Source organism: Manis pentadactyla, assembly GCF_030020395.1.
Source record: "Manis pentadactyla isolate mManPen7 chromosome 15 unlocalized genomic scaffold, mManPen7.hap1 SUPER_15_unloc_1, whole genome shotgun sequence".
Classification (NCBI taxonomy): Eukaryota; Metazoa; Chordata; class Mammalia; order Pholidota; family Manidae; genus Manis; species Manis pentadactyla.
The window spans coordinates 2,529,816-2,601,904 of NW_026644588.1; the positions used below are offsets into that span (position 1 = coordinate 2,529,816).

Below are 72,089 nucleotides of genomic sequence, written 5' to 3' on the forward strand. Positions count from 1 at the left end.
ACCCCGAAAATGAACTAAGATACGATATGAAAAAGAACTTCCAACATCTGCACCCTCTGGAAGACTCATGCCAGAAGATGATCATCAAAAAACCCCAACAAAGATCCACGCACTGCTACAGCTGTAGATGCACTCATCCCACCAGTTCCTGGACCTGCCATGGGAATGAGGAAGGAGATATCTAAGCTGGCCTGTGCATATAGTAAAACAACAAAATTGGACTGGATCTATACTGTTGGAACTCAACCAAGAATTTGGAGAAGTGCAAATTGTAGCGCTCCAAAGTCTTACAACTACAAACTATTTATTGTTAAAAGAACATATGGCATGTGAACAGTCCCCAGGAATGGGTTGTTTTAATTTGTCTGATTTCTCTCAGACTGTTCAAGTTCATTTGGACAATATCCACCATATCATAGATAAGTTTTCACAAATGCCTAAGGTGCCTAACTGGTTTTCTTGGTTTCACTGCAGATGGCTGGTAATTACAGATATGCTTTGGTTATGTAACTATACTCCTATTATGTTAATGTGTGTGTGCAATTTAAGTAGTAGCTTAAAACCTATACATGCTGAAGTTACTCTACAAGAAGATATATCAAAGAAATAATCAATCTTCCCAAGTTTTCTTCCGCCTGCTACTTCTATAGCTTTTCTTCTTCCTTCCTAATTACAACCCTTAAATAGAATTCGTGCCTCATATCAAATTTACCGAGTATCATAATTCTTCCAAGTGGTAAAGATACCTCAAGACAAATGCTGGGCATAGAAGCCACAGGGCATAAATATGCAAAGAAGTAAAAAGCTAACTTTTTCAAACAATAAGGCTTCTCTCTCACTTACCAACTTCACATTTCCCTGTATGGCCCCGGAAGATGACTGGTTAGCCAGAGACGGGTAAGATTCCTCAAGGGAGGAACAACCTAAGACAGGCACAGTCGCAGGGGGGCCATCAGGTGAGAAATTGGGGATCAACAGAGGTGAGGCTTAGAACCTCACCCCCCCGTTCTGAGAGAAATCTTCTGCATACGTGGATGTTTTATTGCCCTGGTCTAGCTTGGATTAACACATAGTCTACAGGCACACACCTGATCATCTACATGTGCTCTCTTACAACACTAAACTATGTTTTCTACCTTTATCTTGTATCTACCTACCACTTCAGCATTTTATTAAAAATAATAATAATAAAGAGAGAAATGTGGTATCCACATATAAATCAAGTATAAAAACCAAATGAGTATTCATATTTGAACTGTTTATAGTTCATAATGCATGAGCAAAACCGAAAGTTTCTGTGATGACTGCCCTTGTACTGTTCACTATGTAACTTATTCATTATGTAAGAATTTGTTCTACATGTAAAAACTTGTTTGTTATGCCTCAGAAGATTGGAGACTGACAAAAATTAGGCTTGGGGTGGAATAATGATTGTGCATTGAGCATTGACTCCCCTATACAGAATTTTATTGTCGTTAACAACCATTTGATCAATAAATATGAGAGATGCCCTCACAAAAAAAAAAAAAAAAAGGACAGACTTCCAATGGTAAAATAAATTAGTAACCGGGATGTAAGGTATAGCATAAGGAATATAGTCAAGATATTGTAACAGCCTGGTAGGGTGATAGCTGGAACCTAGAATTATGTATATAAATGTTCTACCACTGTGTTGTACACTTGAAACTCATGTAATGTAATACTGTGTGTCAACTACCCTTCAATAAAAAATAATTATTAAAAAAAAAAAAAAAAAATCAGGGAGGAATTCAGGAATCAGATACAAATGTTCAAGAATACAGTATCTGAAATTAGACATACAATGTAAGGATTTAAAAGCAGATTAGATGAAGTAGAGGAGACAGTAAATGAACTAGAAATCACAGAACAGGAATATAAAGAAGCTGAGGCACAGAGAGAAAAAGGGATCTCTAGGAATGAAATAATATTGAGAGAACTTTGTGAACAAACCAAACGGAACAATATTCGCATTACAGGGATACCAGAAGAAGAAGGGAGACAAAAAGGGATAGAAAGTGTCTCTGAGGAGGTGATTGCTGAAAAGTTACCCAGTCTGGGGAAGGAGATTTTCTGTCTACCCATGGTGGTGCACAGATCTCCCAACACAAGGGACCCAAGGAACACAACACCAAGACATGAAATAATTAAAATGGAGAAGATCAAGAATAAAGATAGAGTATTAAAAGCAGTCAGAGAGGCAGAGCCAAGAAGGTGGCATGAGTAGAGCAGGAGAAATCTCCTCCCCAAAATCACATATATTTTTGAAAATACAACAAATACAACTCTTCCTAAAAGAGACCAGAAGACACAGGACAATAGCCAGACTACATCCACACCTGCGAGAACCCAGCATCTTGGGAAGGGGGTAAGATACAAGCCACAACCCGATAGGAACCGAGTGCCCCTCACCCCAGCTCCCGAGGGGAGGAGAGGAGTCAGAGTGGGGAGGGAGAGGGAGCCCAGGACTGCTAAACACCCAGCCCTAGCCACCCACATCGGAGCACACACACAGTGCATGCCTGGGGTGCTGGGTACTAGGGAAACAGGACAGTAAGACCTGTGAGTGGGTCCCCACAGCCGGCACCCCTGGGACAAAGAAAAGCTGGGACAGGGACCGCACAGCTGGATGGAAGCATCCTGGGATACTTAACCCAGCAGCTGGGTATCCCGGGATCTCCAGGCATCCTAACCCCCTGGGCAGCAGCGCACCTTGGAGGCCCCTCACGGTGATAAACAGCCTCCTGGCCGTTTCCCGTCCAATGCAGCTCCGCCATATCAGAGCAGCAGCCCGAGGCAGGCCACACCCACAGCAACCGCGGAGCTAAACGCCATAGCGGCTGGGCAAGAATCAGAAGCCCTGTGTGTGCAGCTGCCCAGCACAAGCCGCTAGAGGCCGCTGTTCTCCCAGGAGAGGAGGGCCACAAACTGGCAAGAAGGGACTTTCTCCCAGCCGTCACTCGTGCCAGCTCCACAAACTATCTCTATTGCCATGAAAAGGCAGAATTTGAGACAGACCAAAATCACAGAGTCAATCCCTGAGAAGTAGAAAGACCTAACCAGTCTTCCTGAAAAAGAATTAAAAATAAAGATCATAACCATGCTGACGGAGCTGCAGAGAAATACACAAGAGCTAATGGATGACGTCTGGAGGGAGATTACAGAAATGAGACAATCTCTGGAAGGATTTATAAGCAGAATGGATAAGATGCAAGAGGCCATTGATGGAATAGAAACCAGAGAACAGGAGCGCATAGAAGCTGACATAGAGAGAGAAAAGGATCTACAGGAATGAAACAATATTAAGAGAACTGTGTGACCAATCCAAAAGGAACAATATCCGTATTATAAGGGTACCAGAAGAAGAAGAGAGAGAGAAAGGGATAGAAAGATCCTTTGAAGAAATAATGGCTGAAAACTTCCCCAAACTGGGGAAGTAAATAATCAATCAGACCACAGAAGTGCACAGAATCCCCAACAGAAGGGACCCAAGGAGGACAACTCCAAGACACATAAAAATTAAAATCACAAAGATCAAGGACAAGGACAGAGTTTTAAAGGCAGCTAGAGAGAGGAAAAAGGTCACCTACAAAGGAAAACCCATCAGGCTATCATCAGACTTCTCAACAGAAACCCTACAGGCCAGAAGAGAATGGCATGATATTTTAATCCAATGAAACAGAAGGGCCTTGAACCAAGACTACTGTATCCAGCACGACTATCATTTAAATATGAAGGAGGGATAAAACAATTCCCAGACAAGCAAAAGTTGAGGGAATTTGCCTCCCACAAACCACCTCTACAGGGTATTTTAGAGGGACTGCCCCAGATGGGAGCACTCCTAAGACTAAATAGATGTCACCAGAGAAAATAAAATCACAGCAAAGAAAGCAGACAAACCAAATACTAACTAAAGGCAAAAAATCAAATCAACTACCCACAAAAGCAGTTAAAGGAAACACAGAGCAGAGAATAAAACAACCAATATATAAAGAACAGAGGAGGAGGAATAAGAAGGGAGAAAAATAAAGAATCACCAGACAGTGTTTAAAACAGCAATAAGTGAGTTAAGTTAGACAGTAAGATACTAAAGAAAATAACCTTGAACCTTTGGTAACCATTAATCTAAAGCCTGCAATGGCAATAAGTACATATCTTTCAATAATCACCCTAAATGTTAATGGACTGAATGTACCAATCAAAAGACACAGAGTAATAGAATGGATAAAAAAGCAAGACCCATCTCTATGCTGCTTACAAGAGACTCACCTCAAAACCAAAGACATGCACAGACTAAAAGCCAAGGGACGGAAAAAGATATTTCATGCAAACAACAGGGAGAAAAAAGCAGGTATTGCAGTAGTATCAGACAAAGGAGGGTGTTAGAAGGGAAAAATGAGTTAAACTAGAATACTTACATTTCTTACTGTCAATCTTAGCAATAAGTTTGCTCAAAGTAATACCATCCACGCTGCGTGAGCCTGGGTGTCCTGTTTGCTGAGTGTCCTTACCCGCCCTGATGGCCCCAGCACTGCCTCCCCACCTTCCCCGATTAGCCCCTGCTGGACAGACTCCTAGGAATTGTCATTTCTCAGACTCTCTTTACTGCAGTGGCCTGAGCAGTTCCATTATCTCTGGGATGGATGGTCGGCTTCTCTGTGGGAGCAGCTCTGATCCTCACATAACCCAGGGACCCCCATCAGGACCCTGACTCCCTGAGAAGGTAGGCGCACCCCTGCCCATCTCCACATGGCCCAACCGCCTTCCTCTGGGCTGAAGGTCCTTTGGGAAAATATGTGGTCACCCTGAGGTGGCGCATACTGTGGGCACACACATTGCCCACACTCAGCGACTTGCTTACACCAGCCATCCAGGCAGAAGGCAGACAGACAAGCCTGCCTGCACAGCCCCTGAGCGCCACCCCACCGTCACACGGGCCCCAGCACAGCCCACGCAAGGGGCCCCCATGGAAGGTGGCCTCTAACGTCAAAGGACACCACACCCAGGGCCTGTTGCCCAGGGGCCGTCTCCACCCACAGGCACAGGGAACAGCATGTGCAGGTCACTCCCCATGCCCTTGGGCGAGTGGGTGCGAACCATTCTGGAGAAAATGGGGAGACTCTATTTCCACCCACTTTGCTAAGGACACAGCTGTGCTTCCGCTAAAACAAATGGAAGGCTGTTATGTCTGTCCTGTGAGCACTGTTTGTCCCACTAGCCTCCTGTCATCTCTGGGGTTGTGACTACAACATATGCATCTTGGGGGGACAGACATTCAGACAGATGTGCTTGGCCCAGGGCACATTCCACCATATTTTTCCAAGTACGGTGAAATTAGTCATCATAGAGGTTATGGGTCTAATTCCCAATTCTCATGAAATAAAAGCCCTGAACATGGCTTATTTCCAACATTCACACCATTGTCAAAGTTAACCTGACCTCATCTCTCTATAACTCTTCATTCTCACCTGCCCCTCAGGTTCAGGAAGCACAGGGGCTGTTTCCCCATTCAAATCCAGGGATAAAAATATGAGCAACACTTACACACAACACAACACACACAAGAACCACACAGACACCTCATCAGAAATCTGTGAGATGCTGCATCCCAGCAAATGGGATTCCAAACAGGCCCAGCTCTGCGTCCTTCCTGGGGAGACCCCTCCCTGCTGGCTCCCGGACCGCAGGGAGGCACCTACCTGCAGGCTCTGCTCCTGAGCTTCTGCAGGGACGTCACTCAGGAGGGGCCGTACTTATAGGGCAGGGCTTCCGTACCTGACGTCCCCATGGGGGCGCATTACCACGTCCTGGCTAGTCCTGGAGACACTGTCTGCTCGGAGGCTCAGGGCGTCTCCACTGAGCAGCAACTCCCACCCCAGTGCCATCACCCTCCAGCCTGGCAGGCGATTGGAGACAAGTCCTGGCAATTACTGAAAAGTCTGTGAGCAGCTGAGTAGAGAGAAAGTTTCCTGTTCCCGTGGGGGCATCCAGTCAGGATGGAAGCAGTAATTGGGTGGCAGACACGCAGTGCACAGGGGCCCCCCTCAATGTGTCCTGGGCGTCTCCTCCGGGCTCTGTCCCCGTCCCAAACGCGATCCACAAGGCGAGCTCGCTGATCATCAGCATATGATCTGGGGGCTGGTCTTCCCAGGGTTTAAGGTCCTCGGCACTTGCTACTCAGGATGACTCATCTGGAAAATGCCCACCGATGACAGGGTTTCCCTCCTCAGAAGCCTTGTGTGTCTTGGGTCCAGGGACTGTGCAAGGAGAGGGTAGCTTGCTTCTCGGTCAGCCCAGAACACTGGTCCTGTGTGTCTCCTCGGTCGCCCAGCCTGTGCCTGGGTTGTGGACGATCTTCACTGGGAGCAGACCATCCTGAGAGACAGACCAGGATCAGGAAATAGCATTGTTTGGGAAGTACAGATAACATTTAATTCTTTTTAAATTTATTTTTGTTTTTGTTGAATTCTTTTTCACTGGAGTATAGTTGATGTACAGTATTATATTGGTTTCACATATACATTACAGTGATTGAACAGTTATGTTACTGAATGCTCACACCAACCAGTGTAGTTACTATTTACCAACAGAGAAAGATGGTACAGAACTATTGACTATATTGTCTATGCTGTACTTTCATCCTGTGACTAATTTGTATTACAATAAAAATTTTTTGCCTCTTTTATCTCCTTCACCTATTTCACCACCCACCCCAATGCCTCCCTCATCGTAACCACCTGTCACTTCTCATTGTCTGTGAGTCTGTTTCTGTTTTGTTCATTTTTGATTCCACATGCAAATGATATCATATGGTATTTGTCTTTCTCTGCCTGGCTTATTTCACTCAGCATAATATCCTCTAGGTCTGTCCATGTTATCATCAATGGCAGAATTTCTTTGTGTTTTGTGGCTGAATAATATTCCATTTTGCATATACAGCACATCTCCCTGTCTGTTCATCTGTTGATGGACACTTGGGTTGTTTTTGTCTTTGGCTATTGTAAATAATGTGGCAGTAGCCATATGGGTGCATAAATCTTTTCAATCAGAGATTTCTTCCTTTGGATAAATGTGTAGAAGTGGAATTACTGGTTTGAATGATTTTTAGTTTTGAGGAACCTGCATACTTCTTTCCACAGTGGCTGCACCAATTGATATTCCCACCATCAGTGTAGAGGGTTCCCTTTTCTCCACGTCCTCACCAATAGTTGTTACTTCTTGTCTTTTGGATAAGGGCCATTCTGACTGGTGAGAGGTGATATCTCGTGGTTTTGATTTGCATTTCTCTGCTGATGAGCCATGTGGAGAATCTTTGGACAAGCCTGGTGGCCATCACCATTTCTTCTGTGGAAAAATATCTATTCAGGTCCTCTGGCCATTTCTTCATTGTTTTATTTGTTTATTTGGTGTTGAGTAGTATGAGTACATTTTGGATGTTAACCCTTTATTGGATGTATCATTTACAATATATTCTCCCATACTGTAGGCTGCCTTTTGGTACTATGGATGGTTTCCTTTGCTGTACAGAAGTTTTTGAGTTTGATGTAGTCCTACTTGTTCATTTTTGTTTTTGTTTCCCCTCCCCAGAGACACGTGTCCAGAAAGAAAATTACTTATGCTTATATTCAAGGGACTTTTGCCTAGATTTTATCCTAAGATTTTTATGATTTCATGTCTTACATTTAAGTCTTTAATCATTTTTTAAGAGGGCATCTATCATATTTATTGATCAAATGGTTGTTAACAACAAGAAAATTCTGTATAGGGGACTCAATGCACAATCATTAATCAACCCCAAGCCTAATTCTCAACAGTCTCCAATCTTCTGAAGCATAACGAACAAGTTTTTACATGGTAAATAAATTCTTACATAGTGAATAAGTTCTTACATGGTGAACAGTGCAAGGGCAGTCATCACAGAAACTTTCGGTTTTAATCACGCATTATGAACTATAAACAATCAGGTCAAATATGAATATTCATTTGATTTTTACACTTGATTTATATGTGAATCCCACATTTCTCCCATATTATTATTTTTTTTAATAAAATGCTGAAGTGGTAGGTAGATGCAAGATAAAGGTAGAAAACATAGTTTAGTGCTGTAAGAGGGCAAATGTAGATGATCAGGTGTGTGCCTGTAGACTATGTGTTAATCCAAGCTAGACAAGGGCAATAAAACACCCACGGATGCAGAAGATTTCTCTCAAAACAGGGGGGGTGAGGTTCTAAGTATCACCTCTGTTGATCCCCAATTTCTCACCTGATGGCTCCCCTGCGACTGTGCCTGTCTTAGGTTGTTCCTCCCTTGAGGAATCTTACCCATCTCTGGCTAACCAGTCATCTTCCGGGGCCATACAGGGAAATGTGAAGTTGGTAAGTGAGAGAGAAGCCATATTGTTTGAAATGGTTAGCTTTTTACTTCTTTGCAGATTTATGCCCTGTGGCTTCTATGCCCAGCATTTGTCTTGAGGTATCCTTACCACTTGGAAGAATTATGATACTCGGTAAATTCGATATGAGGCTCGAATTCTATTTAAGGGTTGAAATTAGGAAGGAAGAAGAAAAGCTATAGAAGTAGCAGGCAGAAGAAAACATGGAAAGATTGATTATTTCTTTGATATATCTTCTTATAGAGTAACTTCAGCATGTATAGGTTTTAAACTACTAATTAAATTGCGCACACACATTAACATAATAGGAGTACAGTTACATAACCAAAGCATACCTGTAATTACCAGCCATCTCCAGTGAAACCAAGAAAACCAGTTAGGCACCCTAGGCATTTGCGAAATACCGCGTTCGCCCCTTGTGGCGGTGACGACAGCGATACGTACGCAGACCTGGTTCACTTCAGTTATTTATTGTTGCTCGGAAGGCCGGGAGAAGGTGAGTGAGAAGAAGCAACAGCTGGGGGTAGCGAATGAAAGGAAGAATGAGAGGAGAGAGAGAGACAGAGATTGAGAGAGAATGAGTGAGAGAGTGAGAGAGTGAGTGAGAGAGAGAGAGAGAGTGAGTGAGTGAGTGCTTCTCTTTCCTGCTTATGCCTTATATAAAGGAAGCTGGCCTATGGTGATCAAGATCATGCAAGCCTATAGGAGCAACTTCCTTATGCTAATGCCACCAAACCAGGCAGGGTGGCGCCCAGGAAGCGTGCGCCATCTTAGGGCATTGGTCAACTAGAGTGGAAGGGCGGTGTTCAGCCATAGTGGGACTCAGCCTCGGCCGTAGGCCGGCCCCTACAGTGAAAACTTATCAATGATATAATGGATATTGTCTAACTGAATTGGAATACTTTGAGAAAAATCAGACAAATTAAAACAACACATTCCTGGGAACTGTTCACATCCCATATGTTCTTTTAACAGTAGATAGTCTATAGTCGCAAGAATTTGGAGTGCTGCAACTTGCACTTCTCCTAATTCTTGGTTGAGTTCTGACAGTATAGATCCAGTCAAATTTGTTGTTTTACTGTATGCACAGGCCAGCTTAGATATCTCCTTCTTCATTCCGATGGCAAGTCCAGGAAACAGTGGGATGAATGCAGCTACAACTGCAACAGCGCCAGGATCTTTGTTGAAGTTTTTTGATGATCATCTTCTGGAATGACTCTTTCTGAGAATGTTGATGTTGGAAGTTCTTCTCCATATCCTATCTTAATTCGTTTTCTGGGTAGTCAAATTAGGCTTTGATCCTCTGTATAGACACAAACAAACCCTTTGCCCACACTTTGATATGCCCTTTATACCACATCAAAGAGATATGGTCAAGAAGAGGTCACTCATGTTTATGTCTAAGAGGTTTTTGCCTATGTTTTTTCTCAGTGTTTTATGGTTTCATGACTTACATTCAGGTCTTTGATCCATTTTGAATTTACTTTTGTGTATGGGGTTAGACAATGGTCCAGCTTCATTCTCCTACATGCAGCTGTCCAGTTTTGCCAGCACCACCTGTTGAAGAGACTGTCATTTGGCCATTGTATGTCCATGGCTCCTTTATCAAATATTAATTGACCATATATGTCTGGGTTAATGTCTGGATTCTCTAGTCTGTTCCATTGGTCTGTGGCTCTGCTCTTGTGTCAGTACCAAATTGTCTTGATTACTATGGCTTTATAGTAGAGCTTGAAGTTGGGGAGTGAGATCCCCCCTACTTTATTCTTCTTTCTCAGGATTGCTTTGGCTATTCGAGGTCTTTGGTGTTTCCATATGAATTTTTGAATTATTTGTTCCAGTTCATTGAAGAATGTTGCTGGTAGTTTCATAGGGATTGCATCAAATCTGTATATTGCTTTGGGCAGGATGGCCATTTTGACGATATTAATTCTTCCTAGCCATGAGCATGGGATGAGTTTCCATCTGTTAGTGTCCCCTTTAATTTCTCTTAAGAGTGACTTGTAGTTTTCAGGGTATAGGTCTTTCACTTCTTTGGTTAGGTTTATTCCTAGGTATTTTATTCTTTTTGATGCAATTGTGAATGGAGTTGTTTTCCTGATTTCTCTTTCTATTGGTTCATTGTTAGTATATAGGAAAGCCACAGATTTCTGTGTGTTAATTTTGTATCCTGCAACTTTGCTGAATTCCAGTATTAGTTCTAATAGTTTTGGAGTGGAGTCTTTACGTTTTTTTATGTACAATATCATGTCATCTGCAAATAGTGACAGTTTGACTTATTCTTTACCAATCTGGATGCCTAGTATTTCTTTGTGTTGTCTGGTTGCCGTGGCTAGGACCTCCAGTACTATGTTGAATAACAGTGGGGAGAGTGAGCATCCCTGTCTTGTACCCGATCTCAGAGGAAAAGCTTTCAGCCTCTTCTGTTAAGTATGACGTTAGCTGTGGGTTATCATATATGGCCTTTATTATGTTGAGGTACTTGCCCTCTATGCCCATTTTGCTGAGAGTTTTTATCATGAATGGATGTTGAACTTTGTCAAATGCTTTTTCAGCATCTATGGAGATGATCATGTGGTTTTTGTCCTTCTTTTTGTTTATGTGGTGGATGATGTTGATGGATTTTCGAGTGTTGTACCATCCTTGCAGACCTGGGATGAATCCTACTTCGTCATGGTGTATGATCCTTTTGATGTATTTTTTGAATTCGGTTTGCTAATATTTTGTTGAGTATTTTTGCATCTACATTCATCAGGGATATTGGTCTGTAATTTTCTTTTTTGGTGGGGTCTTTTCTGGTTTTGGTATTAGGGTGATATTGGCTTCATAGAACGAGTTTGGGAGTATTCCGCCCTCTTCTATTTTTTGGAAAACTTTAAGGAGAATGGGCCTCATTTGTTCTTCTTTTTCCAATTTCAATAATTGTGACATTAGACTATTCATTTGGGATTGTTCTTCCTTCTTTAAATATGTCTGGATTGCTATATACTTTCCTCTTAAGACTGCTTTCACTGCATCCCACAGAAGTTGGAGCTTTGTGTTATTGTTGTCATTTGTTTCCATATATTGCTGGATCTCCATTTCTAATTTGATCATTGATCCATTGATTATTTAGGAGCATGTTGCTAAGCTTCATGTGTTTGTGAGACTTTTTGCTTTCTTTCTTTTTTTTTTTTAAATAATTATTTTTTATTGAAGGGTAGTTGACGCACAGTATTACATTACGTTAGTTTCAAGTGTACAACACAGTGATAAAACATTTATATACATAATTCTAGGTTCCAGCTATAACCCTACCAAGCTGTTACAGTATCTTGACTATATTCCTTATGCTATACATTACATCCCGGTTACTTATTTATTTTACCCTTGGAAGTCTGTCCTTTTTTTGTGTGTGTGTGAGGGCATCTCTCATATTTCTTGATCAAATGGTTGTTAACGACAATAAAATTCGATATAGGGGAGTCAATGCTCAATGTACAATCATTAATCCACCCCAAGCCTAATTTTCGTCAGTCTCCAATCTTCTGAGGCATAACAAACAAGTTCTTACTTTTAGAACAAATTCTTACATAATGAATAAGTTACATAGTGAACAGTACAAGGGCAGTCATCACAGAAACTTTCGGTTTTGCTCATGCATTATGAACTATAAACAGTCAGTTCAAATATGAATACTCATTTGGTTTTTATACTTGATTTATATGTGGATACCACATTTATCTCTTTATTATTATTATTTTTAATAAAATGCTGAAGTGGTAGGTAGATACAAGATAAAGGTAGAAAACAGAGTTTAGTGTTATAGGAGAGCAAATGTAGATGATCAGGTGTGTGCCTGTAGACTATGTGTTAATCCAAGCTAGACAAGGGCAATAAAACACCCACGTATGCAGAAGATTTCTCTCAAAACAGGTGGGGTGAGGTTCTAAGTATCACCTCTGTTGATCCCCAATTTCTCACCTGATGGCCCCCCTGCGACTGTGCCTGTCTTAGGTTGTTCCTCCCTTGAGGAATCTTACCCGTCTCTGGCTAACCAGTCATCTTCCGGGGCCATACAGGGAAATGTGAAGTTGGTAAGTGAGAGGGAAGCCTTATTGTTTGAAAAGGTTAGCTTTTTACTTCTTTGCATATTTATGCCCTGTGGCTTCTATGCCCAGCATTTGTCTTGAGATATCTTTACCACTTGGAAGAATTATGATACTCGGTAAATTTGATATGAGGCACGAATTCTATTTAAGGGTTGTAATTAGGAAGGAAGAAGAAAAGCTATAGAAGTAGCAGGCGGAAGAAAACATGGGAAGATTGATTATTTCTTTGACATATCTTCTCGTAGAGTACTTCAGCATGTATAGGTTTTAAGCTACTACTTAAATTGCGCACACACATTAACATAATAGGAGTATTGTTACATAACCAAAGCATATCTGTAATTACCAGCCATCTCCAGTGAAACCAAGAAAACCAGTTAGGCACCTTAGGCATTTGTGAAAACTTATCTATGATATGGTGGATATTGTCCAACTGAACTTGAACAGTCTGAGAGAAATCAGACAAATTAAAACAACCCATTCCTGGGGCATGTTCACATCCCTTATGTTCTTTTAACAGTAAATAGTCTGTAGTTGTAAGATTTTGGAGCGCTACAATTTGCACTTCTCCTAATTCTTGGTTGAGTTCCAACAGTATAGATCCAGTCAAATTTGTTGTTTTACTGTATGCACAGGCCAGCTTAGATATCTCCTTCCTCATTTCCATGGCAAGTCCAGGAACTGGTGTGATGAGTGCATCTACACCTGTAGCAGTGCGTGGATCTTTGTTGGGGTTTTTTGATGATCATCTTCTGGCATGAGTCTTCCAGAGAGTGCTGATGTTGGAAGTTCTCTTTCATATCGTATCTTAGTTCATTTTCGGGGTGGCCCAATTAGGCTTTGATCTTCTGTATAAACACAAACAGACCCTTTGCCTACACTTATATATGCCCTTTATACCCTTGTGTAGAACTCATTGGAGGTTACCACACAGGAACTGCCCTTTTTTTTTTTTTTTTGCTTTGTTTTTGGTATCACTAATCTACACTTACATGACGAATATTATGTTTACTAGGCTCTCCCCTATACCAGGTCCCCCCTATAAACCCCTTTACAGTCACTGTCCATCAGCATAGCAAAATGTTGTAGAATCACTACTTGCCTTCTCTGTGTTGTACAGCCCTCCCTTTTCTCCTACCCCCCCTTGCATGTTAATCTTAATACCCCCCTACTTCTCTCCCCTTATCCCTCCCTACCCACCCATACTCCCCAGTCCCTTTCCCTTTGGTACCTGTTAGTCCATTCTTGAGTTCTGTGATTCTGGTGCTGTTTTGTTCCTTCAGTTTTTCCTTTGTTCTTATATTCCACAGATAAGTGAAATCATTTGATATTTCTCTTTCTCCGCTTGGCTTGTTTCACTGAGCATAATACCCTCCAGCTCCATCCATGTTGCTGCAAATGATTGGATTTGCCCTTTTCTTATGGCTGAGTAGTATTCCATTGTGTATATGTACCACATCTTCTTTATCCATTCATCTATCCATGGACACTTAGGTTGCTTCCAATTCTTGGCTATTGTAAATAGTGCTGCAATAAACATAGGGGTGCATCTGTCTTTCTCAAACTTGATTGCTGCGTTCTTAGGGTAAATTCCTAGGAGTGGAATTCCTGGGTCAAATGGTAAGTCTGTTTTGAGCATTTTGATGTACCTCCATACTGCTTTCCACAATGGTTGAACTAACTTACATTCCCACCAGCAGTGTAGGAGGGTTCCCCTTTCTCCACAGCCTCGCCAACATTTGTTGTTGTTTGTCTTTTGGATGGCAGCCATCCTTACTGGTGTGAGGTGATACCTCATTGTAGTTTTAATTTGCATTTCTCTGATAATTAGTGATGTGGAGCATCTTTTCATGTGTCTGTTGGCCATCCGTATTTCTTTTTTGGAGAACTGTCTGTTCAGTTCCTCTGCCCATTTTTTAATTGGGTTATTTGTTTTTTGTTTGTTGAGACGTGTAAGCTCTTTATATATTCTGGATGTCAAGCCTTTATCGGATGTGTCATTTTCAAATATATTCTCCCATACTGTAGGGTTCCTTTTCGTTCTATTGATGGTGCCTTTTGCTGTACAGAAGATTTTCAGCTTAATATAGTCCCACTTACTCATTTTTGCTGTTGTTTTCCTTGCCCGGGGAGATATGTTCAAGAAGAGGTCACTCATGTTTATGTCTAAGAGGTTTTTGCCTATGTTTTCTTCCAAGAGTTTAATGGTTTCATGGCTTACATTCAGGTCTTTGATCTATTTTGAGTTTACTTTTGTATATGGGGTTAGACAATGGTCCCGTTTCATTCTCCTACATGTAGCTGTGCAGTTTTGCCAGCACCATCCGTTGAAGAGACTGTCATTTGGCCATTGTATGTCCATGGCTCCTTTATCAAATATTAATTGACCATATATGTCTGGGTTAATGTCTGGATTGTCTAGTCTGTTCCATTGGTCTGTGGCTCTGTTCTTGTGCCAGTACCAAATTGTCTTGATTACTATGGCTTTATAGTAGAGCTTGAAGTTGGGGAGTGAGATCCCCCCTACTTTATTCTTCTTTCTCAGGATTGCTTTGGCTATTCGAGGTCTTTGGTGTTTCCATATGAATTTTTGAATTATTTGTTCCAGTTCATTGAAGAATGTTGCTGGTAGTTTCATAGGGATTGCATCAAATCTGTATATTGCTTTGGGCAGGATGGCCATTTTGACGATATTAATTCTTCCTAGCCACGAGCATGGGATGAGTTTCCATCTGTTAGTGTCCCCTTTAATTTCTCTTAAGAGTGACTTGTAGTTTTCAGAGTATAAGTCTTTCACTTCTTTGGTTAGGTTTATTCCTAGGTATTTTATTTTTTTTGATGCAATTGTGAATGGAGTTGTTTTCCTGATTTCTCTTTCTGTTGGTTCATTGTTAGTATAGGAAAGCCACAGATTTCTGTGTGTTGATTTTGTATCCTGCAACTTTGCTGTATTCTGATATCAGTTCTAGTAGTTTTGGGGTGGAGTCTTTAGGGTTTTTTATGTACAGTATCATGTCATCTGCAAATAGTGACAGTTTAACTTCTTCTTTACCAATCTGGATTCCTTGTACTTCTTTATTTTGTCTGATTGCCGTGGCTAGGACCTCCAGTACTATGTTAAATAACAGTGGAGAGAGTGGGCATCCCTGTCTAGTTCCCGATCTCAGAGGAAATGCTTTCAGCTTCTCGCTGTTCAATATAATGTTGGCTGTGGGTTAATCATAGATGGTCTTATTTATGTTGAGGTACTTGCCCTCTATTCCCATTTTGCTGAGTGTTTTTAACATGATTGGATGTTGAACTTTGTCAAATGCTTTTTCAGCATCTATGGAGATGATCATGTGGTTTTTGTCTTTCTTTTTGTTGATGTGGTGGATGATGTTGATGGACTTTCGAATGTTGTACCATCCTTGCATCCCTGGGATGAATCCCACTTGGTCATGGTGTATGATCCTTTTGATGTATTTTTGAATTCGGTTTGCTAATAATTTGTTGAGTATTTTTGCATCTACGTTCATCACGGATATTGGTCTGTAGTTTTCTCTTTTGGTGGGGTCTTTGCCTGGTTTTGGTGTTAGGGTGATGTTAGCTTCATAGAATGAGTTTGGGAGTATCCCTTCCTCCTCTATTTTTTGGAAAACTTTAAGGAGAATGGGTATTATGTCTTCCCTGTATGTCTGATAAAATTCCAAGGTAAATCCATCTGGCCTGGGGGTTTTGTTCTTTGGTAGTTTTTTGATTACCGCTTCAAATTCGTTGCTGGTAATTGGTCTGTTTAGAATTTCTGTTTCTTCCTGGGTCAATCTTGGAAGGTTGTATTTTTCTAGGAAGTTGTCCATTTCTCCTAGGTTTCCCAGCTTGTTAGCATATAGGTTTTCATAGTATTCTCCAATAATTCTTTGCATTTCCGTGGGGTCCGTCGTGATTTTTCCTTTCTCGTTTCTGATACTGTTGATTTGTGTTGACTCTCTTTTCTTCTTAATAAGTCTGGCTAGAGGCTTATCTATTTTGTTTATTTTCTCGAAGAACCAGCTCTTGGTTTCATTGATTTTTGCTATTGTTTTATTCTTCTCAATTTTATTTATTTCTTCTCTGATCTTTATTATGTCCCTCCTTCTGCTGACCTTAGGCCTCATCTGTTCTTCTTTTTCCAATTTCAATAACTGTGACATTAGACCATTCATTTGGGATTGCTCTTCCTTTTTTAAATATGCTTGGATTGCTATATACTTTCCTCTTAAGACTGCTTTTGCTGCGTCCCACAGAAGTTGGGGCTTAGTGTTGTTGTTGTCATTTGTTTCCATATATTGCTGGATCTCCATTTTGATTTGGTCATTGATCCATTGATTATTTAGGAGCGTGTTGTTAAGCCTCCATGTGTTTGTGAGCCTCTTTGCTTTCTTTGTACAGTTTATTTCTAGTTTTATGCCTTTGTGGTCTGAAAAGTTGGTTGGTAGAATTTCAATCTTTTGGAATTTTCTGAGGCTCTTTTTGTGGCCTAGTATGTGGTCTATTCTGGAGAATGTTCCATGTGCACTTGAGAAGAATGTATATCCCGCTGCTTTTGGATGTAGAGTTCTATAGATGTCTATTAGGTCCATCTGTTCTAGTGTGTTGTTCAGTGCTTCCGTGTCCTTACTTATTTTCTGCCCGGTGGATCTATCCTTTGGGGTGAGTGGTGTGTTGAAGTCTCCTAGAATGAATGCATTGCAGTCTATATCCCCCTTTAGTTCTGTTAGTATTTGTTTCACATATGCTGGTGCTCCTGTGTTGGGTGCATATATATTTAGAATGGTTATATCCTTTTGTTTGACTGAGCCCTTTATCATTATGTAGTGTCCTTCTTTATCTCTTGTTACTTTCTTTGTTTTGAAGTCTATTTTGTCTGATATTAGTAATGCAACCCCTGCTTTCTTCTCACTGTTGTTTGCTTGAAATATGTTTTTCCATCTCTTGACTTTTAGTCTGTACATGTCTTTGGGTTTGAGGTGAGTTTCTTGTAAGCAGCATATAGATGGGTCTTGCTTTTTTATCCATTCTGTTACTTTGTGTCTTTTGATTGGTGCATTCAACCGATTAACATTTAGGGTGACTATTGAAAGATATGTACTTATTGCCATTGCAGGCTTTAAATTCGTGGTTACCAAAGGTTCAAGGTTAGCCTCTTTAGTATCTTACTGCCTAACTTAGCTCGCTTATTGAGCTGTTATATACACTGTCTGGAGATTCTTTTCTTCTCTCCCTTCTTGTTCCTCCTCCTCGATTCTTCATATGTTGGGTGTTTTGTGCTGTGCTCTTTCTAGGAGTGCTCCCATCTAGAGCAGTCCCTGTAAGATGTTCTGTAGAGGTGGTTTGTGGAAAGCAAATTCCCTCAGCTTTTGTTTGTCTGGGAATTGTTTAATCCCACCATCATATTTGAATGATAGTCGTGCTGGATACAGTATCCTTGGTTCAAGGCCCTTCTGTTTCATTGTATTAAATATACCATGCCATTCTCTTCTGGCCTGTAGGGTTTCTGTTGAGAAATCTGACGTTAGCCTGATGGGTTTCCCTTTATAGGTGACCTTTTTCTCTCTAGCTGCCTTTAACACTCTTTCCTTGTCCTTGTTCTTTGCCATTTTAATTATTATGTGTCTTGGTGTTGTCCTTCTTGGATCCTTTCTGTTGGGGGTTCTGTGTATTTCCGTGGTCTGTTCGATTACTTCCTCCCCCAGTGTGGGGAAGTTTTCAGCAATTATTTCTTCTAAAATACTTTCCATCTCTTTTCCTCTCTCTTCTTCTTCTGGTACCCCTATAATACGGATATTGTTCCTTTTGGATTGGTCACACAGTTCTCTTAATATTGTTTCATTCCTGGAGATCCTTTTGTCTCTCTCTCTGTCAGCTTCTATGCGTTCCTGTTCTCTGATTTCAATTCCATCAATGGCCTCTTGCATTCTATCCATTCTGCTTATAAACCCTTCCAGAGTTTGTTTCATTTCTGCGATCTCCTTTCTGGCATCTGTGATCTCCTTCCGGACTTCATCCCATTTCTCTTGCGTATTTCTCTGCATCTCTGTCAGCATGTTTATGATTCTTATTTTGAATTCTTTGTCAGGAAGACTGGTTAGGTCTGTCTCCTTCTCTAGTGTTGTCTCTGTGATCTTTGTCTGCCTGTAGCTTTGCCTTTTCATGGTGATAGGAATAGTCTGCAGAGCTGGGACGAGTGACGGCTGGAAGGACTTCCCTTGTTGGTTTGTGGCCCTCCTCTCCTGGGAGAACAGCGACCTCTAGTGGCTTGTGCTGCACAGCTGCGCGCAGACAGGGTTTCTGCTTCCTGCCCGGCTGCTATGGAGTTAATCTCCGCTGTTGCTGTGGGCGTGGCCTGGCTCGGGCAGCTACTCCAAAATGGTGGAGTCACGTTGGAGCAGGAGCTGCTGGGAGACTATTTATCTCCGTAAGGGGCCTCCCTGCTCCCTGCAGCCCAGGGGTTAGGGTGCCCAGAGATCCCCGGATTCCCTACCTCTGGATTAAGTGACCCGCCCTGCCCCTTTAAGACTTCCAAAAAGCACCCGCCAAAACAAAGCAACAACCACCAAAAAAAAAAAGAAAAAAATTTTTAAATTAAAAAAAAAAAAAAAGTTTTTTAATTAAAAAAAAAAAAAAAAAGAGGTGGTCGTTCGTTTTTCTTTATTCTCCGGTGCCAGCCTCAGGCCTCTGCTCACCGGTCTTTCTGCCCTGTTTCCCTAGTATTGGGGTCCCTATCCCTTTAAGACTTCCAAAAAGCGCTCGCCAAAACAAAACAGCAAAAAAGCAGAAAAAAAAAAAATGGTCGCGCGCTTTTCTTATGTCCTCTGGCGCCCAGCCTCCAGTGCCCGCTCACTGTTCTTGCTGCCCTGTTTTCCTAGTATCGAGTGCCCTGCACTCTGGACCGGATGGCTGGGGCTGGGTGTTTGGCAGTCCTGGGCTCCGTCTCCCTCCCGCTCTGCCTGTTCTTCTCCCGCCGGGAGCTGGGGGGATGGGCGCTCGGCTCCCGCGGGGCCGGGGCTTGTATCTTACCCCCTTCGCGAGGTGCTGGGTTCTCTCAGGTGCGGATGTGGTCTGGATATTGTCCTGTGTCCTCTGGTCTTTATTCTAGGAAGGGTTGTCTTTGTTATATTTTCATAGATATATGTTGTTTTGGGAGGAGATTTCCGCTGCTCTACTCATGCCGCCATCTTCCGCCCCTCCCTTTTTGCTTTCTTTGTACAATTTATTTCTAGTTTTATACCTTTGTGGTCTGAAAACTTGGTTGGTAGGATTTCAAAGTTTTGGAATTTACTGAGGCTCTTTTTGTGGCCTAGTATGTGGTCTATTCTGGAGAATGTTCCATGTGCACTTGAGAAGAATGTGTATCCTGTTGCTTTTGGATGTAGAGTTCTATAGATGTCTATTAGGTCCATCTGTTCTAGTGTGTTGTTCAGTGGTTCTGTGTCCTTACTTATTTTCTGTCTGGCAGATCTATCCTTTGGAGTGAGTGGTGTGTTAAAGTCTCCCAAAATGAATGCATTGCATTCTATTTCCTCCTTTAATTGTGTTAGTATTTCTTTCACATATGTTGGTGCTCCTGTATTGGGTGCATATATATTTATAATGGTTATATCCTCTTGTTGGACTAAGCCCTTTATCATTATGTAATATCCTTCTTTATCTCTTGTTACTTTCTTTGCTTTGAAGTCTATTTTGTCTGATGCTAGTATTGCAACACCTGCTTTTTTCTCTCTGTTGTTTGCATGAAATATCTTTTTCCATCCCTTGACTTTGAATCTGTGCACGTCTTTGGGTTTGAGGTGAGTCTCTTGTAAGCAGCATATAGATGGGTCTTGCTTTTTTATCCATTCTATTACTCTGTGTCTTTTGATTGGTGCATTCAGTACATCTACATTTAGGGTGATTATTGAAAGATATGTACTTATTGCCATTGCAGGCTTTAGATTCGTGGTTACCAAAGGTTCAAGGTTAGCTTGTTTACTACCTTACTGTCTAACTTAACTCTCTTATTGAGCTATTATAAACACAGTCTGATGATTATTTGTCTCCCTTCTTATTCCTCCTCCTCCATTCTTCATATGTTGGGTGTTTTGTTCTGTGCTTTTTTTAGGAGTGCTCCCATCTAGAGCAGTCCCTCTGAAATACCCTGTAGAGGTGGTTTGTGGGAGGCAAATTCCCTCAACTTTTGCTTGTCTAGGAGTTGTTTAATCCCTCCTTCATATTTAAATGATAATCGTGCTGGATACAGTATCCTTGGTTCAAGGCCCTTCTGTTTCATTGCATTAAATATATCATGCCATTCTCTTCTGGCCTGTAAGGTTTCTGTTGAGAAGTCTGATGAAAACCTGATTGGTTTTCCTTTGTAGGTGACCTTTTTTCTCTCTCTGGCTGCCTTTAATGCTCTGTCCTTGTCCTTGATCTTTGCCATTTTAATTATTATGTGTCTTGGTGTTGTCCTCTGGGGTCCCTTCTCTCGGGAGTTCTGTGTGCTTCCATAGTCTGAGTAACTATTTCCTCCCCCAGTTTGGGGAAGTTCTCAGCAATTATTTCTTCAAAGACACTTTCTATCCCCTTTTCTCTCTCTTCTTCTTCTGGGACCCCTATAATGCGGATATTGTTCCTTTTGGATTGGTCACACAGTTAGTTCTCTTAGTATTGTTTCATTCCTGGAGATCCTTTTATCTCTTTCTGTGTCAGCTTCTATACGTTCCTGTTCTCTGGTTTCTATTCCATCAATGGCCTCTTGCATCTTATCTATTCTACTTATAAATCCTTCCAGAGATTGTTTCACTTCTGTAATCTCCCTCTGGACATCTGTAATCTCCCTCCAAATGTCATTCCTTAGCTCTTGTATATTTCTCTGCAGCTCTGTCAGCATGTTTATGATTTTTATTTTGAATTCTTTGTCAGGGAGACTGGTTAGGTCTGTCTCTGAAGATCCTCTCTCAGGGGTTGTCTGAACTATTTTGGATTGGAGTAAATTTTTTTGCCTTTTCATGGTGATAGCAGTGGCTGTAGGCAGGTTGCGGGTGTGTCAGCTGGGAGAAGAAAGTCCTTTCCTGCTTGCTGGATTCCTTGCCCTTCTCCGCTGCCTGTGTCAGTTACCCACACTCCTGGGGAGCCACCAGGTTAATCTCCTAAGCTGCTGGGGGTGGGGTCTCTGTCTGAGCAGCACAGATCCCTGCAGGAAGTGGCAGGCATGCCAGGTGTGCTCCTGCACAATAGGGGCACCCCTGCCAGGCAGCTGTGTACCAGCAGAGGCCTTTGGGTGTGGCCCAAGTGACTGCATCAGGGTGGGATTCTGGTCGGCTGCTGGGAGCACAGCTGCTCCCTCTGTCACCACTGCATGTACACGCAGGCCTCTCCCATACGAACCTCTCCCGGGCTCCTCTGGTGCCACTGCCACCAGCACACGCTGGCCACTCCTGGGCTGTTCGGTTGCCACCGTGGCAGGCTCGTGCAAGCTGCTCCCAGTCCCCTCTGGTGCCACCGGTGCATGCAGGCCACTCCCGATCCCCTCCAGTGCTGCCACCCCTGGTGCATGTTGCCACTCTCCCACTACTGGGCCAGTGTGTCAGGGTCCATGCCAGTTGGGGTAACGATTAGCAGGCTGCTTAGTGCTGTGAGGGTCTTCAGAGCTGTGCCACCACCCAGGGGTTTAGAGCGCCTAAAGTTCCCAGCTGCTGGCTAAGTGTGCCGGGATGACTTCATCCAGCTGTGGGGTCCCTGTCTCTTTAAGACTTGCAAAAAGCACTCACTTTTCTTTTGTCTCAGGGGTGCCAGTTGTGGGGGCCTGCCACAGGTTTTGCTTTTCCATTTCTCTAGTATCCAGCACCCCATGCACCTTGTGTCTGCACTAGGGGTGCGGATTTCTAGAGCTGGTTGTTTAGCAGTCCTTGGCTTTCACTCCCTCCCGTTCTGACTCCTTTCTTCCTGCCAGTTTCTGGGGTGGTGGAACGTTTAGGTCCCACCTGGCCGCTGCTTGTATCTTACCCCCTTCATGTGATGTTGAGTTCTTGCAGATGTACATGTATCCTGGCTGTTGTACTGCATCCTCTGGTGTCTCTTTTAGGAGTAGTTGTATTTATTGTATTTTCATAAATATATATGTTTTGGGGAGGATATTTCCACTGATCTACTCATGCCACCATCTTTCCGTGATCCATATTAATATTTTCATATTACATGTGGTTTTACGAGGAATTCTCTGTCTCACATCAGACGCTGCCATCTTTAATCCCTAACCTCCCCGTGACTAATTTATATCATGATTCAGACTTTGTGCCCCTGTATCACCTCTACCTGTTTTACGCCCCCATCCAGCCCCTCTGCCATGGTAACCACCAGTTGCCTCTCAGTGTCTATGACTCAGTTGCTGTTCTGTTCATTTTGTTTTGTTTTGTATTCAGAGAAACCACATATAAGCAAAACCAAACCTGTAAGTGGACCTGCCAATCATTGAGAAAACACTGTGAGGACAGGATTCTGATCCATTGAGTGTGATATTAGGAAATACTTTTGAGTAGGCTTCATGAAATTCCTGATCAAAGGAAGAGGCACTTGTACACGTGACTAAAGGTATTTGAAACCAGCCATGTTTGCGTCCTGAGGACTGTTTTTGGTGGGATGGTCTCTGCCCTGATTCACCACAAAACACACCCCTCCAGTTCTAATTCAGAATGAAAATAAAAGAGGGGCCATACCCATAACAAGAAAAACATTCTCAGGATAGTGTGTTCTCCCCTTTTGAAAAGGTTAAGTGCAGTTCCCATGAAATTTCATAGGACAGAACTCCCTTCCCTCTGGTGGGACTGGGGTGCAGAGCAGTGAGGGGAGCAGGAAGAGGGGCCATGTCCACTGCACCTGGGTGGGAATCTCAGCCTAAAACTGTTAAGGAGCGAGTGCTGATGTACCTAACCTCCTGGGAAGACCAGCCCCCAGAACATATGCTGATGATCAGTGAGCACGCCCTGTGGATCATGTTTGGGACAGGGACAGACCATGAAGGAGAAGCCCAGGACACAGTGAAGGGAGCCCCTGTGCACTGTGTGTCTGCCACCCAGTTACCACTTCCATCCTGACCAGATCCCCCATGGGAACAGGAAACTTTCTCTCTGCTCAGCTGCTCACAGAGACTTTTCAATAATTGCCAGCACTTGTCACTAATCACCTGCCTGGCTGTAGGGTAATGGCACTGGGGTGGGATTCACTGCTCGCTGGAGACGCCTTGAGTCTCTGAGCAGACAGTGTCACCAGGACTAGCCAGGATATGATAATGCGCCCCCATGGGGATGTCTGGTCCTGGATCCATGCCCTGTAAATATGACCCCTCTTGAGTGACTCAGGAGCAGAGCCTGCAGGTAGGTGCCTCCCTGTGGTCAGGCAGAAACCAGCAGGGAGGGGTCTCCCCAGGAAGGACACAGAGCTGGGCCATGGGTCTCTGGAGAGCACAGGAAACCTACCAGGTGCTCAGCAGACCTTCCAAGCCTGAATAGGTAGGAGGACGGTGGGCACACATTTGCATGTTTGAAATCCCATTTGGTGGGATGCAGCATCTCAGGGATTTCTGTCCAGGTGTCTGTGTGGTTCTCATGTGTGTGTTGTGTTCTGTGTAATTGTTGCTAATATTTTTATCCATGCAATTGAATAGGGAAATGGCCCCTATGCTTCCTGAGCCTGAGGGACCAGGCGGAGAATGAAGAGTTATAGTGAGATTAGATCAGGTTTATTTTGAAAATGCTGTGAATGTTGGAAATAAGCTATGTGCAGGGATTTTATTTAATCAGAAATAGGAATTAGACCCATAACCTCTGTGATGACTAAGCTCACTGTAGGTGGAAATATGGTAGAATGTGCCCTGGGCCAAGCACATCTATCTGAATGTCTGTCCTCCCAAGATGCATATATTGCAGTCACAACCCAGAGATGACAGGAGACTAGTGGGGCAAACAGTGCTCACAGGACAGACACAACAGCCTTCAGTTTGTTTTAGCAGAAGCACAGAAGTGTCCTCAGGAAAATGGGTGGATATCGGGCTATAGAGTCTCTCTGTTTTCCCCAGAATGGTTTGCACCCACTCTTCCAACGACATGGGGAGTGACCTGCACACGCGGTTCCCTGTGCCTGTGGGTGGAGGCAGCCCCTGGGTGGCAGGCCCTGGGTGTGGGGTCCTGGGATGGCACAGGCCACCTTCCATGGAGGCCCCCTGGCTCTGGTGGTGCTGGGGCCCATGTGACGGTGGGGCAGTGCTCAGGGTCTGTGTGGGCAGGCTTGTCTGTCTGCCTTCTGCCTGGACTGCTTGTGTAAGCAAGGCCCTGCATGTGGGTGATGTGTGTGCCCACAGTATGTGCCACCTCAACATGACCACCTCCCTGCCCTGGGGACCCTTATCCATGAGGAAGGCGGCTGGGCCACATGGAGATGGGAAGGGAGCACCTGCCTTTTTGAGGAGTCAGGGGCCTGGCAGGGGGCCCTTGGGTGTGCAGAATCAGGGCTGAGAGTCACCTCTGATACCACAGAGAATGCGACCATCCACCCCAGAGATAAATGAACTGCTCCGGCCACTACAGTAAAGAGAGTCTGAGAAATGACAATTCCTAGGAGTCTGTCCAGCAGGGGCTAATTGGGGGAAGGTACAGAGGCAGCGCTGGGGCCGTCAGGGTGGGTAAGGATGCTCAGCAAACAGGACACCCAGGCTCACACACCGTGGATGGTATTACTTTGAGGAAACATCCCTAAGATTAAGAGTAAGAAATGTAAATATTCTACTTTAACTCATTCTTCCCTTCCAACACCCTCCCTTCTCTGTGTAGACCCATCTCTGACCCACGGCATCTTCCTGCCTCCAAAGGGCTTCCTGCACTGTCCTGCACGGCAGGCCTAGGGCACCAAACCCCGTTTAACTTTGAGCCTTTACTTCTCTTTCACTTCTGATGGATAATGTCACAGGGCCCAGGGACCATGTCGGTGGGATTTTTGTCTCAACACTAATATTTTACTGCACTCCCTCTGCTCACATGTGTCTGTGAGAAACTTGGTGAAGTCTTTCTTTGCTCTTCTGTAGGAAAGGTGTTTTTTTTCTCTTACATTTTAAAGAAATGTTGTAATCCAAGATGTCCCACACGTTCCAATGTTATGTGTGGGGGGAGTTGAGGGGGTTTTGTTTCATGCTGGTTTCTGTTTTCTTTGCATTTCTCCTGCTTGGTGTCTGCCAAGCGTCCCCCTGCTGGGCTGCGGTGCTGACATCACTGGGGGAATCCTCTGTCACTGTGCATTTATGTATCTCTGCTGTTCCTTCTCTGCCAATCCAGTTATGCAGAGTTACCCCTCAGGTGGTCGTCCCACAGTCCAGGGATATTCTGACCTGTGTTTTCTCTCACCTCTTCTGTTTGCTTTCCAGTTTGGGAGTTTCTATCAATGCGTCCTCACACTCAACTGTTCGTGCCTCAGCCATCTTCAGTCTACGCACAGGCCCCTCAAGGGCACTGTGGTTTCTATTACAGCATGTGGGTTTTTTTGTCTCCATTATTTTGTCTTGGTTGTTAGCCTTCCCTTCCTCTGTTCTGTTATCTAGTCCTTCTCACATGCTGTCTGTTTCACCCATCAGAGCTCATAGCATATCAATCACAGTTGCTTTAAACATTGGTCTGATAATCTGACTTTCATCCACTTCTGGACCTAATGCATTCTCTGTCTTCCAAGTCATTGTTGCTGTGCCTTGTAGTCTGCCTTGTCACTGTTACTCATGGTGTCTGTGATGTGAAGGGTCGAGGTACTGCTGTAATCATCCTTTTGGGTGAGTGGGATGTGTTAGGGAAAAGTACCACCTGCACTGCTAGAATGAGGCCTCAGTGACAGGGGAGCATGTGCCCCCAGGCTGTGAACTGCACAGGCACCTCTCAGCTTTGTCCCCTGTAGGCACGACAGGATGGCTATGGGGGCTGGGCTTGGGTATCCCCTTCCCCAGGGCAGTGGGCTCTGATAACACCCCAGTGGGTTAGGCCCCAGGCAGGAGTGTCCTGGGGGCATGAGTTATTGAGAAGAACTCAGTGATCTCCTATTTTTTAACAGTGGTTTTACACCACCTGTGCCAAAAGTACACGGGGAATGTCTCTAATATTTACTGAGCGAACTGGTGTAGCTCCTGGAAGTGAAACTCACAAAACTGAGGTGGCCCCTCATTACTTGGTGTGCCTGGGAAATCTGGGTATCAGCCTTTTCACACTGAGCCCCCAGCCCTTTGTGGATTACAGGGTGGGCTTCCCTACCCCCAACACAGCTCCGGTGGTTCTCTTCTCTCAGGGTCTCTGATCCAGGAAGACTTGATGGTCACTATTCACTTCCCCACCTCCCAGCACCAAGGCAGTCATGTCCCCCGGGGTCCTCAACTCTCTTACGGATTCAAGAATTTTCAGATTTTTTGCTGTGAAACTATTGTTAGAATGGAGAGTTGACTTCTAAGCACATCATACGAAATGCCAGAAATTAGAAACTGCTACCAATTTTGTGACTTCTTTTGTATCTTACTTTGAGCCTTTACTTCTCCTTCACTTTTGATGGGTAATTTCTCAAATAATTCTATGGATTATTGCTCTAAAGTGTATAAGAAAATTAGTTTGATAACATTACAATCTTAGCAATGTTTCTGAACTCTCCACTTCATGTAGGTGAGCCATCCATATAATAGGCAGGTGACCAGGGTCTGTCAGGGGAGCAGCACGTGCCCTTGTCCCTTGGGGCACAGTCACAGTCGGGACAGGCTATGAGCACCTATTGGACAGCAGTATGTGGAACACCACAGACAGTTCCTCATTTCAAGGACTGTACATTCTGGACAGGCAGAACAGAAAGTGAAATAAATACAAAATGATAATGTTGTGAATAGTAACAGGCATCAGGTGTATGTCCTCCAGGTAAAGCCATCTCTACAGAGGATGAAGTGTCTCCCTTTGCAGGAGAAGAAAGGGAATGGATCCTTTCCAATGCTGGTTACATAAGAAGGCTGCTGACGTTACCGCCAGCACAGCCCCCTTTGTCTCCAGGCCTCCCTGAAGCCCTCTCCATGCCTTTTCAGAAACATGTCCTAAGAGCCACAGGGGAAGTGGCTCTGAAAACCACCTTTCTGGTACAGATTGGATTTGGGACACTGGCCAATGTCACCCTCTTCTTCTACAGTGTCTCCCCAGTCTTGTGTGGCTACAAGCAGAGACCCATACACATGGTTCTCACCCACATGGCGTTGGCCAATCTCTTGGTTCTTCTCTCCTCTGGGATTCCCCACATAATGGCCGCTTTTCTTTTGACCAACCCCCTGTCCAGTCTTGGGTGTAAAGCTGTATATTATACACACAGTGTGGCTTGCAGTTCCAACCTGTGCTGCACGTGTGTCCTGAGCACCTACCAGTTCTTCACACTCATCCCTGGGAGAGTGGAGTGGATGATGCTCAGGAAAACCCCCAAGGTCACTGGTCCTTCTTCCTGTGTCTGCTGGGTGTTTGCTGCCTTAACAAATATCTATACTCCTGTGAATGTCACTGCTGCACAGAACACAGGAAATTATACTGACATGCAAGGCAGGTGGTTCTGCTCATCCTCGAGTCCCAGGGCAGGTGGTGTTATCTTGTGGTCTTGTCCAGATGCCGTGTTTATTGGCCTCATGGTCTGGGCCAGCGGCTCCATGGTGGGCCTCCTTCGCAGACATCACCAGAGGGTGCAGCATATTCACACCCCCAGGGGCCCCCACAGCTGCCCCCCAGAGACCAGAGCCGCTGACACCATCCTGATGCTGGTGGTCACCTTCGTCATCTTCTACATGATGAATTTCATTTTTATTGTTTACATCACTTTGTTTCTAGATCTTCAGCTGTGGTTGATACAGACATGTAACATTTTGGCTTTATGTTTCCCCACTGTCAGCCCCTTCCTGCTGATCCTTAGGGATCCTAGAACTCCCAGGTTTTGCTCTTAAATTGTTAGAAATCATTCTTGAAATTTTAAATACATACATGTCAGCTTCTGTACCATCCCTGATATTACACTTAATAAACATTTACCACATAACTATTCTTATCATTTGTTCTTGTTTTTGAATGTGCAGAGTATCATATTCATGACTTAACCATTTCTAAGTGCTCATCATTGGCATGACATACGTTCACAATGTCTGTGACTATCACCACTGTGTGTACCCAGGAATTTTCATCATCCTCAAGCAACTTCAGACCCATTAAAGAATGCATCCCATTTGTCTTTGCTCTCAGCTATCCCTCTGCTCATTTGTCTCTCTTGCATGTGCCTGTTGTAGGTACTTCATATAAGCAGAGTCATACAGTATTTGTCCTTCTGTGTCTGCATTATCTCAGTAAGCAAAATGTTTTCAATGCACTCCAGTTTATAGCACACATGAAACTTTGTTCATTTTATGATTGAAACCAGTTTCATTTTATCTACCTATAAATTGTTTTCTTTACATGTTCATCTCTGCATGAATACTTGGGTGGTTTCCACCATTAGACTATTGAAAATAACACCATTTGAACACTGGTGTAGAATTATTGGTAAGTCACTGTTTTGAATTCTTCAGGACACATACCTAGGAGTGAAATTAATATGTCATAACATACTTCTATGTGTATTGTTTTGGGAAATCACCAAACTTTTTGTGAAGTTCCTACATCATTTGAGATTCCCACTAGCAATGTATAAAGGTGCCAGTTTCTTCACACTCTTTCCAAACTTATTTTCCATGTTGGATTATAACCAATCAACCAGGTGTGCAGTAGTTTACACTTGTGGTTTTCATTTGTATTTCCCCAATGTCTAATGATGTTGAGTGCATTTCTGTACACTTATGGGCAATTTGTATATTTTTGGAGAAATGGCTATTCATGCTCATTGCTCATTTTTATATAGGGGTGCTGTTGCTCATTTATTGTTTTATTTTTTAATTTACTACAAATATTGATCCCTGTCAGTATAAGATTCACAAATTCTTTCTCCATTCTGTAGTTTGTCATTAAGTTGAGGCCCTTGAGGGCAGTCCTTTAGGCACAGTGACTCTGTCACAGCGGGTGGGGCAGACTGAGCCAGCCAGTACAGGGAATCTGGGTATCAGATTCCCATGGTACCATTGTTGACACTATTTTGTTCATGCCCTCAAACCTTTACTAGTCACCGTACACTGCTTTCAGTCAATCATGTTTCCCTATGCTTAGCTGTGTGGCTGGAGTGAAAGCTTTGATCAGTCGGAACATCCGGAAGGAGCACAGCAGCCATTCTGCAGCAGGACTCCCCCACTGTTCTCCGCTTCCTGTTGAACTCATTGAGTTAACTGCTGCAGGTGCTCCCCCTGTAAATACATCATCTCTGTGTCTTTTAACAGATTCATCATTGTTCCTAGTTATACTCATCATTCTCCAGGAGAAAATAGGTGAAATGAGATCTCCTTCTGGTAAATGATTCTTCAGGGAAGATAAGGCTGTTCCCAAAGTGTGTGTGGAGTGATGATACTACAGTCTACAGGGTTGTGTGCAGAAATTATCCATTAAAATTTGTATCCTACTCTAACATTCTCAAAATATTGCAAATAATAACAGGAAGTAATGATTCCAAATTCATTTTGAAGCCAGTATTATTGGAATAACTTAAACTAACCAAGACACTACACAAGAGAAAATTAAAGGCCAATATCCATAGGAATGTACACCCAGAAAATATCAAGAAAAATATTAGCAAACTAAATTCAGAAACACACTAAAAGGATCATTGCACACAGCCAAGTACGATTTATATAAGGGATTCAAGGATGACCCAAAATCTGCAAATCCATGAATGTCATATACCTCATTAACAGAAGAATGGATGAATACCACATGTTCATCTCAACGGATGCAGAAAAAGAATTTGATAAAATTCAACATTCACCCATAAAGCTGTCACCAAAGAGGGTATAAAGGAAATGCAGCTCAGCATACTAAGGCCCACACATGACAAACTCACCACTCACAGCGCAGTCAGTGGTGAGAAGCTGAGCCACACCAGGATGCCCACTCCCACCACTGTCACTCAACATGATCCTGGAAATCCTAGCCACAGCACTCCGACAAAAAAAGAAATAAAATACATGCTAATTGGTATGGAGGAGGTAAAATTGTCACCATTTGCAGATGACATACTACAATTAGAAAAAACTCCACCAAAAAACTTAATTGAATTCACTTAAGATACATTTTAAAGAATTCTTTTAATCTACAATATCCCACACCTTCTAATGTTATGTGGGAGGGGGAGTTGAGGGGGTTTTGCTCCATTTTGTTTTCTGTTTTCTTTGCATTTCTCCTGCTTGGTGTCTGCCGAGCGTCCCCCTGCTGGGCTGTGGTGCTCACATCCCTGGGGGAATCCTCTGTTGCTGTGCGTTTATGTATCTCTGCTGTTCCTTCTCTGCCAATCCAATTATGCAGAGTTACCCCTCGGGTGATCATCCCACAGTCCAGATGTATTCCGACCTGTGTTTTCTCTCATCTCTTCTGTTTGCTTTCCAGTTTGGGACTTTCTATCTATGCATCCTCATGCTCAACGGTATGTGCCTCAGCCATCTTCAGTATATGCACGGTCCGCTCAAGGGCACTGTTGTTCCTCTTATAGTGTTTTGTTTTCTCCATCATTTTGTCTTGGTTGTTAGCTTCTGTTTCTCTGCTCATGTTGTCCAGCCCTTCTCGTGTGCTGTCTTATTCACCCATTAGAGCTCATGGCATATAAGTTACAAGTGCTTTAAACATTGGTCTGATAATCCAACTTCCCTCCACATCTGCACCTAATGCTATCTCCGTGTTTCAAGTCATTGTTGCTGTGCCTTTTAGTATGCTCTGGCATTGTACTCATGTTAGACGTGATGTGGATGGGCAAGGAAATTCTCTAATAGTCCTTTTGGAGTAGTGGGAGGTGTAGGGAGAACGTACCACCTGCACTGCTAGGATGAGGCCTCAGTGAGTGGGGAGCGTGTGGCTCTGTGCTGTGAACTGCACAGGAACCTCTCAGCCTTGTCATCCATGGGAGGCAGGACAGGATGGCTACAGGGGCTGGGATTAATTATCCCCATCCTCAGGGCAGTGGGCTCTGATAACACCCCAGCACATTAGAACCCAGGTTGGAATGTCCTGGGGGCATGAATTATTGAGAAGAACTCAGTGTTCTCCTGTTTTTCAAAACAATCTTTCACCTCCTATGCCATAAGCACAAGGGGGAACTTCTCTGATATTTACTAATGGACCTGGTCCAGCTCCTGGAGGTGAAAATTACAAAACTGAGGTTGCCCTCATTACTTGGTCTCCCTGGAGAATCTTGGACTCAGCCTTTGCACACTGAGGCCCCAGCCTTTTGTGGATGACAGGGTGGGCTTCTCTACCCCCACCACAGCTCTGGTGTGGTCTCCTCTCAGGGTCTCCAATCCAGGAAGCCTGATGACCACTATTCACTTCCCCTCTCTCATGTCACCAAGGCAGTGATGGCTCCAGAGTCCTCAATTCTCTTATGGATTCAAAAATTCTCAGATTTTTGGTTGTTAAACTATTGATAGAATGTTGTGGTGACTTCTAAGCACATTACACAAAAAGCCAGAAAACAGATACTGCTACTGATTTTGTAAACTTATTTTGTATCTGCTCACTCTATGGATTATGGTAGTAAAGGGTGTAATGAAGTTAGTTTGATAATGTTACAATCTCAATAATATTTTTGAACTCTCCATTTCATGGTTGTAGATGAGTCATCTGTACAATAGGCAGGGTGACCAGGGTCTGTCAGGGGAGCAGCACGTGCCCTTGTCCCTTGATGCACAGTCACACTCAGGACAGGCTATGAGCACGTATTGGACAGCAGTATGTGGAACACAACAGATGGTTCCTCATTTCCAGGACTGTACATTCTGGACAGGCAGACAACAAAGTGAATAGAAATAAACACAAAATAATAATGTAAATAGTAACAGGCAACAGGTGTATGTTCTCCAAGTAAAGCCACCTCTACAGAGGACGAAGTATCTCCCTTTGCAGGAGAAGAAAGGGAAAGGATCCTTTCCAATGCGGGTTATGTAAGAAGGCTGCTGACGTTACCACCAGCATAGGCACCTTTGTCTCCAGGCCTCTCTGCAGCCCTCTCCATGCCTTTTCAGAAACATCTCCTACAAACGACAGGGGAAGTGGCTCTAAGAACTGCCTTTCTGTTACAGAATGGGGTTGGGACGCTAGCCAATGTCACCCTCTTCTTCCTTAATGTCTCCACAGTCTTGCGTGGCCAGAAGCATAGACCCACACATGTGATTCTCAGCCACATGGCCTCAGCCAATATCTTAATTCTTCTCACCTCTGGATTCCCCACATGATGGCCGCTTTTCTTTTGAGCAACCCCCTGTCCAGTCTTGGTGTAAAGTTGTATATTATACACAGAGAGTGGCTTGCAGCTCTGCACTATGCTCCACCTATGTCCTGAGCACCTACCAGTTCTTCACACTCATCCCTGGGAGAGTTGAAGGGATGACACTCAGGAGAGCGCCCAAGGTCACTGGTCCTTCTTGATGTGTCTGCTGGGTGTTTGCTGCCTTAACAAATATCTGTACTCCTGTGAATGTCACTGGTGCACAGATCATGGAAAATGTTATTGACATGCAAGGCAGGTGGTTCTGCTCATCCTCGAGTCCCAGGCAGGCATTGGCATCTTGTGGTCTTATTCAGATGCCGTGTTTATTGGCCTCATGGTCTCGGCCAGCAGTTCCATGGTGGGTCTCCTATGCAGGCATCACAAGACAGTGCAGCGTATTCACACACTGAAAGAACCCCACAACTGCCCCCCCAGAGACCAGAGCCGCCCACACCATCCTGATGCTGGTGGTCACCTTCATCACCTTCTACATGATGAATTTGATTTTTATTGTTTACATCACTGTCTTTTTAGATGTTCAGCTCTGGTTGATACAGACATGTACTATTTTGGCTTTGTGTTTCTCCACTGTCAGCCCCTTCCTGCTGATCCTTAGGGATCCTAGAACTCCCAGGTTTTACTCTTAAATTGTTAGAAATCATTCTTGAAATATTAAATACCTACTTCTCAGCTCATGTACAATCCATATTACTTAATAACCATTTACCACTTAACCATTTTTATAATTCGTTTGTGTTTTTGACTGTGCAGAATATCATATTCATGACATCCGTTTCTAAGTGCTCATCATTGGCATGAAATACATTCATAAATTCTGTGACCATCACCACTGCGTGTACTCAGGACTTTTCATCATCCCCAACCAACTTCGGGCCCATTAAATAATAAATCCCATTTGTCTTTGCTCTCAGCTATCCCTCTGCTCTTTTACCTCTCTTGCATGTGCCTGACCTGGTACTTCATACAAGCAGAGTCATACAGTATTTGTCCTTCTGGGTCCCCATTATCTCAGTAAGCAAAATGTTTTCAATATCATTACAGTTTGTAGCACAGATGAAACTTTGATTCATTTTTATGGTTGCAACTGGTTCCATTTTGTCTGTATATATGACATTTTCTTTACCCATTCATCCGTGCATGAACACTTGGGTTATTTCCACCTTTAAACTATTGAAAATAACACCATGTTGAACACTGATGTAGAAGTATTTGGCAAGTCACTGCTTTGAATCCTTCAGGAGACAGACCTAGGAGTGAAATTTCTATGTCACAACGCACTTCTATCCATAGCATTTTGAGAAATCACCAAACTGTTTTTGCAAAGTTCCTGCATCATTTCAGATTCCCACCAGCAATGCACAAAGGTGCCAGATTTTCCACATTCTTTCTAAAACTTACTTTCTATGTTGGGTTACAGTCAATCAAGCAAGTATGAAGTAGGATATACCTGTGGTTTTCATTTGCATTTCCCCAGTGTCTAATGACATTGAACATATTTCTGTACACATGCTGGCAATTTGTATATTTTTGGAGAAATGGCTATTCATGTCCATTGCTCAATTTTATATTGGTGTGCTGTTCTTCATTTATGTTTTTCTTTTGAAATATACTCTAAATACTGATCCCTGTAAGTATAGGATTCACAAATTTTTTTCTCCATTCTGTAGTTTATGATTAAATTGACGTCTTTTGAGGTTAGTCCTTCAGGCATGGAGACTCTGTCACAGTGGATGGGGCAGACTGAGCCAGCCAGTAAAGGGAACCTGAGTGGATTTCAGATTCCCACAGTATCATTGTTAATACTATTTTGTTCATGCCCTCAAACCTTTATTATTTACAGTACATTGCTTTCAGTCAATGTTTACCTACGTTTAGCTGTGTGGCTGGAGTGAAAGCTTTGATCACTTGGAAAATCCGGAAGGCAGCACAGCAGTCATTCTGCAGCATGACTTCTTGCACTATTCTCCATTTCCTTTTGAACTCATTGAGTTAACTGCTGCAGGGTTCTCCCCTGTAAATACATCACCTCTGTATCTTTTCATGGAGTTATCACTGTTCCTAGTTATAATCATCATTCTCCAGAAGAAGGAAATACATGGAGAAAATAGGTGAAACGAGATCTCCTTGTGGTAAATGGTTGTTCAGAGAGACAAGAGTGTTCCCAAAGTGTGTGTGGAGTTATGATACTACTGTCTACAGGATTGTGTGCAGATATCATCCATTACAATTTGTGTCTTACCCTAACATTCTCAAAATATTGCAAATAGTAACAGGAAGGAATGATTCCACATTCATTTTGAGACCAGTATTATTGCAATACCTTAATCTAACCAAGACACTACAAAAAAGAGAATTAAAGACCAATATCCACAGGAATATACACCCAGAAAATATCAAGAAAAATATTAGCAAATAAAATTCAAAAAGACACTAGAAGGCCGGGGGCGGAGCCAACATGGCGGCGTGAGTAGGACAGTGGGAATCTCCTCCCAAAAACATATATACTTTTGAAAATACAACAAACACAACAAGCCCTAAAAGAGAGACCAGAAGACGCAGGACAGTGGCCAGACTGCAGCTACACCAGCGAGAACCCAGCGACTGGTGAAAGGGGTGAGATACAAGCCCCGGCCCTGCGGGACCCGAGCGCCCCTCCCCCCAGCTCCCGGCGGGAGAACAATAGGCAGAGCGGGAGGGAGACGGAGCCCAGGACTGCCGAACACCCAGCCCCAGCCATCCGGGCCAGAGCGCAGACACAGTACGTGCCCAGGGGGCCCTGGATACTGGGAGAACAGGGAGTAAGACCTCTGAGCGGGTGCTGAAGCTGATGCACCTGTGACAAAGAAAAGCGGGGGCTTTTTGAAAGTCTTAAAGGGACAGGGACTTAACAGCTTGACGGAAACAACACAGGTCATAGTCCAGCAGCTGGAAATTACAGGGAAAACCGGGCGCACTAACCCCCTGGGCAACAGCTCTGAGACCCCTCACGGAGGCAAACAGTCAAGCAGCCCCCCCATCCATCACCCCACCGGGAGCTGCGAAAGCAGAGAAGCAGCCTGAGACAAATTCCGCCCACAGAAAGGGAAATTCCTCCCTTCCGGCAGGGCAAGACACAAAGACCCACTCTACACGCAATTACCCAACACAAGCCACTAGGGGTCGCAGTTGTCCCAGTAAAGAAAGGCCAGTAGCTAGTGAAAATTTTGGCCCTCCCAGCTGACAGTCAATAGCACCTGTCAACATGAAAAGGCAAAAAAATATGATCCAGACAAGACTAACCCAGACAGCTTCAGCATCTGCTACATCTTCCCCTGAGAAGGAATCTGGGGAGATAGATTTAGCCAGTCTACCTGAAAAAGAATTCAAAACAAAAGTCATAAACATGCTGATGGACTTGCAGAGAAATATGCAAGAACTAAGGAAGGAGAATACAGAAATAAAACAACCTCTGGAAGGACTTCAAAACAGAATGGACGAGATGCAAGAGACCATTAATGGACTAGAAAACAGAGAACAGGAACACAGAGAAGCTGACGCAGAGAGAGATAAAAGGATCTCCAGGAATGAAAGAATTCTAAGAGAGCTGAGTGACCAATAGAAAAGGAACAATATAAGAATTATAGGTATATCAGAAGAAGTAGAGAGAGAAAAAGGGATAGAAAATGTCTTTGAAGAAATAATTGCCGAAAACTTCCCCAAACTAGGGGAAGAAATGGCCTCTCAGACCACAGAGGTACACAGAACTCCCATGACAAGGGATCCAAGGAGGGCAACACCAAGACACATAATAATTAAAATGGCAAAGATCAAAGACAAGGACAAAGTATTAAAGGCAGCCAGAGAGAAAAAAAGGTTACCTACAAAGGAAAACCCATCAGGCTATCATCAGACTTCTCAACAGAAACCTTACAGGCCAGAAGAGAATGGCATGATATACTTAATGCAATGAAACAGAAGGGCCTCGAACCAAGGATACTGTATCCAGCACAATTATCATTTAAATATGAAGGAGGGATTAAACAATTCCCAGACAAGCAAAAGTTGAGGGAATTTGCCTCCCACAAACCACCTCTACAAGGCATCCTACAGGGACTGCTCTAGATGGGAGCACTCCTAAAAAGAGCACAGAACAAAACACCCAACATATGAAGAAGGGAGGAGGAGGAATAAGAAGGGAGAGAAATAAAGAATCATCAGACCATGTTTATAATAGCTCAACAAGTGAGTTAAGTTAGACAGTAAGATAGTAAAGAAGCTAACCCTAAACCTTTGGTAACCACAAACTTAAAGCCTGCAATGGCAATAAATTCATACCTTTCAATAATCACCCTAAATGTAAATGGACTGAATGCACCAATCAAAAGACACAGAGTAGTAGAATGGATAAAAAAGCAAGATCCATCCATATGCTGCTTACAAGAGACTCACCTCAAACCCAAAGACACACACAGACTTAAAGTCAAGGGATGGAAAAAGATATTTCAAGCAAACAACAGAGAGAAGAAAGCAGGTGTTGCAATTCTGGTATCAGACAAAACAGACTTCAAAATAAAGAAAGTAACAGAAAACAAAGAAGGACATTACATAATGATAAAGGGCTCAGTCCATCAAGAGGATATAACCATTATAAATATATATGCACCCAATACAGGAGCACCAACATACCTGAAACAAATATTAACAGAACTAAAGGGGGATATAGACTGCAATGCATTCATTCTAGGAGACTTCAACACACCAATCACCCCAAAGGATAGATCCACCGGGCAGAAAATAAGTAAGGACACGGAAGCACTGAACAACACACTAGAACAGATGGACCTAATAGACATCTACAGAACTCTACACCCAAAGGCAGCGGGATACACATTCTTCTCAAGTGCACATGGAACATTCTCCAGAATAGACCACATACTAGGCCACAAAAAGAGCCTCAGTAAATTCCAAAAGATTGAAATCGTACCAACCAACTTTTCAGACCACAAAGGCATAAAACTAGAAATAAACTGTTCAAAGAAAGCAAAAAGACGCACAAACACATGGAGGCTAAACAACACGCTCCTAAATAATCAATGGATCAATGACCAAATCAAAATGGAGATCCAGCAATATATGGAAACAAATGACAACAACAACACTAAGCCCCAACTTCTGTGGGACACAGCAAAAGCAGTCTTAAGAGGAAAGTATATAGCAATCCAAGCATATTTAAAAAAGGAAGAAAAAGCCCAAATGAACGGTCTAATGTCACAATTATGAAAATTGGAAAAAGAAGAACAAATGAGGCCTAAGGTCAGCAGAAGGAGGGACATAATAAAGATCAGAGAAGAAATAAATAAAATTGAGAAGAATAAAACAATAGCAAAAATCAATGAAACCAAGAGCTGGTTTTTCGAGAAAATAAACAAAATAGATAAGCGTCTAGCCAGACTTATTAAGAGGAAAAGAGAGTCAACACAAACCAACAGTATCAGAAATGAGAAAGGAAAAATCACGACGGACCCCGCAGAAATACAAAGAATTATTAGAGACTACTATGAAAACCTATATGCTAACAAGCTGGGAAACCTAGGAGAAATGGACAACTTCCTAGAAAAATACAACCTTCCAAGACTGACCCAAAAAGAAACAGAAAATCTAAACAGACCAATTACCAGCAACGAAATTGAAGAGGTAATCAAAAAACTACCAAAGAACAAAACCCCCAGGCCAGATGGATTTACCTCGGAATTTTATCAGACATACAGGGAAGACATAATACCCATTCTCCTTAAAGTTTTCCAAAAAATAGAAGAGGAGGGGATACTCCCAAACTCATTCTATGAAGCTAACATCACCCTAACACCAAAACCAGGCAAAGACACCACCAAAAAAGAAAACTACAGACCAATATCCCTGATGAACGTAGATGCAAAAATACTCAACAAAATATTAGCAAACCGAATTCAAAAATACATCAAAAGGATCATACACCATGCCCAAGTGGGATTCATCCCAGGGATGCAAGGATGGTACAACATTCGAAAGTCCATCAACATCATCCACCACATCAACAAAAAGAAAGACAAAACCACGTGATCATCTCCATAGATGCTGAAAAAGCATTTGACAAAGTTCAACATCCATTCATGATAAAAACTCTCAGCAAAATGGGAATACAGGGCAAGTACCTCAACATAATAAAGGCCATCTATGAAAAACCCACAGACAACATTATATTGAACAGCGAGAAGCTGAAAGCATTTCCTCTGAGATCAGGAACTAGACAGGGATGCTCACTCTCCCCACTGTTAACATAGTATTGGAGGTCCTAGCCACGGCAATCAGAGAAAACAAAAAAATACAAGGAATCCAGATTGGTAAAGAAGAAGTAAAACTGTCACTATTTACAGATGACATGATACTGTACATAAAAAACCCTAAAGACTCCACCCCAGAACTACTAGAACTGATATCGGAATACAGCAAAGTTGCAGGATACAAAATCAACACACAGAAATCTGTGGCTTTCCTATATACTAACAATGAACCAACAGAGAGAGAAATCAGGAAAACAACTCCATTCACAATTGCATCAAAAAAAAATAAAATACCTAGGAATAAACCTAACCAAAGAAGTGAAAGACTTATACTCTGAAAACTACAAGTCACTCTTAAGAGAAATTAAAGGGGACACTAACAGATGGAAACTCATCCCATGCTCATGGCTAGGAAGAATTAATATCGTCAAAATGGCCATCCTGCCCAAAGCAATATACAGATTTGATGCAATCCCTATGAAACTACCAGCAACATTCTTCAATGAACTGGAACAAATAATTCAAAAATTCATATGGAAACACCAAAGACCCCGAATAGCCAAAGCAATCCTGAGAAAGAAGAATAAAGTAGGGGGGATCTCACTCCCCAACTTCAAGCTCTACTATAAAGCCATAGTAATCAAGACAATTTGGTACTGGCACAAGAGCAGAGCCACAGACCAATGGAACAGACTAGAGAATCCAGACATTAACCCAGACATATATGGTCAATTAATATTTGATAAAGGAGCCATGGACATACAATGGCGAAATGACAGTCTCTTCAACAGGTGGTGCTGGCAAAACTGGACAGCTACATGTAGGAGAATGAAACTGGACCATTGTCTAACCCCATATACAAAAGTAAACTCAAAATGGATCAAAGACCTGAATGTAAGCCATGAAACCATTAAACTCCTGGAAGAAAACATAGGCGAAAACCTCTTAGACATAAACATGAGTGACCTCTTCTTGAACATATCTCCCCGGGCAAGGAAAACAACAGCAAAAATGAGTAAGTGGGACTATATTAAGCTGAAAAGCTTCTGTACAGCAAAAGACACCATCAATAGAACAAGAAGGATCCCTACAGTATGGGAGAATATATTTGAAAATGACACAACCGATAAAGGCTTGACGTCCAGAATATATAAGGAGCTCTCACGCCTCAACAAACAAAAAACAAATAACCCAATTAAAAAATGGGCAGAGGAACTGAACAGACAGTTCTCCAAAAAAGAAATACAGATGGCCAACAGACACATGAAAAGATGCTCCACATCACTAATTATCAGAGAAATGCAAATTAAAACTACAATGAGGTATCACCTCACACCAGTAAGGATGGCTGCCATCCAAAAGACAAACAACAACAAATGTTGGCGAGGCTGTGGAGAAAGGGGAACCCTCCTACACTGCTGGTGGGAATGTAAGTTAGTTCAACCATTGTGGAAAGCAGTATGGAGGTACATCAAAATGCTCAAAACAGACTTACCATTTGACCCAGGAATTGCACTCCTAGGAATTTACCCTAAGAATGCAGCAATCAAGTTTGAGAAAGACAGATGCACCCCTATGTTTATTGCAGCACTATTTACAATAGCCAAGAATTGGAAGCAACCTAAATGTCCATCAATAGATGAATGGATAAAGAAGATGTGGTACATATACACAATGGAATACTACTCAGCTATAAGAAAAGGGCAAATCCAATCATTTGCAGCAACATGGATGGATCTGGAGGGTATTATGCTCAGTGAAACAAGCCAAGCGGAGAAAGAGAAATACCAAATGATTTCACTTATCTGTGGAATATAAGAACAAAGGAAAAACTGAAGGAACAAAACAGCAGCAGAATCACAGAACTCAAGAATGGACTAACAGGTACCAAAGGGAAAGGGACTGGGGAGGATGGGTGGGTAGGGAGGGATAAGGGGGGGAGAAGTAGGGGGGTATTAAGATTAACATGCATGGTGGGGTAGGAGAAAAGGGAGGGCTGTACAACACAGAGAAGGCAAGTAGTGATTCTACAACATTTTGCTATGCTGATGGACACTGACTGTAAAGGGGTTTATAGGGGAGACCTGGTATAGGGGAGAGCCTAGTAAACATAATATTCGTCATGTAAGTGTAGATTAGTGATAGCAAAAAAAAAAAAAGGGCAGTTCCTGTGTGGTAACCTCCAACGAGTTCTACACAAGGGTATAAAGGGCATATAAAAGTGTAGGCAAAGGGTCTGTTTGTGTTTATACAGAGGATCAAAGCCTAATTGGGCTACCCCGAAAATGAACTAAGATATGATATGAAAAAGAACTTCCAACATCTGCACCCTCTGGAAGACTCATGCCAGAAGATGATCATCAAAAAACCCCAACAAAGATCCACGCACTGCTACAGCTGTAGATGCACTCATCCCACCAGTTCCTGGACCTGCCATGGGAATGAGGAAGGAGATATCTAAGCTGGCCTGTGCATACAGTAAAACAACAAAATTGGACTGGATCTATACTGTTGGAACTCAACCAAGAATTTGGAGAAGTGCAAATTGTAGCGCTCCAAAGTCTTACAACTACAAACTATTTATTGTTAAAAGAACATATGGCATGTGAACAGTCCCCAGGAATGGGTTGTTTTAATTTGTCTGATTTCTCTCAGACTGTTCAAGTTCATTTGGACAATATCCACCATATCATAGATAAGTTTTCACAAATGCCTAAGGTGCCTAACTGGTTTTCTTGGTTTCACTGCAGATGGCTGGTAATTACAGATATGCTTTGGTTATGTAACTATACTCCTATTATGTTAATGTGTGTGTGCAATTTAAGTAGTAGCTTAAAACCTATACATGCTGAAGTTACTCTACAAGAAGATATATCAAAGAAATAATCAATCTTCCCATGTTTTCTTCCGCCTGCTACTTCTATAGCTTTTCTTCTTCCTTCCTAATTACAACCCTTAAATAGAATTCGTGCCTCATATCAAATTTACCGAGTATCATAATTCTTCCAAGTGGTAAAGATACCTCAAGACAAATGCTGGGCATAGAAGCCACAGGGCATAAATATGCAAAGAAGTAAAAAGCTAACTTTTTCAAACAATAAGGCTTCTCTCTCACTTACCAACTTCACATTTCCCTGTATGGCCCCGGAAGATGACTGGTTAGCCAGAGACGGGTAAGATTCCTCAAGGGAGGAACAACCTAAGACAGGCACAGTCGCAGGGGGGCCATCAGGTGAGAAATTGGGGATCAACAGAGGTGAGGCTTAGAACCTCACCCCCCCGTTCTGAGAGAAATCTTCTGCATACGTGGATGTTTTATTGCCCTGGTCTAGCTTGGATTAACACATAGTCTACAGGCACACACCTGATCATCTACATGTGCTCTCTTACAACACTAAACTATGTTTTCTACCTTTATCTTGTATCTACCTACCACTTCAGCATTTTATTAAAAATAATAATAATAAAGAGAGAAATGTGGTATCCACATATAAATCAAGTATAAAAACCAAATCAGTATTCATATTTGAACTGACTGTTTATAGTTCATAATGTATGAGCAAAACCGAAAGCTTCTGTGATGACTGCCCTTGTACTGTTCACTATGTAACTTATTCATTATGTAAGAATTTGTTCTACATGTAAAAACTTGTTTGTTATGCCTCAGAAGATTGGAGACTGACAAAAATTAGGCTTGGGGTGGAATAATGATTGTGCATTGAGCATTGACTCCCCTATACAGAATTTTATTGTCGTTAACAACCATTTGATCAATAAATATGAGAGATGCCCTCACAAAAAAAAAAAAAAAAAAAAAAAAAAAGGACAGACTTCCAATGGTAAAATAAATTAGTAACCGGGATGTAATGTAGAGCATAAGGAATATAGTCAAGATATTGTAACAGCTTGGTAGGGTGATAGCTGGAACCTAGAATTATGTATATAAATGTTCTACCACTGTGTTGTACACTTGAAACTCATGTAATGTAATACTGTGTGTCAACTACCCTTCAATAAAAAATAATTATTAATAAAAAAAAAAAAAAAGAAAGCAAAAAGACGCACAAACACATGGAGGCTAAACAACACGCTCCTAAATAATCAATGGATCAATGACCAAATCAAAATGGAGATCCAGCAATATATGGAAACAAATGACAACAACAACACTAAGCCCCAACTTCTGTGGGACACAGCAAAAGCAGTCTTAAGAGGAAAGTATATAGCAATCCAAGCATATTTAAAAAAGGAAGAAAAAGCCCAAATGAACGGTCTAATGTCACAATTATGAAAATTGGAAAAAGAAGAACAAATGAGGCCTAAGGTCAGCAGAAGGAGGGACATAATAAAGATCAGAGAAGAAATAAATAAAATTGAGAAGAATAAAACAATAGCAAAAATCAATGAAACCAAGAGCTGGTTTTTCGAGAAAATAAACAAAATAGATAAGCGTCTAGCCAGACTTATTAAGAGGAAAAGAGAGTCAACACAAACCAACAGTATCAGAAATGAGAAAGGAAAAATCACGACGGACCCCGCAGAAATACAAAGAATTATTAGAGACTACTATGAAAACCTATATGCTAACAAGCTGGGAAACCTAGGAGAAATGGACAACTTCCTAGAAAAATACAACCTTCCAAGACTGACCCAAAAAGAAACAGAAAATCTAAACAGACCAATTACCAGCAACGAAATTGAAGAGGTACTCAAAAAACTACCAAAGAACAAAACCCCCAGGCCAGATGGATTTACCTCGGAATTTTATCAGACATACAGGGAAGACATAATACCCATTCTCCTTAAAGTTTTCCAAAAAATAGAAGAGGAGGGGATACTCCCAAACTCATTCTATGAAGCTAACATCACCCTAACACCAAAACCAGGCAAAGACACCACCAAAAAAGAAAACTACAGACCAATATCCCTGATGAACGTAGATGCAAAAATACTCAACAAAATATTAGCAAACCGAATTCAAAAATACATCAAAAGGATCATACACCATGCCCAAGTGGGATTCATCCCAGGGATGCAAGGATGGCACAACATTCAAAAGTCCATCAACATCATCCACCACATCAACAAAAAGAAAGACAAAACCACGTGATCATCTCCATAGATGCTGAAAAAGCATTTGACAAAGTTCAACATCCATTCATGATAAAAACTCTCAGCAAAATGGGAATACAGGGCAAGTACCTCAACATAATAAAGGCCATCTATGAAAAACCCACAGACAACATTATATTGAACAGCGAGAAGCTGAAAGCATTTCCTCTGAGATCAGGAACTAGACAGGGATGCTCACTCTCCCCACTGTTAACATAGTATTGGAGGTCCTAGCCACGGCAATCAGAGAAAACAAAAAAATACAAGGAATCCAGATTGGTAAAGAAGAAGTAAAACTGTCACTATTTACAGATGACATGATACTGTACATAAAAAACCCTAAAGACTCCACCCCAGAACTACTAGAACTGATATCAGAATACAGCAAAGTTGCAGGATACAAAATCAACACACAGAAATCTGTGGCTTTCCTATACACCAACAATGAACCAACAGAAAGAGAAATCAGGAAAACAACTCCATTCACAATTGCATCAAAAAAAATAAAATACCTAGGAATAAACCTAACCAAAGAAGTGAAAGACTTATACTCTGAAAACTACAACTCACTCTTAAAAGAAATTAAAGAGGACACTAACAGATGGAAACGCATCCCATGCTCGTGGCTAGGAAGAATTAACATCGTCAAAATGGCCATCCTGCCCAAAGCAATATACAGATTTGATGCAATCCCTATGAAACTACCAGCAACATTCTTCAATGAACTGGAACAAATAATTCAAAAATTCATATGGAAACACCAAAGACCCAGAATAGCCAAAGCAATCCTGAGAAAGAAGAAGAAAGTAGGGGGGATCTCACTCCCCAACTTCAAGCTCTACTATAAAGCCATAGTAATCAAGACAATTTGGTACTGGCACAAGAGCAGAGCCACAGACCAATGGAACAGACTAGACAATCCAGACATTAACCCAGACATATATGGTCAATTAATATTTGATAAAGGAGCCATGGACATACAATGGCGAAATGACAGTCTCTTCAACAGATGGTGCTGGCAAAACTGGACAGCTACATGTAGGAGAATGAAACTGGACCATTGTCTAACCCCATATACAAAAGTAAACTCAAAATGGATCAAAGACCTGAATGTAAGCCATGAAACCATTAAACTCCTGGAAGAAAACATAGGCGAAAACCTCTTAGACATAAACATGAGTGACCTCTTCTTGAACATATCTCCCCGGGCAAGGAAAACAACAGCAAAAATGAACAAGTGGGACGATATTAAGCTGAAAAGCTTCTGTACAGCAAAAGACACCATCAATAGAACAAAAAGGAACCCTACAGTATGGGAGAATATATTTGAAAATGACACATCCAATAAAGGCTTGACGCCCAGAATATATAAAAAGCTCACACGCCTCAACAAACAAAAACAAATAACCCAATTAAAAAATGGGCAGAGGAACTGAACAGACAGTTCTCCAAAAAAGAAATACAGATGGCCAACAGACACATGCAAAGATGCTCCACATCACTAATTATCAGAGAAATGCAAATTAAAACTACAATGAGGTATCACCTCACACCAGTAAGGATGGCTGCCATCCAAAAGACAAACAACAACAAATGTTGGCGAGGCTGTGGAGAAAGGGGAACCCTCCTACACTGCTGGTGGGAATGTAAATTAGTTCAACCATTGTGGAAAGCAGTATGGAGGTACATCAAAATGCTCAAAACAGACCTACCATTTGACCCAGGAATTGCACTCCTAGGAATTTACCCTAAGAAAGCAGCAATCAAGTTTGAGAAAGACAGATGCACCCCTATGTTTATCGCAGCACTATTTACAATAGCCAAGAATTGGAAGCAACCTAAATGTCCATCTATACATGAATGGATAAAGAAGATGTGGTACATATACACAATGGAATACTACTCAGCTATAAGAAAAGGGCAAATCCTACCATTTGCAGCAACATGGATGGATCTGGAGGGTATTATGCTCAGTGAAACAAGCCAAGCCGAGAAAGAGAAATACCAAATGATTTCACTCATCTGTGGAGTATAAGAACAAAGGAAAAACTGAAGGAACAAAACAGCAGCAGAATCACAGAACTCAAGAATGGACTAACAGGTACCAAAGGGAAAGGGACTGGGGAGGATGGGTGGGTAGGGAGGGATAAGGGTGGGGAGAAGAAGTGGGGTATTAAGCTTAGCATGCATGGGGGGGTGGGAGAAAGGGGAGGGCTGTACAACACAGAGAAGACAAGTATTGATTCTACAACATTTTGCTACGCTGATGGACAGTGACTGTAAAGGAGTATATAGGGGGGACCTGGTATAGGGGAGAGCCTAGTAAACAAAGTATTCGACATGTAAGTGTAGATTAATGATAAAAAAAAGCAGTTCCTGTGTGGTGACCTCCAATGAGTTCTACACAATGATATAAAGGGCATATAAAAGTGTAGGCAAAGGGTCTGTTTGTGTTTATACAGAGGATCAAAGCCTAATTCGGCTACCCCGAAAATGAACTAAGATACGATATGAAAAAGAACTTCCAACATCAGCACTCTCGGGAAGACTCATGACAGAAGATGATCAGCCAAAAAAAAACCCCAACAAAGATCCACGCACTGCTACAGGTGTAGATGCACTCATCCCACCAGTTCCTGGACTTCCCATGGGAATGATGAAGGAGATATCTAAGCTGGCCTGTGCATACAGTAAAACAACAAATTTGACTGGATCTATACTGTTGGAACTCAAACAAGAATTAGGAGAAGTGCAAATTGTAGCACTCCAAAATCTTACAACCACAGACTATTTACTGTTAAAAGAACATATGGGATGTGAACAGTCCCCAGGAATGGGTTGTTTTAATTTATCTGAATTCTCTCAGACTGTTCAAGTTCAGTTGGACAATATCCACCATATCATAGATAAGTTTTCACAAATGCCTAAGGTGCCTAACTGGTTTTCTTGGTTTCACTGGAGATGGCTGGTAATTACAGGTATGCTTTGGTTACATAACTGTACTCCTATTATGTTAATGTGTGCACACAATTTAATTAGTAGTTTAAAACCTATCCATGCTGAAGTTACTCTACAAGAAGATATGTCAAAGAAATAATCAATCTTCCCATGTTTTCTTCCGCCTGCTACTTCTATAGCTTTTCTTCTTCCTACCTAATTACAACCCTTAAATAGAATTCGTGCCACATGTTGAATTTACTGAGTATCATAATTCTTCCAAGTGGTAAAGATACCTCAAGACAAATGCTGGGCATAGAAGCTACAGGGCATAAATATGCAAAGAAGTAAAAAGCTAACCTTTTCAAACAATAAGGCTTCCCTCTCACTTACCAACTTCACATTTCCCTGTATGGCCCCGGAAGATGACTGGTTAGCCAGAGACGGGTAAGATTCCTCAAGGGAGGAACAACCTAAGACAGGCACAGTCGCAGGGGGGCCATCAGGTGAGAAATTGGGGATCAACAGAGGTGAGGCTTAGAACCTCACCCCTCATGTTCTGAGAGAAATCTTCTGCATACATGGATGTTTTATTGCCCTGGTCTAGCTTGGATTAACACATAGTCTACAGGCACACACCTGATCATCTACATTTGCTCTCTTACAACACTAAACTCTGTTTTCTACCTTTATCTCGTATCTACCTACCACTTCAGCATTTTATTAAAAATAATAATAAGAGAGAAATGTGGTATCCACATATAAATCAAGTATAAAAATCAAATGAATATTCATATTTGAACTGACTGTTTATAGTTCATAATGCATGAACAAAACCAAAAGCTTCTGTGATGACTGCCCTTGTAATGTTCACCATGTAACTTATTCACTATGTAAGAATTTGTACTCCATGTAAGAACTTGTTCGTTATGCATCAGAAGATTGGAGACTGACGAAAATTAGGCTTGGGGTGGATTAATGATTGTGCATTGAGCATTGACCCCCCTATACAGAATTTTATTGTTGTTAACAACCATTTGATCAATAAATATGAGAGATGCCCTCACAAAAAAAAAAAACAGAGATCAAGCAATATATGAAGCCAAAACAAAGAATTACTCAACACTGTAAAATCTGTGGGCTGCAGTGAAGGCCGTGCTCAGAGGGAAGTATATTTCAGAACACGCCTACCTCACAAAAGAAGAATAATCCCGTAAGAATTCTAAATTCACAGTTAATGAAAATAGAAAAAGAAGAACAGATGAGGCCCAAAGTCAGTAGAAGGAGGGACACAATAAAGATTAGAGCAGAAATAAATACTATCAATAAGAATAAAAGAATAGAATCAATGAATGCAGGAGCTGGTTTTTTTGAGAAAATAAACCAAAATTGATAAACCCCTAGCCAGACTTGGTAAGAAAAAAAGAGATAGTCTACACACATAAGCAGAATCAAAAATGAGAAAGGAAAATTCACTATGGACAGCACATAAATACAAGTAATTATTAGAGAATACTATGAAAAATTGTATGCAAACAAATTGGATAACCTACAAGAAATGGACAACTTTCAAGAAAAATACAACCTTCCAAGGCTGACCCAGGAAGAAACAGAAAATCTGAACACACCAATTACCAGCAATGAAATTGAATTGGTAATCAAAAAACTACCTAAGAACAAAATACCTGGACCAGATGGCTTCACTGATTAATTTTACCAAATATTTAGTGAAGACCTGATACCCATTCTCCTTAAAGTTTTCCAGAAAGTAGAGGAGGAAGGAATACATCCAGACTTATTCTAGGAGGCCAGCATCACTCTAATACCAAAACCAGGCAAAGACACACACAAAAAAAAGAAAATTACAGACCTACATCGCTGAAGAACATAGATGTAAAAACACTCAACAAAATATTAGAAAACAGAATTCAAAGAAGCATCAAAAAGATCATCCATCCTCACCAAGTAGGATTTATTTCAGGGATGCAAGGATATTACAACATTCAAAAAATGCATCAACATCATCCTCCACATCAACAAAAAGGACAAAAACCACATGATCATCTCCATAGATGCTGAAAAAGCATTTGGCAATATTCAACATCCATTCATGATAAAAACTCTCAACAAAATGGACATAGAGGGCAAGTACCTCAACATAATAAAGGCCATACACAACAAACCCATAGCTAACATCATACATAACAGCGAGAAGCTGCAAAATTTTCCTTTAAGATCGGGAAGAAGATAAGGATGCTCACTTTTCCCACTTTTATTCAATGTAGTTGTGGAGGTCCTCGCCATGGCAATCAGATAACATAAAGAAATGAAAGGCATTCAGATTGGTACAGAAGAAGTGAAAATGTCAGTGTTTGCAGATGACATCATATTGTATGTAGGAAACCCTAAAGAATCCTCCCCAAAACTACTAGAACTAATAACTGAATTCAGCAAAGTTGCAGAATACAAATTTAATATACAGAAATTTGTTGCATTCCTGTATACCAACAATGAACTAGCAGAAAGAGAAATTAAGAAAAAACATTACATTCACAACTACATCAAAAGGAGTAAAATATCTAGGATTAAACCTAACCAAGGAAGTGAAAGACTTATATCCTGAAACCTACAAGACACCCATGACAGAAATTAAAGAAGATACCAATAAATGGAAATAAATATTATTTAACACTACGTTGTACCCGTAAATTGGAAAAATATTATATCAACTATATTTCAATTTCAAAAACAGAAAATGAGTATTTTAAGGAATAAATATTAAATATAGTTGTAAAAATTATAAATAATCAAACTGTCATAAAATAACGAGAATGACACATCAAGGTAAATAATTGGTCCTTAAGGTAGATGAAAAGCATGACGACATACTCAAGCCATACCAAAAGACAAGAAAAATAATCCCTCAGTGAAAAGCGTGTTGGAAGCCCTTGGGCAGGGAGTGCTTGTCCCAGGCCTGGGGACACTGGGCTCTCAGATGAGGTGGGTGGTGGCCCAAGAGTCCCCACAGGGTACACAGAAGGGCAGGCAGCAAACTTCCCAGTTAAGTGGGAACATCCTAGGCTCAAGGGCCACGTGGTCCCTGTCACACCCACCCAATGCTGCCTTCCTGGGTGCAAGCAGTCAGATGATAGTGCGAAACCCAGTGGGAATGTGTTCCAATAAAACTTTGTTTACAAACACAAGCAGCTGGCCCCCAGGATAGGGATTTCTGACCCCTGAATTGGGGGCTTAGGTGGTGGGTCAGAGGGTTCTCTGCATCATAGTAAAGACATGTACCCCCACTGACAGCATGACTGGGGTGCGGGTGCGCGGTGGCCTGGAAGGAAGGCATGGGGGGGGATCTCGATGGAGAGAGTGGGGGTGTGCAGGAGGAAGCGTTTGTTTTAGGGGAATCCAGAGGGCAGGCGGGGCTGGCTGGCAGGGCTGTGTCTGTAGCTTGGGTGGGGGGTTCTTTGTGGGAACAGTGACAGGCAGGCGGGACTGAACGCCTGGGGGCGCACGCAGAGGGTGTGGCAGCTACGGGCACTGCCAGGCCCCAGGACAAGGTCGCATACCCAGAGTGTCTTACGCCGCATCTAGAGCAGGCGGGTGACATTCCTGAGAAACAGGTGAGCATGTGTAAGGAGATTTGTAAGGCTTGGGACTTACTTACCAAACCTCTTTTCATACAGGTTTTTTAAAAACATATTTTTATTGGAGTTGATACACAATATTATACTGGTTTCAAATATACAACGTGGTGGTTTTACTGTTTTCCACATTCTTTAGTCCTCACCACAGCTACTGAAGTTACCATCCATCAACATAAGATGTTGCAGAATCCCCGACTGTGTTCTCCATGCTACACGTTCATCCCCATGACTAATTTATATCATGACTGAGACTCTGTGCCCCTGTATCGCCTCTACCTGTGTTGCCATGGACGCAGACCAGCCCCCGTGGTAACCACCAGTCGCCTCTCAGCGTCTATGACTCACGTGCTGTTCTGTTCATTTCGTTTTGTTGTCTTTTCAGACAAAACACATGTACGTGAAACCAAACTTGTAGGCAGACCTGCCCATTATGGAGAAAACACTACTCTGAGGACCCGATTCTGATCCAGTGAGTGTGATATGAGGAAACACTTCTGAGTAGGTTTCAATTTCCTGATCAAAGTAAGAGGCCCTTGTACACACGTGAGTAAAGGTATTTGAAACCAGCCATGTTCGTGTCCTGAGGACTGAATTGTTGCTAAGTATTTGCTGGGACAGTCTCTGCACATTCACCACAAAACACACACCTCCAGTTCTAACTCAGAATGAAAATAAAAGAGGGACCATACCCATAAAAAGAAAAGCGTTCTCAGGATAGTAGTTCTCTCCTTTTGAAATGGTTAAGAGCAGTTCCCAGGACATTTCATCGCACAGGACCGCCTTCCCTCTGGTGGGATTGGGGCACAGAGCAGTGAGAGGAGCAGGAGGGGGACCACGACCACTGCACCTGGGTGGGAACCTCAGTCTCAAACTGTTAAGGAGCGAGGGCCGAGGACCCCAACCTCCTGGGAAGACCAGCCCCCAGATCATATGCTGATGATCAGCGAGCACGCCCTGTGGATCTCGTTTGGGACAGGGACAGAGCCCAGAGGGGAAGCCCAGGACACAGTGAGGGGGGCCCCTGTGCAATGCGTGTCTGCCACCCAGTTACCACTTCCATCCTGACCGGATGCCCCCACGGGAACAGGAAACTTTCTCTCTGCTCAGCTGCTCATGGAGACTTTTCAGTAATTGCCAGCACTTGTCTCTAATCGCCTGCCAGGCTGGAGGGTGATGGCACTGGGGTGGGATTCGCTGCTCGCTGGAGACTCCGTGAGCCTCCGAGCAGACAGTGTCTCCAGGACTAGCCAGGACGTGGTAATGCACCCCCGTGGGGACATCAGGTCCGGGAGCCCTGCCTATAAGTACGGCCCCTCCTGAGTGACATCCCTGCAGAAGCTCAGGAGCACAGCCTGCAGGTAGGTGCCTCCCCGCAGTCAGGGAGCCAGCAGGGAGGGGTTTCCCCCAGGAAGGACACAGAGCCGGGCCGGGGGTCCCAGGATAGCACAGGCCCCCCTGCCAGGTGCTCTGCTGCCCTTCTGGCCTGAATGGGCAAGCGGATGGTGGGCACACATTTGCCTGTTCGGAATCCCATTTGGGGGGATGCAGCATCTCAGGGATTTCTGCCCAGGTGTCCGTGTGGTTCCTGTGTGTGTTGTGTTGTGTGTAAGTGCAGCTCATATTTGTAACCATGCAACTGAACTTATAAATGGCCCCTGTGCTTCCGGAACCTGAGATGACAGTCGGGGAAGGAAGAGTTGCAGTCAGGTGAGATCAGGTGTATTTTGAATATGATGTGAATGTTGGAAATAAGCCATGTACGGGCTTTAATTTAATGAGAAATAGGAATTAGACCCATAACCCATGTGATGAATAATTTCAGTGCTTTTGGAAATATGGTGGAATGTGCCCTGGGCCAAGCACTTCTGTCTGAATGTCTGCCCCCCAAGATGCATATGTTGCAGTCACAACCCCAGAGATGACGGGAGGCTAGTGGGGCAAACAGTGCTCACAGGACATACACATGCCCTTTGGTTTGTTTTAGCGGAAGCACAGCTGTGTCCTCAGCAAAGAGGCAGAGGAAGGGCTTCAGAGTCCCCCATTTTCTCTGGAACAGTTTGCACCCACTCGCCCAAGGACACGGGGAGTGACCTGCACACGCTGTTCCCTGGGCCTGTGGCTGGAGACGGCCCCTGGACAGCAAGCCCTGGGTGTGGGTTCCTGGGGTGGCACAGGCCACCTTCCATGGGAGCCCCTGGCTCTGGCTGTGCTGGGGCATGTGTGACTGTGGGGCGGCGCTCAGGGTCTGCGTGGGGCAGGTGTGTTGTTCTGCCTTCTGCCTGGATGGCTAATGTAAGTGAGGCCCTGTTTGTGCGTGATGTATGCCCATAGTATGCGCCACCTCAGGGTGACCACATCCCTCCCCCAGGGACCCGCAGCCCAGAGGAAGGTGGCAGGGCCCCATGGAGATGGGCTCGAGGCACCTACCTTCTCAAGGAGTCAGGGGAATGGTGGGGGGCCCTGGGGTGTGCAGAATCGGGGCTGAGAGTCAGCTCTGCTCCCACAGAGAAGCCGACCGTCCATTCCAGAGATAATGGAACTGCTCAGGGCCCTGCAGTAAAGAGAGTCTGAGAAATGACAATTCCCAGGAGTCTGTCCAGCAGGGGCTAATCGGGGGAAGGCGGGGAGGCAGCGCTGGGGCCGTCAGGGCGGGTGAGGACGCTCAGCAAACAGGAAACCCAGGCTCACCCATCGTGGATGGTTTTATTTTGAGCCAACTTCTCAGTAAGATGAACATTAAGAAATGCATTTTATTTTAACTCATTCCTCCCTTCTAACGCCCTCCTTTCTCTGCGTAGACCCATCTCTGACCCACGGCATCTTCCTGCCTCCAAAGGGCTTCCTGCACCGTCCTGGGTGGCAGGCCCAAGGCACCAAACCCCATTTGACTTTGAGCCTTTACTTCTCCTTCGCTTCTGATGGATAATGTCACAGGGCCCAGGGACCGTGTCGGTGGGATTTTTCTCTCAACACTAATATTTTACTCCACTCTCCTCTGCTTGAATGGTGTCTGCAGACAAATTGGATGAAATCTTTTCTTTCTTCCTCTGCAGGAAAAGTGATTTTGTCTCTTACATTTTAAAGAAATGTTTTAATCCATGATGTCCCACACGTTCCAATGATATGTGGGGGGGGAGCTGAGGGGGTTTTGTTTCGTGTTGTTTTCGGTTTTCTTTGCATTTCTCCTGCTAGGTGTCTGCCGAGTCCCCCAGCTGAGCTGTGGTGCTGACATCCCTGGGGGATTCCTCTGTTTCTGTGCGTTTCTGTATCTCTGCTGTTCCTTCTGTGCCAATCCAATTATGCAGTTACTCCTCCAGTGGTCGTCCCACAGTCCAGGGATATTCCGACCTGTGTTTTCTCTCATCTCTCTTCTGTTTCCTTTCCAGTTTGGGAGTTTCTATCACTGTACGTGCCTCAGCCATCTTCAGTCTACACACAGGCCCCTCAACGGCACTATTGTTTCTCATACAGCGTTTTGTTTTCTCCATCATTTTGTCTTGGTTGTTAGTTTCCCTTCCTCTGCTCAGTTGTCTAGTCCTTCTCACATGCTGTCTGCTTCATCCATCAGAGCTCATGGCATATTAATTACAGGTGCTTTAAAGTTAGTCTGATTATCCAACTTCCCTCCAAATCTGCGCCTGATGCGATCTCTGTGTTCCAAGTCGTTGTTGCTGTGCCTTGTACTCCGCCTTGTCATTGTTACTCATAGTGGAGGTGCTGTGGAGGGTCGAGGAACTGCTCTAATAGTCCTTCTGGGTGAGTGGGAGGTGTGGGGAGAGGGCCCTGCCTGCCCTGCTGGGATGAGGCCTCAGTGACCGGGGAGTGTGTGCCTCTGGGCTGTGAACTGCACAGGCACCTCTCAGCCTTGTCCCTTGTAGGCAGGACAGGATGGCTACAGGGGCTGGGCCTGGGGATCCCCTTCCCCAGGGCAGTGGGCTCAGATAACACCCCAGTGGGCTAGACCCCAGGCAGGAATGTCCTGGGGGCATGTGTTATTGAGGAGAACTCAGTGGTCTCTTGTTTTGTAAAAGTTGTATCACATGCCCTGTGCCAAAAGCACAAGGGGAAAGTCTCTGATATTTGCTGAGGGAACTGGTACACCTCCTGGAGGTGAAACTCAGAAAACAAAGCGCCCCCTCATTACTTGGCCTGCCTGGGAAATCTGGGTATCAGCCTTTGCGCACTGAGCCCCCAGCCCTTTGCGGACTATAGGGTGGGCTTCCCTACACCCACCACAGATCTGGGCGGTGTTCTCCTCTCAGGGTCTCTGATCCAGGAAGCCTTCATGGCCACTATTCACTTCCCCTTTCTCACGTCACCAAGGCAGTGATGTCCCCAGGGTCCTCATCTCTCTTACAGATCCAAGAAATTTTTGATTTTCAGTTGTTAAACTATTGTTAAGTAGTGGTATCCACAAACTCTATGGATTATGTTTCTAAAGTCTGTAATGCAGTTAGTTTGATAATATAACAATCTCAACAATATTTCTGAACTCTCCTCTTCATGGCTGTAGATGAGCCCTCCATGTAATAGGCAGGTGACCAGGGTCTGTCAGGGGAGCAGTGCGTGCCCTTGTCCCTTGGGGCACAGTCACACTCGGGACAGGCTATGAGCACCTATTGGACAGCAGTATGTGGAACACCACAGACGGTTCCTCATTGCAAGGACTGTACATTCTGGACAGGCAGAAAATAGAAATAAATACAAAATGATACTGTGGTAAATAGTAACTGGCATCAGGTGTATGTCCTCCAGGTAAAGCCAGCTCTACAGTGGATGAAGTGTCTCCCTTTGCAGGAGAAGAAAGGGAAAGGATCCTTTCCAATGCTGGTTATGTAAGAAGGGTGCTGACATTATCACCAGCAAAGACCCCTTTGTCTCCAGGCCTCCCTGAAGCCCTCTCCATGCCTTCTCAGAAAGATGGCCTACAAACCACAGGGAATGTGGCTCTGAAAACCACATTTCTGTTACAGATTGGATTTGGAACCCTGGCAAATGTCACCCTCTTTTTCCATAATGTCTCCCCTGCCTTGTGTGCCCACAAGCAGAGACCCACACACGTGGTTCTCACCCACATGGCCTTGGCCAATCTCTTGGTTCTTCTCTCCTCTGGGATTCCACAGACAATGGTGGCTTTTCTCCTGACCAACCCTTTGTCCAGTCTTGGGTGTAAAGTTGTTTATTATACACACAGAGTGGCTCGCAGCTGCACCCTGTGCTGCACCTGTGTCCTGAGTACCTACCAGTTTTTCACACTCATCCCTGGGAGAGGTGATTGCATGACACTCAGGAGAGACCCCAAGATGCCTGGTCCTTCCTGTTGTGTCTGTTGGGTGTTCAGTCTCTTATTGAATATCTATACTCCCTTGAATGTCACTGGTGCACTGACCATGGGAAATGATACTGACACACAGGGCAGGTGGTTCTGCTCATCCTCAAGTCCAAGGGCAGGTATTGGCATCTTGCCATCATGTCCAGATTCTGTGTTTATTGGCCTCATGGTCTGGGCCAGCAGCTCCACGGTGGGTCTCCTCCGCAGACATCACCAGAGGGTGCAGCATATTCACACCCACAAGGTTCCCCACAACTGTCCCCCAGAGACCAGAGCTGCCCACACCATCCTGATGCTGGTGGTCACCTTCGTTGTCTTCTACATGATGAATTTGGTAGTTACTTTTTACATCACTGTGTTTCTAGATCTTCAGCTCTGGTTGATACAGACATGTAACATTTTGGCTTTATGTTTCCCCACTGTCAGCCCCTTCCTGCTGATCCTTAGGGATCCTAGAACTCCCAGGTTTTGCTCTTAAATTGTTAGAAATCATTCTTGAAATTTTAAATACATACATGTCAGCTTCTATACCATCCCTGATACTGTACTTACTAACCATTTACCAGTTAACTGCTTTTATCATTTGTTCTTGTGTTTGTGCAGCACATCATATTCATGACTTACCCATTTCTAAGTGCACGTCATTGTCATGAAATATATTCACAATGTCTGTGACCATCACCACTGTGTGTACCCTGCACTTCTCATCATCCCCAAACAACTGGGACCTATTAAAAAATAAAGCCCATTTCTTCTTGCTCTCAGCTGTCCCTGTGCTCTTTTATCTCCCTTGGATTTGTCTGATCTCTGTACTTCATGCAAGCAGACTCATGCAGTGTTTGTCCATCTGTGTCTGCATTATCTCAGTGAGCAGAATGTTTTCAATGTCATTCCGATTTGTAGCACACATGAAACTTTGATTCACTTTTATGGTTGCAACTGCTTCCATTTTATCTATCTATATAATATTTTCTTTACACATTCATCTGTGCATGAACATTGTGTTGTTTCCACGTTTAAACTATTGAAAATAACTCCAGTTTGAACACTGATGTACAAATATCTTGCAAATCTCTGCTTTGAATTCTTTGGTTCACATACCTAGGAGTGAAATTTCTATGTCATATGGTACTTCAATGTGTAGCCATTTGATAAATCACCAAACTCTTTTAGCAAACCTCCTGTATTATTTCATATTTCTAAAAGCAATGCACAAAGGTGCCAGTTTTTCCACATTTTCTCCAAATCTTCTTTTCTGTTTTGTATTATATACTTGTGAACTAGTATATACTTGTGGGGTTTGTTTTTTTTTTTTGCATTTACACAATGACTGATGATATTGAGCGTATTTCTGTAAATCTACTGGCAATTTGTACATTTTTGGAGAAATGGCTATTCATGCCCATTGCTCATTTCTGTATTGAGGTGTTTTAGTTCATTTATGAGGTTCTTTTTAGAAAATATGCTCTGGATATTGATCCCAGGGAGTATTAAGATTCACAAATTCTTTCTCCATTCTGTAGTTTGTCTTTAAATTGCAGTCTCCTGAGGGCAGTCCTTTAGGCACGGTGACTCTGTCACAGCAGGTGGGGCAGACTGAGCCAGCCAATACAGGGAAACTGACGGGACATCAGATTCCCACGGTACCATTGTTAACACTATTCTGTTCCCTCAAAACTTTATTATTCCCTGTTCACTGCTTTTGGTCAATGATGTCTCCCTGCATTTAGCTGTGTAGCTGGAGTGAAAGCTTTGCTCAGTCAGAACATCTGGAAGGGAAAACACAAGCCATTCTGCAGCATGACTTCTCCCACTGTTCTCCATTTCCTTTGAACTCACTGAGGTAACTGATACACGGTGCTCCCCTGTAAATACATCATCTCTGTATCTTTTACCATACTCATCACTGTTCCTACTTATAGTCCTCATTTTCCAGGAGAAGGAAATATGTGGAGGAAATAGGTGAAATGATATCTCCTCGTGGTAAATGATTGTTCAGAGAAGAGAAGGGTGTTCCAAAGTGTGTGTGGAGTTATGATACTACTGTCTGCAGTGCTGTGTGCAGAAATCATTGATTGAAATTTAGATCTTACCCTAACATTCTCAAAATATTGCAAATAATAACAGGAAGGAATGATTCCAAATTCATTTTGAGACCAGTATTATTGCAATACCTTAATATAACAAAGACACTACACAAAATAAAATTAAAGGCCAATATCCATAGAAATGTACACTGAGAAAATATCAAGAAAAATATTAGCAAACTAAATTCAAAAAATAACTAAAAGGATCATTCCACACAGCCAAGCAAGATTTATATAAGGGATGCAAGGATGGCCCAATATCTGTAAATCCTTGAATGTGATACACCTCATTAACAGAAGAAAGGATGAATACCACATGTTCTTCTCAACAGATGCAGAAAAAGCATTTGATAAATTCAACATTCACTCATAAAAGCTGTCACCAAGAGGGTACAAAGGAAACGTAACTCAACATACTGAGGCCCACACGTGACAAACTCTCCACCCAGTGCAGTGAGTGGTGAGAAGCTGAGCCACACCAGGATGCCCACTCCCACCACTGTCACTCAACGTGATTCTGGAAATCCAAGCCACGGCACTAAGACAAGTAAAAGAAATAAAAGACATGCAAATTGGTATGGGGGAAGTAAAAGTGTAACTATTTGTAAATAACATGCTACAATTAGAAAACTAAAAACTCTACCAAAAAAACTTAATGAAAATGGAGAAATGAAATTAGTAAAGATGCAGGATACAAAATCAACACACATTTCTGCGTACTAAAATGTTGCATTTCTATATAGTAATAATGAAATGTCAGAAAAATTAATTAGGGAAAAATACAATATAGAATAGCATAAAAATGTAAAAATACCTAGGAATAGGCAGAAGGGATTAAAGATGGTGGCATGAGATGTGACACATAAATATCCTCCCAAAACCACATATAATATGAAAATATAATAAATACATTAAGTCCAGAAAGAGCTATAGAAAAGAAGGCTGTGGCAGACTGTTTACAATGGGAAAACCTAGCAGAACCCAAGGAAAAGGGAAACATACCAAACCCATGATCCAGAGAGACAAAATCCCTTCCCCATCCTTGCTCAACAGAGGGAGGCATAGAAACAGAGTATGGAGGGGTTGGAGGCCTAGGCCTGCTGAACACCCAGCCCTGGAGATCTGCTGTGGGAGCGTGTACCGAACTTACATGGTGCTCTGGAAACCAGTGTGGTTGGAAAGCTAAGACAGGCAGAATACTTGGAGAGACAGAGATTCCAGCAGCTTGTGGAAAACAGGGATCCACATCCAGCCAATCTGGGACCGAAGGCAGGCAGGCAGTCTTAGAGACTTCCTAACAGTGAGACTGCTGCGAAAGGGGCAAGGATTCCACTGAGCTTCCTGCTCAAGAGAAAGGACAGGTGGAGAAAATTTCCCAAGCACACTCTGCCCAGAAGGTTTGGAACATTCAGGAGGTTCAGGTGCTCCATTCCCCTGGATAACTATGCAGCTCTGAGGCCCCACTGTGATACGCATCCTGCTGCACCTTCCTCCTAGGCAGTACCTGTTCACAAACTGGCTGTCCCAACTATTGCACCAGGCCAGCCAGAGGGTGGCACCACTTACAAAAACTACAATTGCAAATCACAGAGGCTTCTACCTGCATGCTCGACTCACAGGCCCTGGCAGTTGAGACAGGCACTGCAGGAGGGAAGCTGGAGAGACTCCTTTCTTTCTGATAGGCAACAGCTCCACTTGCCTGCCACCCTCACCAATACAAATACGAAACATCCGAGTAACCTGGTTCAAACCAAAATACCACAAACACCAGAAAGAGGGCCTAGTAAAACTGAACTCATCAATGTGCCTGAAAGAGATTTCAAAATAAAAATCATAAACATGCTCATGTAGCTACAGAGAAATATTCAATAAATCAGGGAGGAACTCAGGAATCAGATACAAATGTTCAAGAATATGGTATCTGGAATTAAATATACAATGGAAGGATTTAAAAGAATATTGGATGAAGTAAAGGAGACAGTAAATGAACTAGAAATCAGAGAACAGGAATATAAAGAAGCTGAGGCACAGAGAGAAAAAAGGATCTCTAGGAATGAAATAATATTCAGAGAACTATGTGAACAACCAAAACAGAACAGTATTCACATTATGGGAATACCAGAAGAAGAAGAGAGACAAAAAGGTATAGAATGTGTCTTTGAGGAGGTGATTACTGAAAAGTTACCCAATCTGGGGAAGGAGAATTTCTCTCCAGCCATGGAGATGCACATATCTCCCAACAAAAGGGACCCAAAGAACATAACACCAAGACATATAATAATTACAATGGTGAAGATCAAGGATAAAGACAGAGTATTAAAAACAGTTAGAGAGAGAAAAAAGATTACATACAAACCCATCAGGCTATTGTCAGATTTCTCAACAGAAACCTTACAGGCCAGAAGGGAGTGGCAAGATATATTTAATGAAATGAAGCAGAAGGGCCTTGAACCAAGAATACTCTATCTGGCAAGATTATCATTTACATTTGAAAGAGGCATTAAACAATTTCCAGATAAGCAACAGCTCAGAGAATTTATGTCCCACTACACTGTATTTTACAGAGACTTGTATAGATGCAAGTGTTCCTCAGGCTAACTGCTACCACTAAAGAAAAACCATACTAAAGAAAGTAGAATAATTAATTACTAAACAGATGCAAAATGAAATCAACCACCCCCAAAGTCAGTCAACGGATAGACAAAAACTACAGACTATGATACCTAATATATAAAGAATGGAGGAGAAAGAAAAAGGACAGAAAACAAGAACCTTTAGATTGTGTTTGTAGAAACATACTAAGTGAGTTATATTAGACTGATGGATAGTAAGGAAGTTTCTCTTGAACCTTTCATAACCATGACCCTGATGCCTGCAATGGCAATAAGTAGAAACCTATCGACAATCAGTTTAAATGTAAATGGTTTGAATGCCCCAATAAAAGGATGTAGAGTCACGGAATGGATAAAACAAAAGACCCACCTATGTGGTGCCTACAAGGGAGTCACTTCAAACCCCAAAACATACACAGCCTAAAAGTGAAGGGATGGAAATAGATATTTCATGCAACAAATAGGGTGAAAAAAGGCAGTAGTCGCAGTACATGCATCAGACAAAATAGACTTCAAAACAAAGAAAGTAACAAGATGAAAAAGGACATCACATAATGATAAAGGGTCCAGTCCAGGAAGAGGATATAACCATTATAAATATATATGCACCCAACACAGGAGCACCTACATATCTGAAACAAATACTAAAAGAATTAAAGGGGGAAATAGAAAGCAATACATTCATTTTAGGGGACTTCAACACACCACTCACTCCAAAGGACAGATCAACCAGACAGAAAATAAGGAGACAGAGGCAGTGAACAACACATTAGAACAGATGGACCTAATAGACATCTACAGAACACTCCAAACAAAAATCAGCATGATACACATTCTTGTCAAGTGGCTATGAAACATTTTTAAGAATAGATCATATACTAGGCCACAAAAAAGGGCCTCAGTAAATTCAAAGAGATTGAAATTGTACCAACCAGCTTCTTAGACCACAAAGGTATGAAACTAGAAATGAATTACACAAAGAAAACAAAAAAGCCCACAATCACATGGAGGCTTAACAACATGCTCCTAAATAATCAATGCATCAACGGGCAAATAAAAACAGAGATGAAGCAATACATGGAGACAAATAACAGCAGTGACTCAACACTGCAGAATCTGTGGGATGCAGTGAATGCAGTGCTGAAAGGATATTGCAGTACAGGCCTACCTCAGGAAAGAAGAACAATCCCACATGAGCAGTGTAAATTCACAGTAAGTGAAACTAGGAAAATAAGAACAAATGAGGCCCAATGTCAGAAGAAGGAGTCAACATAATAAAGTTTACAGCAGAAATAAATAATATCAAGAAGAATAAAACAATAGAAAGAATCAATGAAAACAGGAGCTGGTGTTTTTGAAAAAATAAACAAGAAAAATAAACCCCTAGCCAGACTTATGAAGAAAAGAACTGTACACACCTACACAGAATCATAAATGAGAAAGGAAAAATTACTACAGACACCACAGAAATACAAAGAATTATTAGAGAATACAATGAAAACTTATATACAAACAAATTGGATAACTGACAAGAAATGGATAACTTTCAAAAAAATGCAAACTTCCAAGGCTGACCCAGGAAGAAACAGAAAATCTGAACACACCAATTACCAGCAACGAAATTGAATTGGTAATCAAAAAACAACCCACAAACAAAATCCTGGACCAGATGGCTTCACTGCTGAGTTTTATCAAACATTTCGTGAAGACCTAATACCCATCCTCCTTAAAGTTTTCCAGAGAGTAGAAGAGGAAGGAATACTTCCAAACCCATTCTAGGAGGCCAGCATCACTCTAATACCAAAACCAGGCAATGACACCACAAAAAAAGAAAATTACAGACCAATATCCCTGACAAAGATAGATTCAAAAATACTCAACAAAATATTAGCAAATTGAATTAAAAATATATCAAAAAGCACACGGAGGGCTGTACAACATAGAGAAGACAAGTAGTGATACCACAGCATCTTACCACACTGATGGACAGTGACTGCAATGGGGTATGTGGGGGGAATTTGGTGATGGGGGAGTTTAGTAAATATAATGTTCCTCCTGTAATTGTAGATTAATGATACCAAATTTTTAAAAAATACATCATAAAGAACATCCATCATGATCCAGTAGGATTTATTCCAGGGATACAAGGATGGTACAATATTCAAAAATCTATCAACATCATACATAAAATCAACAAAAAGAAGGACAAAACCACATGATCATCCCCATAGATGCTGAAAAAGCATTCAACAAAATTCAACATCCATTCACAATAAAACCTCTCAACAACATGGGTATAGAGGGCAAGTACCTCAACATAATAAAGGCCATATATGATAAACCCACAGCCAACATTATACTGAACAGTGAGAAGCTGAAAGCTTTTCCTTTAAGATTGGGAACAAGACAGGGATGCCCACTCTCCGTGGTTTTATTCAACCAGTACTGGAGGTCCTATCCACGGAAATCAGAAAACACCAAGAAATAAAAGACATACAGATTGGTAAGGAAAAAGTTAAACTGTCACTTTGCAGATAACATGATATTGTATGTAGAAAACCCTAAAGAACTCACCCTAAAACTACTAGAACTAACAATTGAATTCAGCAAAGTTGCAGGATACAAAATTAATATACAGAAATCTGTTGCGTTTCTGTATACTAACAATGAACTAGCAGAAAGAGAAATCAAGAAAACAATTCCATTCACAATTGCATCAAAAGGAATAAATACCTGGGATTAAACCTAACCAAGGAAGTGAAGACTTATATCCTGAAACCTACAAGACACTCATGAGAGAAATTAAAGAAGATACCAATAAATGGAAATAAATATTATTTAACACTATGTTGAACCCCTAAATTGGAAAAATATTATATCAACTATATTTCAATTTAAAAACCAGAAAATGAAGACTCTCTTGTCCCCTCCTGGCATGAGACAGGAGTTCTGTCCTTTCACTTTATCTCTAAATAAAAGCCTGTACCTTGCTCTCCTAAAAAAAACAATAATAAAAAATAAAACCAGAAAATGAGTATTTTAAGGAATAAATATTAAATATAGTTGTAAAAATTATAAATATTCAAAATGACATAAAATAATGAAAATGAAACATCAAGATAAATAATTAGTCCTAAAAGTACACGAAAAGCATGACGACATACTCAAACCATAACAAAAGACAAGAGAAATAATCCCTCATTGAAAAGCGTATTAGAAACCTTGGACAGACAGTGGTTGTCCCAGGCCTGGGGACACAGGGCTCGCAGATGAGGCCCCACGGAGTACACAGAAGGGCAGGCAGCAAACTTCCCAGTCACGTGGGAACATCCTAGGCTCAAGGGCCACGTGGTCCCTGTCACACCCACCCAATGCTGCCTTCCTGGGTGCAAGCAGCCAGATGACAATGGGAAAACCAGTGGGGCTGGGTTCCAATAAAACTTTGTTTACAAACACAAGCAGCCTGACCTCAGGACACGGATTGATGACCTTTGAGTTGGGGGCTTAGGTGCTGGATCAGGGATTCCCTTCAGCGTGGTAAGGGCATGTGCCCCAACTGACAGCATGGCAGGGGTGTGGGTGCACGGTGGCTGGGAAGGATGACACCAGGGGACCAGCTGGGGGGATGGGATCTTTATGGAGAGAATCAGGGGTGTGCAGGAGGAAGCGTTTGTTTTAGGGGAACCCAGAGGGCAGGCGCGGCTGGCTGGCAGGGCTGTGTCTGTAGCGCGAGTGGGGGGTCCTTTGTGAGAACAGTGACAGGCAGGCGGGTCTGAACGCCTGGGGGCGCACGCAGAGGGGTCGGCAGATAGACACACTGCCAGGTCCCAGGACAAGGTCGCATGCCCAGCGTGTGTTAAGCGGCATCTAGAGCAGGCGGGTGACGTTCCTGTGGAGCAGGTGAGCATGTGTAAGGAGGTGTGCAGGTCAGGGAGAGGCTTGGAACTTACTTACCAAACCTCTTTTTATATAGGTTTTTTAATACATATTTTTATTGGAGTGGATACACAATATTATATTGGTTTCAAGTGTACAACATGGTGGTTTCACTGTTGTCCACATTATTTAGTCCTCACCACAGCTAATGAGGTTACCATCCGTCAACACAGGAAGATGTTACAGAATCACCGACTCCGTTCTCCATGCTACACGTTCATTTCCGTAACTAATTTATATCATGACTGAGGCTTTCTGCCCCTGTATCGCCTCTACCTGTGTTGCTCCTGATGCAGACCCGCCCCCGTGGTAACCAGCAGTCCCATCTCAGCGTCTATGACTCACCTGCTGTTCTGTTCATTTTGTTTTGTTTTGTTTTCAGAGAAAACGCATGTAAGTGAAACCAAACTTGTAGGCGGACCTGCCCATCATGGAGAAAACACTACTCTGAGGACCCGATTCTGATCCAGTGAGTGTGATATGAGGAAACACTTCTGAGTAGGTTTCAATTTCCTGATCAAAGTAAGAGGCCCTTGTACACACGTGAGTAAAGGTATTTGAAACCAGCCATGTTCGTGTCCTGAGGACTGAATTGCTGCTAAGTATTTGGTGGGACAGTCTCTCCCTTGCTTCGAAATGCACACTCACCACAAAACACACCCCTCCAGTTCTAATTCAGAATTAATATAAAAGAGGGGCCATATCCATAAAAAGAAAAGCGTTCTCAGGATAGTGTGTTCTCTCCTTTTGAAATGGTTAAGTGCAGTCCCCAGGACATTTTGTAGGACAGAACCACCTTCCGTCTGGTGGGATTGGGGTGCAGAGCAGTGAGGGGAGCAGGAGGGGGACCACGGCCACTGCACCCGGGTGGGAATCTCAGTCTCAAACTGTTAAGGAGCGAGGGCTGAGGACCCCAACCTCCTGGGAAGACCAGCTCCCCCAGATCATATGCTGATGATCAGCGAGCACGCCCTGTGGATCATGTTTGGGACAGGGACAGAGGAGAAGCCCAGGACACAGTGAGGGGGGCCCCTGTGCAATGCGTGTCTGCCACCCGGTTACCACTTCCACCCTGACCGGATGCCCCCACGGGAACAGGAAACTTTCTCTCTGCTCAGCTGCTCATGGAGACTTTCCAGTAATTGCCAGCACTTGTCTCTAATCGCCTGCCAGGCTGGAGGGTGATGGCACTGGGGTGGGATTCGCTGCTCGCTGGAGACTCCGTGAGCCTCCGAGCAGACAGTGTCTCCAGGACTAGCCAGGACGTGGTAATGCACCCCTGTGGGGACGTCAGGTCCGGGAGCCCTGCCCTATAAGTACGGCTTCTCCTGAGTGACATCCCTGCAGAAGTTCAGGAGCAGAGCCTGCAGGTAGGTGCCTCCCTGCGGTCAGGCAGAAGCCAGCAGGGAGGGGTCTCCCCAGGAAGGACACAGAGCCAGGCCGGGGGTCCCAGGATAGCACAGGCCCCCCTGCCAGGTGCTCTGCTGCCCTTCTGGCCTTCTGGCCTGAATGGGCAAAAGGATGGTGGGCACACATTTGCCTGTTTGAAATCCCATTTGGGGGGATGCAGCATCTCAGGGATTTCTGCCCAGGTGTCTGTGGGGTTCCTGTGTGTGTTGTGTTGTGTGTAAGTGTTGCTCATGTATTTATCTCTGGATTTGAACTGGGAAACCGCCTCTGTGCTTCCTGAACCTGAGGGGGCAGGCAGAGAATGAAGGATTATAATGAGAGGAGATCAGGTTAATTTTGAAAATGGTATGTTGGAAATAAGCCATGTACAGGGCTTTTATATAATGAGAAATAGGAATTAGACACATACCCTCTGTGATGACTAATTTCACCGTATTTCAAAATATGGTGGAATGTGCCCTGGGCCAAGCACATCTGTCAGAATGTCTGACCCCAAGATGCATATGTTGCAGTAACAAACCCAGAGATGATGGGAGGCTAGTGGGGCAAACAGTGCTCACAGGACAGACAGTGTGTTTCAGTGTGTTTTAGCAGAAGCACAGCTGTGTACTCAGGAAAGTGGGTGGAGATAGGGCTTCAGATTCTCCCCATTTTCTACACGTTTCACACCCACTCGCCCAAGGACATGGGCAGTGACCTGTGCATGTTGTTCCCCGGGCCTGTGGGCAGAGACGGCCCCGGGGCAGCAGGCCCTGGGTGTGGGGTCCTGGGATGGCACAGGCCACCTTCCGTGGGGGCCCCTGGCTCTGGCTGTGCTGGGGCCTGTGTGACGGTGGGGCAGCACTCAGGGTCTGTGCGGGGCAGGCGTGTCTGCCTTCTGCCTGGACGGCTAGTGTAAGTGAGGCCCTGCATGTGGGCAATGTGAGTGCCCACAATATGTGCCACCTCATGGTGACCACATCCCTGCCCGGGGTCCCTCAGCCCAGAGGAAGGCGGCTGGGCCATGTGTAGATGGGAAGGTGGTGCCTGCCTTCTTGGGGAGTCAGGGGCCTGGCAGGGGGCCATTGGTTGTGTGGAATTGGGGCGGAGGGTCAGCTCTGTTCTCCAAGAGTAGAGGACCTTGAACCCCAGAGATAATGGAACTGCTCAGGCCACTGCAGTAAAGAGATTCTGAGAAGTGACAGTTCCTAGGAGTCTGTCCAGCAGGGACTAATCGGGGGAAGGCGGGGAGGCAGCGCTGGGGCCGTCAGGGCGGGTGAGGACGCTCAGCAAACAGGGAACCCAGGCTCACGCAGCGTGGATGGTATTACTTAGAGCAAACTCACTAAGATTAACAGTAGGAAATGTAAGTATTCTACTTTAACTCATTTTTCCCTTCTAACACCCTCCTTTCTCTGTGTAGACCCGTCTCTGACCACGGCATCTTCCTGCCTCCAAAGGGCTTCCTGCACCGTCCTGCACGGCAGGCCCAGGGCGCCAAACCCCGTTTTTCTTTGAGCCTTTACTTCTCCTTAGCTTCTGATGGATAATGTCACAAGGCCCAGAAACCATGTCGGTGGGATTTTTCTCTCAACACTAATACTTTACTCCACTCCCCTCTGTTCACATGGTGTCTGTGAGAAATTGGATGAAATCTTTCTTTGCTCCTGTGCAGGGAAGGTGGGTTTTTTTTCCTTACATTTTAAAGAAATGTTTTAATCCACGATGTCCCACACGTTCCAGTGTTATGGGGGGGGAGTTGAGGGGGTTTTGTTTTGTGTTGGTTTCTGTTATATTTACATTTCTCCTGCTTGGTGTCTGCCGAGTGTCCCCCTGCTGGGCTGTGGTGCTGACATCCCTGGGAGAATCCTGTCGCTGTGCGTTTATGTATCTCTGCTGTTCCTTCTCTGCCAATCCAATTATGCAGAGTTACCCCTCAGGTGGTCATCCCACAGTCCAGGGATACTCGAACCTGTGTTTTCTCTCATCTCTTCTTTTTGTTTTCCAGTTTGCGAGTTTCTATCAACACGTCCTCACACTCAACAATATGTGTCTCAGCCATCTTCAGTCTACGCACAGGCCTCTCAAGGGCACTGTGGTTTCTCTTACAGTGTTTTGTTTTCTCCATCATTTTGTCTTGGTTGTTAGCCTTCCCTTCCTCTGCTCACTTATCTAGCCCTTCTATGTGCTGTCTGCTCCACCCATCAGAGCTCATGGTGTATCAGTTACAGGTGCTTTAAACGTTGGTCTCATAATCTGACATCCCTCCACATGTGCACATGATGCGATCTCTGTGTTCCAATCTGTTGTTCTTGTGCGTCTTAGTCTGCCTTGTCATTGTTTCTCCTGGTGGATGTGATGTGCAGGGTCGAAGAACTTCTCTTGTCGTCCTTTTGGGTGAGTGGGACGTGTGGGGAAAAGGTACCACCTGTGCTGCTAGGATGAGGCCTCGGTGACTGGGGAGCATGTGCCTCCGGGCTGTGAACTGCATAGGCACCTCTCAGCCTTGTCCCCTGTAGGCAGGACAGGATGGCTATAGGGGCTGGGTTTGGATATCCCCTTCCCCAGGGCAGTGGGCTCTGATCACACCCAGCGGGTTAGGCCTCAGGCCAGAGTGTCCTGGGGGAAGGCCTTGTTGAGAAGAACCCAGTGCTCTTCTGTTTTTCAAAAACCTCTTTCACCCCCCATGCCAAAAGCACAAGGGGAAGTTCTCTGATATTTACTGAGAGAACTGGTGTAGCTCCTGGAAGTGAAAATTGCAGAACTGAGCTCGTCCCTCATTTCTTGGTCTCCCTGGAGAATCTCGGTCTCAGCCTTTGCACACTGAGCCCCCAGCCCCTTGCGGACTGTAGGGTGGTTTTTCCTACCCCCACCACAGCTCGGTCGGTGGTCTCCTCTCAGGGTCAAAGATCCAGGAAGCCTTCATGGCCACTACTCAGTTCCCCTCTCTCACATCACTAAGGCAGTGATGTCACCGGGGTCCTCAACTCTCTTGAAGATTCAAGAATTTTCAGATTTTTGGTTGTTAAACTACTGTTTGAATGTAGTGCTGACTTCCAAGTTCATTACATGAAAAGCCAGATATCAGAAACAGCTACTGATTTTGTAAACTTATTTTGTATCTGCTCACTCTATGGATTATGGTTCCAAAGTGTGTAATGAAATTAGTTTGATAATATTACAATCTCAGCAATGTTTCTGAACTCTCCACTTCATGGTTGTAGGTGAGCCATCCATACAATAGGCAGGTGACCAGGGTCTGTCAGGGGAGCAGCGCGTGCCCTTGTCCCTTGGGGCACAGTCACACTCAGGACAGGATATGAGCACCTATTGGACAGCAGTATATGGAACACCACAGACGGTTCCTCATTTCAAGGACTGTACATTCTGGACAGGCAGAAAACAAACTGAAATAAATACAAAATGATAATGTTGTAAATAGTAACAGGCATCAGGTGTATGTCCTCCAGGTAAAGCCATCTCTACAGAGGATGAAGTGTCTCCCTTTGCAGGAGAAGAAAGGGAAAGGATCCTTCTCTAATGCTGGTTATGTAAGAAGGCTGCTGACGTTATCTCCAGCAAAGACCCCTTTGTCCCCAGGCCTCCCTGAAGCCCTCTCCATGCCTTTTCAGAAACATGGTCTAAAAGCCACAGGGAATGTGGCTCTGAAAACCACCTTTCTGTTACTGATTGGATTTGGGACGCTGGCCAATGTCATCCTCTTTTTCCATAATGTCTCCCCAGTCTTGTGTGCCCACAAGCAGAGACACACACACGTGGTTCTCACCCACATGGCCTTGGCCAATCTCCTGGCTCTTCTCTCCTCTGGGATTCCCCACACAGTGGCGGCTTTCCTTTTTACCAACCCCCTGTCCAGTCTTGCGTGTAAAGTTGTATACTATACACACAGAGTGGCTCGCAGCTCCACCCTGTGCTGCACCTGTGTCCTGAGCACCTGCCAGTTCTTCACACTCATCCCTGGGAGAGTGGAGTGGATGACGCTCAGGAGGGTCCCCAAGGTCCCTGGTCCTTCCTGCTGTGTCTGCTGGGTGTTTGGTGCCTTAACAAGTATCTATATTCCTGTGAATGTCATTGGTGCACAGAACATGGGAAATTATACTGACACACAAGGAAGGTGGTTCTGCTCATCTTTGATTCCCAGGACCGGCTTTGGCATCTTGTCGTCATGTCCGGATGCCGTGTTTATTGGCCTCATGGTCTGGGCCAGTGGCTCCATGGTGGGTCTCCTTCGCAGACATCACCAGAGGGTGCAGCATATTCACACCCCCAAGGGCCCCCACAAGTGCTCCCCAGAGACCAGAGCCACCCACACCATCCTGATGCTGGTGGTCACCTTCGTCATCTTCTACATGATGAATTTGGTTTTTACGTTTCACATCACTGTCTTTTTTGATGTTCAGCTCTGGTTGATACAGACATGTAATATTTTGGCTTTGTGTTTCCCCACTGTCAGCCCCTTCCTGCTGATCCTTAGGGATCCTAGAACTCCCAGGCTTTGCTCTTAAATTGCTATAAGTCATTCTTGAAATATTAAATACATAGATGTCAGCTTCTATACATCCCTGATATTATACTTAATAATCATTTACCAGTTAACCATTTTTATAAGTTGTTCTTATTTTTGACTGTGCAGAATATCATATTCATGACTTACCCATTTCTACCTGCTCGTCATTGGCATTAAATACATTCACAATGTCTGTGACCATCACCATTGTCTCTACCCAGGACTTTTCATCATCCCCAAGCAACTTGGCCCCATTAAAATAATAAATTCTATTTCTTCTTTCTCTCAGCTATCCCTCTGTGGTTTCATCTCTCTTAAATTTGCCTGTTCTAGGTACTTCATGTAAGCAGACTCATGCAGTGTTTGTCCATCTGTGTCTGCATTATCTCAGTGAGTAGAAGGTTTTCAATGTCATTACAGTTTGTAGCACACATGAAACTTTGATTCCCTTTTATGGTTGAAACTGGTTCCATTTTATCTATCTCTATGACCTTTTCTTTACACATTCATCTGCGCATGAGCACTTGGGTTGTTTCCACCTTTAGACTATTGAAAATAACACCGTTTTGAACACTGGTGTGCAAATATCCGGCAATTCCCTCCTTTGAATCCTTCAGGTCACGTACCTGGGTGTGAAGTTTCTATGTCCTATGGTACTTCTATGTGCAGACTTTTGAGAAATCACCAAACTGTTTTTTCAAACCTCCTGCATCACGTCACATTCCCACCAGCAACACACAAAGGCACCAGTTTTTGCACATTCTTTGGAAAACTTACTTTCTATGTTGAATTTTAGCCAATCATTCAGGTGGGAAGTAGTATATCCTTGTGGTTTTCATTTGCATTTCTCCAATGGCTAATGATGTTGGGTATATTTCTGTACATTTAGTGGCAATTTGTATATTTCTGAAGAAATGCCTACTCATATCCATTGCCCATTTTTATATTGAGGTGGTGTTGATAATTTAAGGGTTTTATTTTTAAATATACTACGAATATTTGAATACTGACCCTGTCAGTATAAGATTCACAAATTCGTTCTCCATTCTGTAGTTTGTCATTAAATTGAGGTCTCTTGAGGGCAGTCCTTTAGGCACGGTGACTCTGTCACAGCGGGTGGGGCAGACTGAGCCAGCCAGTACAGGGAATGTGACTGGACATCAGATTCCCACTGGACCATTGGTAACACTATTCTGTTCATGCCCTCAAGCCTTTATTATTTACCGTACACTGCTTTCGGTCAATGATGTTTACCTATGT

General features: G+C 43.2%; 3 protein-coding genes and 1 pseudogene across 3 annotated transcripts; all 4 read left to right on the plus strand.

The window, feature by feature from the left end:
* The first annotated feature begins 27,572 nt into the window (after positions 1–27,572).
* On the plus strand, positions 27,573–28,478 carry LOC118932716 (vomeronasal type-1 receptor 2-like). Its single transcript, XM_036926423.2, has one exon. The coding sequence runs from the start codon at positions 27,573–27,575 to the stop codon at positions 28,476–28,478; it is 906 nt and encodes a 301-aa protein (XP_036782318.2).
* Positions 28,479–32,666: 4,188 nt separating this feature from the next.
* On the plus strand, positions 32,667–33,570 carry LOC118932683 (vomeronasal type-1 receptor 4-like; annotated as a pseudogene).
* A 22,279-nt stretch (positions 33,571–55,849) lies between these two features.
* LOC118932717 (vomeronasal type-1 receptor 1-like) lies at positions 55,850–56,755 on the plus strand. The gene has a single exon (XM_036926424.2). The coding sequence runs from the start codon at positions 55,850–55,852 to the stop codon at positions 56,753–56,755; it is 906 nt and encodes a 301-aa protein (XP_036782319.2).
* Positions 56,756–69,921: 13,166 nt separating this feature from the next.
* On the plus strand, positions 69,922–70,827 carry LOC118932715 (vomeronasal type-1 receptor 4-like). The gene has a single exon (XM_036926422.2). It carries the CDS (start codon positions 69,922–69,924, stop codon positions 70,825–70,827), a length of 906 nt encoding a protein of 301 aa, XP_036782317.2.
* The last annotated feature ends 1,262 nt before the right edge of the window (positions 70,828–72,089 follow it).

Coding starts and splice junctions, on each gene's coding strand:
- LOC118932716 (XM_036926423.2), top strand. CDS start 27,573: ATGCCTTTTCAGAAACATGTCCTAAGAGCCACAGGGGAAGTGGCTCTG.
- LOC118932717 (XM_036926424.2), top strand. CDS start 55,850: ATGCCTTCTCAGAAAGATGGCCTACAAACCACAGGGAATGTGGCTCTG.
- LOC118932715 (XM_036926422.2), top strand. CDS start 69,922: ATGCCTTTTCAGAAACATGGTCTAAAAGCCACAGGGAATGTGGCTCTG.